The sequence below is a fragment of the Zingiber officinale genome, chromosome 3B (genome assembly GCF_018446385.1).
Source record: "Zingiber officinale cultivar Zhangliang chromosome 3B, Zo_v1.1, whole genome shotgun sequence".
Lineage (NCBI taxonomy): Eukaryota > Viridiplantae > Streptophyta > Magnoliopsida > Zingiberales > Zingiberaceae > Zingiber > Zingiber officinale.
The window spans coordinates 122,759,038-122,821,231 of NC_055991.1; the positions used below are offsets into that span (position 1 = coordinate 122,759,038).

At 39.0% G+C, this 62,194-nt stretch overlaps 2 protein-coding genes across 2 annotated transcripts; both read right to left on the minus strand.

Moving 5' to 3' along the window:
• Nucleotides 1-15,683: 15,683 nt before the first annotated feature.
• Nucleotides 15,684-23,322, minus strand: LOC121967536 (multiple organellar RNA editing factor 8, chloroplastic/mitochondrial-like). Its single transcript, XM_042517831.1, has 4 exons — nt 22,909-23,322; nt 22,112-22,209; nt 21,960-22,025; nt 15,684-16,695 (listed from the first exon to the last, which is right to left on the minus strand). Exons 1-4 carry the CDS (start codon nt 23,271-23,273, stop codon nt 15,794-15,796), a joined length of 1,431 nt encoding a protein of 476 aa, XP_042373765.1. The 5' UTR covers nt 23,274-23,322; the 3' UTR covers nt 15,684-15,793.
• Nucleotides 23,323-23,452: 130 nt separating this feature from the next.
• On the minus strand, nt 23,453-24,499 carry LOC121967537. Its single transcript, XM_042517832.1, has one exon. The coding sequence runs from the start codon at nt 24,370-24,372 to the stop codon at nt 23,764-23,766; it is 609 nt and encodes a 202-aa protein (XP_042373766.1). The 5' UTR covers nt 24,373-24,499; the 3' UTR covers nt 23,453-23,763.
• Between the last annotated feature and the right edge of the window lie 37,695 nt (nt 24,500-62,194).

Sequence of the window (62,194 nt, forward strand, 5' to 3'; positions counted from 1 at the left end):
ACTCTAAGTGTACTAGTGTAATTATATAGTTAAGATAAACTAATACCTAATTACACTACGACCTTCTAATGGTTTGTTCCTTTCCATCTTGGTCGTGTGCTACTGTTTTAATTTATAAAGAACCGATAACACGATCTTCTGTGTGTGACACCACACACTATGTTATCTACAATATAAATTAATTGAACATCTACATTTGGTATATATAAATGTAGACACTTGACCAATGTGATTCTTATAAATGTTTATACAAAAGCTAGGCTTTTAGTATACACTCCAACAGCTAGGTCCAGTAAGTCTGTTCTCTTTTAGTATGATGGCCAGTAGGTTGAAAGTCATCCTAAGAATCACAAATAACTTTTGGTCAGAATTCTAAATTTAGAATAATATTGATTCCTCAAACAATACTATTTTAAATTAACCAACACCTCAAAACACCGTGAATTTTGTATGCCACGATAGTGTGGACGTATACAAATTCAACATTTATAAAAAGAAGGGTTTAACCCATTAATTTTATTATCTTGTCAACCTTACTTTTTGACAAATAAAATTAATAGTTGGTTTCCTTTGGTCACACGAATAATAGCAGTGACTCCGATGGGGAGGATACTATTAGACGTGCCAAAGTGTATACCATTACTTGACACTAAGTCCATTAATAAGATTGTGCCCCTTCCGATGGGGAAGATCACACACTCTTAATTAACTTCCTATAGTCATCCAAAATGGAAGTTTGTTCTAGTGATCCACATACAAACTCATCCGATATGGAGGAAGGCACTCAGAGCCAACGCGCAAGTTTGTTTGTATCACTTACAAACCAGTAATGGAGACCGTGGAATTTATTTTAAAAATAAATCTCTCTCCCACTTAGTTATTTAAAGTGAGGAATTTTGACTATGCTAACCTACTTAACATGCATACTAACAAGCACACACAGCACAACATAAAAAATAATAAATAGAAAAACTAATTTTCAACTATTATGACTTTTATCTATTGTTGTCCTCCGTGTGTCGCCAACCCTAGCTGCTGCCATCTTTGGCCACTGCCACCAGATCTAGTTATCGCATTCATCTTGCTCCTAGTTCCGCTGCGCCTCTGGTCCTCAAAAGGTTCAACGCCTTGCAAAATTCGATCCGCGACATAAATAGAATTTTACATTTTTCGATCCTATATTCCTCGAAGGAATGTACATATAAACTAGATCGAACATAAAATAAAATTTACATCCATCGATCCTATATTCCATAAAAGGAATGTACATGTAACTAGATCAAAAAATAAAATCCTAATAAAACTAAATACAGCTCCTGCTGTATTTTATAATACAATCATGCACACACAATAAATGCCCTTGACATGTCCAAGGGTCCAATCACACACATAATAACTATAAGTCATAATAGTTGGATCCTGCATCCACAAAGTTAGCATATCTTACTATTAACCTGCCTAAATTATGTATGACATGTGCATAATTAAACTAATACCAAATACACAGAGGCAAAACCCTAGCTCTGATACCAATTGTTGGTTTCTACTCGGAAAACCTAATGGTTCCACTGTACAAAAATTTTGTACAAAGGTCTGAACCTTTTCCTAGCTACCATGTGTTCATTTAAATTAAACTCGAATCGCCTACGGATCTTAACACGTTTGATCCTAAGTTTAATTTATTTGTTCTTTTAGGTTTAGACTTGGATCTCCTACAAAACTTAACACGTTCGATCCAAATCACCTAGGTTATTAATTACATTACATATTAATTTTCAAAATTGTCTTCTAGGACGGCATGGCAAGGCACATGGTCTTCTTGGATATAGGAACAACCACCACCGCCTAGACAAAGCCTTTTAAGGAAAGCTAATATTTAATTTCCTTAAATAACTTTAGGTCAACCAAAAGGAACAATCAAATCACAAGAAAAAGAAAACAAAAGAGCACAACATCGAAAACTAATTCGAAATACTAGAATCACATGCCTCTTGTATTTGGTATTTTTACATGATGATAAAACTAACATGATGCAGAAAACAATATTAGTTATACCTTACTTAGAAGATAATAACCTCTTGATCTTCTACCGTATTCCTCTTCTAATCTCAGACGTTGTGTGGGCAAAGACCTTCCGAGACGAGGACCACCTAGCACCTTCTTCTCCTTCCTTCAAGATTCGGCCAAGCTCAAAGCTTCCAAAGGATGAAGATCTTTTTCCACCAACCAAGCTCCAAGGGATGCAAGCATTCTCTCCTTCTTCTCTAAGCTAAAATTCGGCCACCACTTGATCTCCAAGGAGGAAGAGAGGTTCGGCCACAAGGATGGAAAGAAGAGAAAGGGAAGAGGTCGGCCACAACAAGGAAGAAAAGAGGGAGAAAACAAAAGAGGTTGTTCCCCTTGAAGGCACCCAAAACTCCCTCTTTTATAATCCTTAGTGTTCCTGTCCGAAAGCTGAATCAACGGACGCTGGGCATGTGGCGCTCCCCGGGTCGATGACGTGGATCTTCGACTGATTGCATGAATCTCCGGCAAACCTGCACAGAAGTCGGGCCGGGAAGGGGTTCCCGGCGGTGACCCTCCGACGCTCAAGTCAGGCAAGCAAGCAGTGAAAAAAGTGGCTCCCAAAGGTGTTGAACACGTACCTCCGGCGAAGTATGAGGCTCTTTATATAGAGTGGTGAGAGAGCTCCTGCACGTCCACCGAGGCGCATACGTGTCCGCAGCCCATACCTCGGTATGTGTCTGTCAGAAAGCTTACCTGACGCCATACTGCTACAGTCCAAGCACGTCTTCGATGGGACAACAGAACACCTCGTTGTCAGACTTGAAGTATGGCCTAGCCATAAGACTTGACAGTTGTCAGAAGATGTTCTTGTCCTTCTATACCCACCACAGGCCGGGACGTCCGTCCGTCCGGCTGGACGGGGAGTTCCGTCCGGACGGCCTTCATCTCACGCGCTGGCCGGACAGCACCCCCATCACGTCCGGACTACCACTTGCATCGATATGCTGGGGAGAATTTCGGTAGGGTGCTATGTAAGGACTGTTAGCACTATGTTACCTTATATCTTCGGCCAAGCATGACTTCCGCTCGGCCCCTCGTTACTGTTCCATTGTGCGCCGGCTCTCGACTCCTATCCGTCTGGCCGGGAGGTCGGCCCATCCCTCTCCGGTCAGCCGCCCGGTTCACCTAGCCTTTTGACTTCCACGTGGCGTCGACCCATCAAAACGGGGGTCCCCTGTTCTATCCGCCGGATCACTTGCCTCCCCCTCAAGTCTAGTCGAGGGAGGCGAAGTCCGACTGACTGGACTGCCGATCTGACTGAGTAACGACCGCTACATTAATCCGCTCGGCCAGGCTTAGGGATGCTCATCCGTTCGGCGGTATCTTGTTCGTGCCTTGTATTCTCTTGGAATCCATGCCCAATTCTCTCCCCTACTGCCCATCACGTGTGCTGCGCACGGTAAAGGGCGCTCATTAAATGCGACCAGTATCCTGCCGACACGTGGCGATAATGCGCTTGTCAGCGTATGGCGGTGGCGTCACCTCCGATGAAACAGCTGCCGTTTGAAATGAACGGCTGGATGATGACCTCGTTCTTCGCGACTTGCATCGGACGGACACGGTCGTTCGACGCTAACGTTATAAGTTTCACGGCCACTTCTCTCCGCCGCCTTCTTGTTTCATCGACCTTCTTCTCTACGCTGCTCTATCTGCTCCGACGATCCTTATTCCCCGTCTATTTGGTGCGCTCGCCATCTTCCTCCTTTCCTCGATCTCTCTCGTACCCGTAAGCCTTCCTTTTCGGCTCCCCGCCTCTTGTATCGCTTTCTTTTACATTCTGTCGGCATTTTCTTTTAGTTTTTCTGTCAATATTCTGTTTCGACCATGGCGAGTACTTCTACGCCTACAGTCGGCGCTCCTAGTCTCTGGTATACGACTATGGAGAGCTGATTCGATGAAGAAGACGCATTGCGTCTCACTCGGACGTATGAAATTCCGGCCGACCACGAGATAGTTGTAGCCACTCCTTCCGATCGGCCCAATGATCCGCCGCCCGGCACCATTTGCTTTTTCCGTGATCAATTTTTGGCCGGGCTGCGCTTTCCTCCACATCCGTTCATCATCAAAATATGCAACCACTTTCGCCTCCCGCTCGGCCAAGTAGTCCCGAATTCGATTAGGTTGCTGAGCGGGGTGATAGTCCTTTTCAAATTGAACGATATCCCCTTGGACCCCCAAATCTTCCACTATTTCTTCTACCCAAAACAATACGAGTGGGGGACCTTCATATTTCAATCTAGGTCAGGTTTCGTTCTATTTGCCAACATGCCGAGCTCCAATAAGCACTGGAAGGAGCACGAAGTGGCAGACGGCGGTGCCGAATCAACCGGGTCTTGGCAAATTCAAGAGCCATCCAGCGTATCTTCATGTGGCCAACCAGCTGGTCGGCCAACGTTACGATATCGACAAGTTGCTCCTTCCTGGAGTAATGTACATATTTGGTTTGTCTTCCATCCAAGCCGATCTGCCTTGCAGCATGAGTAAGCGATTCTTATCCCCCTTTTTCTTTTGTGCTAACTGATTTATTCTTTGTTTCTGCAGCTGAAGTTATGTGGCGCGCTAAGGCAACCGAAAAGCTCAAGCTCAAAGCTGCAAATATTGAGGCAGTGAAGGACAAAGAGGTAGCCGAGTGGGGTTTGGTTCTGACCGGCTCTGCAACTGAAGGGAGCGAGGGAACTCAAATTGCTCCCGAGGCATCAGCTGCCCACGTCTCCACTGACGAGGCCGCGGTCAATGTCACAACATCTTCCCAGGGCGAGGAGGAACGCCGATCGGCTGACGAGACACCCTTGGTGACTCGAAAGCATCGTCGGCTAGAGCAAGCCGCTCAACATCCTTCACCGAGGGAGCAGCTTTCCGAGCGGGGCGATGATGCTCAAGCGGTTTTTGAGGCGGTCTCCTCGGAGCACACTCCGACTCAACTTGACTTGTCGCCGACCATCCCTGAAGTGCAACCTTCCACCTCTCGGACTTTACGTCGTCTTAGGCGATCGGCCCGTCGGCGAGTCCTCCGCCCTGTTGTTGCATCTCACGATGATTGAGTGGCGGGGTGATTAAACAGTCTCGATTTCCCTCGGAGGAATACCTCTCCGGCGTCGATCGGCCATCTTCCCGAACAGATCACCCTCACCGGTCCGCGCCCAAAGTTTGGGAGGGCACGCGTCTGCGTCGCGCTCATGTCCGATCGGCTAGGGGCGGTAACTGCAATGACGGCAGGTATGCTTTTCTACTTGATACTTTTGTTTTAGCTTTTAACCGCCATCGTCGCGATGTTGGGTGAAGATTCGGTCGATCGGTTGGGAGGAAGAAATGAAAAACCTCAAACTTTCGGGCGAACCAGAAATCCACGGCTGCCCGAGAAAAGCAAAAGCTTTTGGAAGCCTAACGGCGAGCTTCGATCGCGGCGGTCGCTCGGCTTGGTCAAACAACGGGATAAAGAGATCAAGACGGCGACCACTCGGGCGCAAAGCCATCGATGACATGGATCTAATGAAGGTGGAGATCAAAGGGCAAACAGCGCATCAGGATCTGGATGCCCGCCGGCCAGGAAGAATCGACCCGAAGATCTCCAGACCGCCCTTGATGCCTCCCGTGATGTGCTTAAAGGATATCAAGATAGAGAATCTGCCCGTTCAGATGAAGTGAGGAAGGCCTTCATCCGCTCAGACGATTTTGGTGAGAAATTCAGCGACAAGATTTCCCTCACTTTTGAAGAGGCCATCAAGGTGACGGTAAATCATTTGAAGAACAAAGGCCACCTCTCCGCCGAGCTGTCCGTTCCTCCAGAAGACTTAGCTATCATGATGGGTTCTATCCCTGACGCCCTTTTTGATTTTGATGTGTGAGGAGTGTTTTCTATCAACTTTTTTGTATCCTTGCCGTTCGGCACAACTTATTTTAGCTGTAATTTCCTTTGTTTGCCCAGCGTTTGGCGTAAACAGATCGTCATCTTTCTGTTTTTGCAACTTTTGTTTTAGCGAGAAAATTTTCTTTCGTCATGTTTAAAGTGTTCTTTAAAACTCCTCCGCTCGGCTTCATACTTTAACATGAGCTCAAGCCTATTGTTTTCAAAAAACGCCTTTCGTCATGCGACTGCATAGCCGCTCGGCGCGGGAACGTCATTCGTCCCTCCGACGTTAAATATCGAGAGATGAGCCGACGTCTATAAACGAATGACGTTCCCGCGCCGAGCGGCTATGCAGTCGCATGACGAAAGGCGTTTTTTGAAAACAATCGGCTTGAGCTCATGTTAAAGTATGAAGCCGAGCGGAGGAGTTTTAAAGAACACTTTAAACATGACGAAAGAAAAATTTCTCGCCAAAACAAAATTTGCAAAACAGAAAGATGACGATCTGTTTACGTCAAACGCTGGGCAAACAAAGGAAATTATAGCTAAAATAAGTTGTGCCGAACGGCAAGGATACAAAAAAGTTGATAGAAAACACTCCTCACACATCATAATCAAAAAGGGCGTCAGGGATAGAACCCATCATGATAGCTAAGTCTTCTGGAGGAACGGACAGCTCGGCGGAGAGGTGGCCTTTGTTCTTCAAATGATCTACCGTCACCTTGATGGCCTCTTCAAAAGTGAGGGAAATCTTGTCGCTGAATTTCTCGCCAAAATCGTCTGAGCGGACGAAGGCCTTCCTCACTTCATCTGAACGGGCAGATTCTCCGTCTTGATATCCTTTAAGCGCATCACGAGAGGCATCAAGGGCGGTCTGGAGATCCTTTAAATCCCCTTCAGATTTAAGCCGATCAGCCGGGCCGTAAGAGCATCCAGATCCGATGCGCTGCTTTCGATCTCCACCTTCATTAAATCCATGTCGTCGATGGCTTTAGGCCCGAGTGGTCGCTGCCTTGATCTCTTTATCCCGCTGTTTGACCGACTCAGCCGAGCGACTCGCCGATCGGAAGCTCGCTCGCTAGGCTTCCAAAAGCTTTTGCTTTCTCCGTGGCAGCCGTGATTGCCTGGTTCGCTCGAAGTTTGAGTTTTTCATTTCTTCCTCCACCAAATCGACCGCAATCGCTTCTACCCAACACCGCGAACGATGGCGCTGTTAAAAGCTAAAACAAAAGTATCGAAGAAAGCATACCCCGCCGTCCGCCGCAGTTACCGCCCCTACGACTGGGGCATGAGCGACGCAGACGCTGCCCTCCCAAACTTTGGCGAGCGGACCGTGAGGGTGATCGTTCGGGAACGTATGGCGATCGGGCCCAAGAGGTATTCCTCCGAGGGAAATCGAGAACAATTTTAATCACCGCCGCCTGGAATCATCGCGATAGACCGGCTGAGGACTCGACCTGGCCTGACGGTCACCGCCTAAGACGACGTTCCGAGGTGGAAGGTTGCGCCTGTGGATGGTCAGCAAGTCAAGTTGAGTCTGAGTGTGCTCCGAGGAGACCATTCGCGCTGAGCATCGACGCTGTTGAGCACGCGGAACCGACGGCCGGTCACGAGCTGGTCGTGGACGAAGTCCAGACTCCAGCGCTGGTTGGGAAGCGCCAGCACTGACGCGGGCGCACGGCTGCCTGTGGCGCGCCTTCGCCCCTTCCGGCGCCTGACCGTCAAACCCTCCTCACGATACCTCAATAATGGCGGCTTTGAGGTTGAGCTTTTGCTGCCTTAGCACGCCACATAACTTCAATCAGAAACAAAGAATAAACTGCTAGCACAATGAAAAAGGGGGATAAGAATCGCAACTCATGCCGCAAGGCGATCGGCTTGGATGGGAGACAAGCCAAATATGTACATTACTCCAGGAAGGAGCAACTTGTCGATATCGTAACGTTGGCCGACCAGCTGGTTGGCCGCATGGAGACACGCCGGATGGCTCTTGAATTTGCCAAGACCCGGTTGATTCGGCACTGCCGTCTGCCACTTCGTCCGGAAGGCCGGCCGCTCGGGGAGACGCATAAAAAAGAAGTGCTCCTTCCAGTGCTTATCTAAGATGTTGGCAACAGAACGAACCCCGACCTAGATTGAAATATAAAGGTCCCCCACTGGATTGTTTTGGGTAGAAGAAATAGTGGAAGATTTGGGGTCCAAGGACATCGCTCAATTTGAAAAGGACTATCACCCCGCTCAGGAACTTAATCGAATTCGACTACTCGCCGAGCGGGAGGCGAAAGTGGTTGCATATTTTGATGATGAACGGATGTGGAGGAAAGCGCAATTACCAAAATTGATCACTTAAAAAGCAAATGGTGTTTCATACGTCCGAGTGAGACGCAATGCGTCTTCTTCATCGAATCGGCTCTCCATAGTCGTATACCAGAGACTAGGAGCGCCGACTGTAGGCGTAGAAGTACTCGCCATGGTCGAAACAGAATATTGACAGAAAAACTAAAAGAAAATGCTGACAAAATGTAAAAGAAAGCGATACAAGAGGCGGGGAGCCGAAAAGGAAGGCTTACGGGTACGAGAGAGATCGAGGAAAGGAGGAAGATGGCGAGCGCACCAAATAGACGGGGAATAAGGATCGTCGGAGCAGATTGAGCAGCGTGGAGAAGAAGGTCGATGAAACAAGAAGGCGGCGGAGAAAAGTGGCCGTGAAACTTATAACGTTAGCGTCGAACGACCGTGTCCGTCCGATGCAAGTCGCGAAGAACGAGGTCATCATCCAGCCGTTCATTTCAAACGGCAGCTGTTCCATCGGAGGTGACGCCACCGCCATACGCTGACAAGCGCATTATCGCCACGTGTCGGCAGGATACTGGTCGCATTTAATGAGCGCCCCTTACCGCAAGCAGCATACTAGGGGAGGACACATAGTAGTAGTAGGGGGAGGCTTAGCACACATAGTAGTAGTAGTAGGGGAGGACACATAGTAGTAGTAGGGGGAGGCTTAGCACACATAGTAGGGGGAGGCAAGATCCGGATGGACAGGAGCAAGATTCAGGCCATCCTAGACTGGGAGGCACCAACAAAGATGACTGAGCTGAGATCCTTCCTTGGGCTGGTGAATTATTAGAGACGCATCAATCGGGGCCAAGCGAAGATCACTGTTGGCCGAAGATATAAGGTAACATAGTGCTAACAGTCCTTACATAGCACCCTACCGAAATTCTCCCCAGCATATCGATGCTAGTGGTAGTCCGGACGTGATGGGGGTGCCGTCCGGCCGGCGCGTGAGATGAAGGCCGTCCGGACGGAACTCCCCGTCCAGCCGGACGGACGGACGTCCCGGCCTGTGGTGGGTATAGAAGGACAAGAACATCTTCTGACAGCTGTCAAGTCTTATGGCTAGGCCATACTTCAAGTCTGACAACGAGGTGTTCTGTTGTCCCATCGAAGACGTGCTTGGACTGTAGCAGGCTTTCTGACAGACACATACCGAGGTATGGGCTGCGGACACGTATGCGCCTCGGTGGACGTGCAGGAGCTCTCTCACCACTCTATATAAAGAGCCTCATACTTCGCCGGAGGTACGCGTTCAACACCTTTAGGAGCCACTTTTTTCACTGCATGCTTGCCTGACTTGAGCGTCGGAGGGTCGCCGCCGGGAACCCCTTCCCAGCCCGACTTCCGTGCAGGTTCGCCGGAGATTCATGTAATCAGTCGAAGATCCACGTCATCGACCCGGGGAGCGCCACGTGCTCAGCGTCCGTTGATTCAGCTATCGGACAGGATCACTTAGCTTTGGCAAATAAGGAAATTTAATTACAATAAAATTTCCTTAACTTTCCTTGTCATGAATTAATTAAGAAAAAATAAATAAAATTTCCTAATAGATCATGTCATGGCCGGCCACCTTATGGAGAGCAAACAATGCAATTTTCAATCAACAATTAAAATTCCTTATTTGTCTTCGAAAATTTTTAAAAAATAAAATTTCCTTTTAAAATCCCTTCATGGTTGATAAAAAGAAATTTCTATAATTTTAATTTTTCAACATGTGAATAATTTACAAAGAAGAAAAATAAAATATCCTTCCAATCTACAAATAAGGAAAGAGATTTAATCTCTTTCTTTAATCTTTTGTAGAAACTTATAAAAGAGATATTTTAATTTTTAATATCTCCAATAAATTATATCTTCCACATAAGAAAATTTTAAAATAAAAATTCTTTTTTAATTTAATAGGGTCGGCCACCTAAGCTTGGGTTCAAGCTAGGGTCGGCCACCCATGGACCAAGGTTTGGTCGGCCCTAGCTTGGTTCTCAAGCTAGCTTGGCCTGCCCCTACACCATGGGTATGAAGGTGGGTATAGGTGGGTATAGTACTCTATAACTAAGAGGCTACGATAGAGACCGAGAGGAGGAATTTGTTTTGGTCTCCCGATAAAATTAAGCATCCCGTGTTCGCCCCGAACACACAACTTAATTTTATCAATAATAATTCATTCCACTAGAGAACTATTATTGAACTACCGCACCAATCCCAAATTATATTTTTGGGCTCCTTCTTATTATGAGTGTGTTAGTTTCCCTGTGTTTAAGATGTCGAATGTCCACTAATTAAGTGAGTTACTGACAACTAATTTAATTAATATTTTAGTCCAAGAGTAGTACCACTCAACCTTATCGTCATGTCGGACTAAGTCCACCTGCAAGGTTTAACATGACAATCCTTATGAGCTCCTCTTGGGGACATTATCAACCTAGATCACTAGGACACAGTTTCATTTTATAATCAACAACACACACTATAAGTGATATCATTTCTCAACTTATCGGGCTTATTGATTTATCGAACTAAATCTCACTCATTGATAAATTAAAGAAATAAATATCAAATATATGTGCTTGTTATTATATTAGGATTAAAAGCACACACTTCCATAATAACTGAGGTCTTTGTTCCTTTATTAAGTCAGTATAAAAGAAACGACATCTAATGGTCCTACTCAATACACTCTAAGTATACTAGTGTAATTATATAGTTAAGATAAACTAATTCTTAATTATAATACGACCTTCCAATAGTTTGTTCCTTTCCATTTTGGTCGTGAGCTACTGTTTATAATTTATAAGGTACTGATAACATTATCTTCTGTATGTGACACCACATACTATGTTATCTATAATATAAATTAATTGAACAACTACAAACAAATATAGATAATTTGACCAAATGTGATTCTTTATTCAAAGTAAATGTTACAAAAGCTTAGGCTTTCAGTATACACTCTAACAAGAAGATCTTGGAGGCTTTGGAAGACTACTAATAGGGGTTAACCACCTCTATTTCGTCAATTATGCCCAAGCACCCCGAGCTCTATTAAATAGAGTTCGGGAGGAAAACACCAAGTATTTTCCCACGCACCAGTCGACTGGTGTATGCATCAGTCGACTGATCCTTTAAGTGAAGTCGACCGTTACCCAACGGTCGACTACCAGTCGACTGCTATAGTGTACCAGTCGACTGGTACAGTATCGCTACAGTACTACTACGTTGTTCCTGTAATATTGCTACAGTAACTCCTCAAAACATAAGATTTTGCCCCAAGTACAATCACTCAGCACTCGTCCTCGCCCGACTAACCTAGACCTAGCCTTCTAGCCTCCTTCATCTGCCTCGCGTCCCTCGGATGTCTCCTCATCCTTCACGTCCTGCCTTTTGGAGCTTCCTTCGGCCTTGTCCTTATTGTCGGGTCTTCCTTTGCCAAGAGGCTCCTCACCTCTGAGACTTCATCCATTGTCAAGTCACACTTGAATTTACGTTGCCAAGACTACATGCTTGGACTTACACCGCCAAGACTCATCCTTGGACTTTCCTCCTTTGCCAAGATCACACTTGGACTTTCCTTGTTGTACCTGTATCCTGCACATTCACAATGCATATCAAATACAACAATAAACCTAACTTAAACATTTGCCCAAACATCAAAACCTAGGGTACTCAGATTGCTCTAACAATCTCCCCCTTTTTGATGTTTGGCAACCCATTTAAGTTAGGGAAATGATATAGCAATACATATACAAATAAATATGCAAATCAACTCATGCATAAATAATGGAACCTAAATCTCTAGGCTCCCCCTTCACCTAAGCTCCCCCTTGAGCTAGGATTTCTCGCAAAGGTAAACTTCTCCCCCTTTGCCTAAACAATCGCTCCCCCTTCACCTAAGCTCCCCTTAGCTAGGATTTCTTGCAAAGGTGTGTAGGTTTCCCACTTAAACCTAAATTTCTTCCCCTTTGTCATACATCAAAAAGAGCTCCAACATATCCTAATTGTTGAAAACTTGTCATCCAAACTGACCTTAAACTCATGTATTTATCCCCCATGGATCTCATACATCTAAACAAGTTGACATGGTCAAGAACAATGTTGAAAAACACTTTCAGGCTGGTATCAGTCGACTGCACTAGGTACCAGTCGACTGCCCCTATCGATTTCCACTCACAGAGCCCTTTGTGTTCGAAATACACTGTTACCAGTCGACTGATATGGGAATCGATCAACTGCCCTCATTAAAATGAGCTTACAAAGACATTCTATGCTCAAAAATACTGTTACCAGTCGATTGGTATCTGCACCAGTCGACTGGTACCCTATTTCTGCAAAAATTAACCTTTTCTGACCAATTTCATAAATGCATCAGAAATTCCATAGACCTTCAAAAAATCTCAAATTTTGCAAGGAGGTCTATTTTATCCATGCCTACTTGGAAAAAATATATATAAAAATATATGTATCACGGATCCTAAGAATTATACAAAATTTAAAACTATCTAAATGGTTCAATTGAACTCTTGACCTAAAGTCCTAGTTTTGGCTTCCTCTTGTCCCCGGGGCCATGGTATCGCGGTAGGACATCCAGGTTGTTTCCCAGGCACCCGCGGTTCGAACCCCAGCTACGGCGTATTTGCAGGAATTTTTCCTCCAAATGGGGAGCGTAATCAAAGGATGCTGGGCTTCTGGGCTGACCGCCGCGTGCGCTTCCCGATTTACCTTGGTGGCCGGTGGAAAACTTCCGTGGGACCGGGCCGGTCACCCCTAGAGACAGTCAATGATGCTAACTTGTATTATCATTTTTAGTTTTGGTTTCCTCTTGATGTATCTGCCCATACTAAACCACAATACTTCCCTAGCATGGGTTTATATGGTATCAATATATCAAAAACTAATTTTTATGTAATATGACCCCAATGTCATATTTTCATGCATAAAACTTAACATAATTGTACCAACCAACTACAGTAGAGACCCAAATCCATCTCTAATCCCTTTGGCATATATTGGTTCACTTGAGATCATTTATTATATGTCCCAAATACTTTTTGAGCTCCCCCTTGAGCTCTTAATCTTATCCACCTCCCTAGGTGACTCATCCACTATGGCTAGGCCACTTCGGTGTACCTCGGGTGACACTTGGCCTATAAAACTCACCTTCTTAACCTTAAGCATCTTGTCTTTGGTTAGTTTCTTCTTATCCTTCACCTTAGACATCTCATCTTTACCATAATTATATGTCACCCTAGCATATTCCTTCTTATTGGCCTTGGATGACTCTCCCTTGTCCTTGGTCACACCTTTCTTACCAATGTCATGTGCTACTTTAGCACTTGACCTCCTTTTGGTCTTGAAGGGACCTAATTTGACATTTTTTTTGTCTTTGACCACCCAAACACATGTAAAGTCCTCTAGGTCCAATAATGAGCCTATCTAGGACTTTCTCCATTTCTTCAAGCCTTACCTTCAAGGCTTGATTTTCCAATTCTAGTGTTCTAACCCTAGAGTCAACATGTCTACCTTGGATATCGCTAGACCTACCGACCTTCCTAGGCATGTGTCTCCCTTTCTTGGGATTAATGCTTAGGTTTTCAACCACCTTCTTCTCCTTAGGCAAGATAGGTTGTTTCTTTTTAGGTTTATCATTTGAAAATGATTTCCTAGGGTTATCACTTACATTAACACTATTCCCATCATTATATCTAAAATCATAAATATGCATGGGCAAATAATTCATATTATTTCTAACATGCATGAAGGAATTTGAATTTGAACTTGAATTCAAGTTAGGGTTTACCTCCCTTACCCTTGAAGCTCTTTTCTTCTCCCACTTCCTTAAGTGCGTCAATTTCTTGAGCTTTCCTCTTCTTGGGCACTTTGTGTGGTAGTGACCCCACTCATCACATGTGAAGCATCGAATATGCTTCTTCTCCTTCTTCTTCCTACAACTCACATTAGTTTCTAAATTAACTTTAGTGAGTTTAGAGTTTACCTCCTTTACCTTCTTGAGCGAAGGACACCTACTCTTGTAGTGTCCCATCTTACCACACTCAAAGCATTTGATGTAGTCTTTTGTGCTCTTCTTGGTAGTTGAGGTGGAGGATTGAGCTTCCAAGATCTCCTTTTTCTTGGATTGCTCTTCTTCCTCTTCACTTGAAAATGTGGGTGGTTCCACTTCTTCCTCCCTTGATGATGTGGATGATACCTCATTATCTTCCTTCTCCTCCTCGGATGTTGAACCTATGCCAACATCCGATTGGTTCTTCTCTTTTTAGACCAATGAGCCCTTCTCCTTGGGCTCCTTCTCTTCTTGGATTTGTGTAGGACTCTCATGAAGCGCAATTACCTTTTTCCAAAGGTCACTTGTGTTCTCGTATTCACCTACATTCAATATCGCATTAGGAGGTAATAAATTAATTAAAATTCTAGTTACCTCCTTGTCCGTCTCCGATTGCTCCCTTTGCTCTTCGGTCCAATATCGATGTCAGAGACGTTTTCCCTTCTTGTCCGTTGGAGCTTTAAACGGTTCCTCCAACGCAATCCATTGATTCTAATTCATTTGGAACCACATCTCCATGTGCTTCCTCCAATAGTCAAAGTCCTCACGCTCGTATGGAGGTGGGATTCAGATGCCCCATCCGAGAGGTCCCTCCGACTCCATCTTCTTCCTCTAGCTACTCTCTTGGCGATTAGTCCAACAAGAGCTTACCTAGCTCTGATATCACTTGTTGGGACCTTGACGTCCGCTAGAGGGGGGGTGAATAGCGTCTCACCTAAATCGTCACTTACTACACTTGTTAGTACGCAGCGAAAAATAAAATACAAACTAACAAGAAGAAAGCTAAACCCTATGAACAATAAGGAAAGACAATAAATAAAAAACAAACCGTAACACAAGGTATTTACGTGGTTCGGAGAATTGAGCTGTGACTATGATTGAGGGGTCATGCAACCCCACGACAATGCTGAAGTCACACGAGCTTGCGAGTGCTGACGAATTTAATTTTTTTAAAATTAAACTTAGATTAATTATTTTAATCAATTCCTAATTATGTCCTAATAAAATTATTTAATTAATTTTATATTTTATTTATTTTAATTTAAAAATTATAATAAAATTCTTATTTTTTATCTATTTTATATTTTTTTAAGATTATTTTTATATTATATATATTTTAAATATTTATATTAAATATTTTATTTTTTAATTAATATATTTTATATTTAAAAAATACTAAAACTATATCTACATAGTACGATATGATATCAAAACTATATCATTCCGATCCAACACCGAAATACCAAAATCTCAACACGAATCAAAATTTTAAACCAGCACCGAAATACCGAAATACTAAAATCTCGACACGAATCAAAATTTTAAACCTTGCCTATGATCATACAATGACAAAGAATGACAGAATGGCAAAGAAAACGCTGTGATAAAATCTAGTGTTATTTAGATTAGCCAAGTTTTGCTAGATGCTCAGCATCTGGAAATCAAAGTCTTACATGAGAAACATCTAAACCACTTATGGATGATAACATTTACTGGTCTCTACCAGGCAAGTCTCTTCCTGGATAAACAGGAGCCCCTCCTTGATAACCCTCTCCGCCTTGTTGATTATTTTGGTTGCCTCCTTGGTATCTAGAGTTAGGAGGCTGATAACCTGAAGCAACACCTTGCCCTTGATAAGGCTGCTGATTAAAGCCCTGATGACCACCAGGGTTGCCTCCTTGATATGCAGGGGCACCTCCCTGGTAGCCACCAGGATAAGTATTGGTAGGCATAGAACTGCCTCCTTGGTAACCACTAAGGTTGCCTCCTTGATAACCAGTGTCCGGCCCAGGACGAGCAGAACTACCTCCTTGAAAATTAACTTGATATCCAGTGGGTGGTCCAGCAGGATTGCCTCTTGGATAACCAGGGCTGCTTCCAGTGGGTGGTCGAGTAACATTGTTTACCGGATAACCAGGGCCGCTTCCACCACTATCCAGGCCACCACCAGGTACATTGTTTGGAGAAAAACCACCCTGATATCCTTGGTCACTCTGGTAACCAGGACCTCCCGGCCCTCTTTGAAATCCTTGGGAACCTCCTTGGTAGTTAGGGACATAGCCACCCTGTTGGCTATGTGCATTAGGTGGCATTTGACTTTGGAAGTTTGGAGTGGCGGTACCATCTCTCCCAGGCGGCGGAGCTTGGAAAGTATGTTGTGCAGTATTCTGTGAAGGAATATTTTGGAATTCCTGATTTTGAACCGGAGGAGCCTCTCTATTTTGGAAATTCTGCATATTTTCTCTTCTCCTCTCAAAGTTCCTTGAGCGATCAAAATTGCGAGGCCTATCATTTCGCCTAGACCTCTCTTGAGCACGTGCATTGTTCCTGACCCATTCTTCATGGTATTTCGGATCATAAGGAACAGCTTTTCCATCGATGAATGGTTCTCCTGCATAAGAAATTCAAACGCCAAAGTCAAGCACAGAATAAGCATAGTGTTATTCTGAAAGGCACCCTAAACATCAAATTTGTAGTAGTAATATCCATGTAAAATCCCAAGCTCCAAAATGAATAAGATCAAGCCACTACAACAAGCAAAATCCAATAGAAAATCTTAATGATTAACTGATCTGTAGTCCAACCTATAATGTAACCTTTTAAGTCATCAAGTGAGGCATGATTATAAGGAACCAAAATCATTGGACCTTCACAAATGAAACAAATAACAGTAATACATTAGTATTTATTATATGCTCAGGTAATAAGCACAATTTATGCAATAAATTAGTATTTAGGGTTCATATGCTTCTAGATTCAGCCATTCAATCATTTTATTATAATAATACAGTTGGGACCAAAGGGGGTGAATAGTTCACTCGTTTCAATCAAGATAATTTGCAACGGAATACTTGAAACAAAGAACTCTCTAATGCTAACATAAGGATTTACATATCTACATCCTTAAGGTGATTAATCCAAAAATGCGGCCATCTCACACATACACTATGAAAAAGCTCCTTCTCGAAAACAATAAGGAGGTAAAAAAGCCTCGTACAAGCTCAAGAACAAGAATATAACTCGAAACAAGGAAACAAACACAAATACAAATCGAAACACGTTGAAACACGACTTAACACTTTGAACCTTGATTTGCTTAAACTTTTCTTGCTTTGGAATGCATTTTGAGGGTGGGAAATGCAGTAGCATTTGTCTCCCCCAAATCTCAAGAATTGGCGTTGACAGCTCTATGGAGAACGATCATCAAAAAAAAAAAAAAATCCTTTTCTAGGATTACCTCGGGCGCCTTAATCGCTTAAGCTTCCCCTTAAGCGATTACCACGTCAACCGACCATCCAATAACCTACAAAGCGACTTTTTTCGAACCCTAATCAATTATCCCAATCAATTCAAAGATCCTTAATCGATTACCCAATCAATTCTGCAACTCTCTATTCACTCGCAAAAATGTCTTAATCGATTATCCCAATCGATTCCCTCTCTTGTGACGAAAACACTACCTAATCAATGGCTGAATCGATTGGGTCAATTGATTTAACCATGTTTTTCGTGAATTCCTATTCACGAATCTCCTAGCCCTAATTGATTGGGCTCGACTCAATCGATTGACAAATTGATTCAGGCTCTTTTTGTATTCTCGCAAGGACCTCCTAATTGATTACCTAATCGATTAGCTTAGGGTCAATTGATTGCCCTGACTTGTTTAATCCAAGTCTAGAGTTCCTTTGCTCAATCTCTAATCCACCGCCACCTGTTGGGACTTCTCCGTCAAGTGTCCGTTCAATCCTTTGACCCACTTGAACTTTTCTCATTGTGCCAAGTGTTCGGTCCTCCATGACCAACTTGGATTTCCAAACACTAAATGTCTGGTCAACCTTTGACCCACCGGACTTTTCTTCTCATGCCAAGTATCCGGTCTATCTTTGACCCACCGGACTTTTCTTCTCGTGCCAAGTGTCAGTCCTCTATGACTCACTTAAACTTCCAAACACTAGGTGTCCGATCTACCTTTGACCCACCTAGATTTTCCAATGTCTGACTTCACTCACTAGGATTTTCCCACTAGATTTCACTGACTAGGGTTTTCTCACTGCCTATCTTCACCCACTAGGACTTCAAAATTATCTAGCTTCACTTACCAAGACTTTCCATCTGCTTGGCTTAACTCATCAGGACTTCTCACACCAAGTGTTCGGTTCTCCATGACCCACTTGGTTTTTCTTCTTCTGCCAACCATCCTATTAGTCTTGCCCTTGCCTAACCTCCAGTTATGACTTTCTCAGTCAACCTTGATCTATTTGACTACTCTCTCATATCAAACTGGTCAACCTTTGACCAGTGTTGAATTGCACCAACAATCTCCCAAATAGACAATTACTAAATTACACCTGCAATCTCCATATATTGTTAAACATTAAAACTCAAGTTTGAGTCAAATTAGTCAACTTTAACACAAGGACAATTGTCCTAACAATGTCCACCCTTTTGATATTTAACAATACGTTTAAATTTAGTTAACCCATTGATCCTGTATGAGAACTGCAGAGATAATGCGATGGGCACGGTGGATCGGTGGTTGACTGGTAGATGACCTTTTACTCCAGTCAACCACTGATCCACCGTGTCCAACGCATCATCTCTGTAGTTTTGGATCACCCATATTAGCCCAATTCCAACTTCATCTCATGCTCAAAGCATGGATATGAATTTCTAACTTAAACACCACATTTTCTCCCACTTTGACAAACATCAAAAACTCTCCCCCTTAAGAGTCAATTTTGTCAAAGTAACTTAATGAAAGTCTTATACCCTTCATTTTACCCTATGCTCACCCTTGAACATATATTGTATGCTCACCCTAGAGCATTCATTCATTTCAATGAAAATTCTAATCTTCTATTAAAGAACATATAAATCATGTTTTTAAAGAGAAACTCCTCCTCTAAACATGCTCCAAACTTCTATCATTGCATCAACAATAATTTGGAATTTCTAATCCTTTAGAAATATCCTTTTTCCCTACACTCAGAAAATAATATGATCTTTATTTTTACAAATTAAAATTTTTATACCATCACATGTAGGGATAGCACTTTCTTCATTCGATCCGGATGTAGAGGATTCTTCTTGCTCCGGTGCCAATGATCTACACTCCCCCTCAATCCTTGAGATGGATGCCTCTTCATCTTCATTCTCGGATGTTAAGTATCTCTCAACCGCCGAGGATATAGATGAAACAAAGCATTTCTCTCTTTGCCTTTATCGTTGCTCTCAATTGAGGATGGAAATTTATGAAGCTTCACCAATTTGCTCCATAGCTCTTTGGCATCTTCATAATCACTAATTTGACTCAAAATGTTGCTTGGCAACAAATTGATCAATAATTTGATGATTACTTTGTCATTAGCCTTACATCTCTTGATTTGTTTCACTCCAGTTGCTTCTCTTAATGAGTTTGCCTTTACTATCATTTAGAGCTTCAAATACCTCCATTAGAGCAAATCATTGCTCTATCTCCATCATGAGAAAATTTTCAATCATTGATTTCCAAAGATCAAACCTTGATAATATGAATGGTGGAGGCACCATAGTATCATATCCGAGTCCAATTCAAAAATCCATCTTGAAGTTGAGCTCTCTAGATGAAATATTTAACTTGTTGACTTTAGGCTCAATTTCTTTTTCTTTCTCTAACTCGTTGCCCTTTCCAGCAATGAGTCCAGTGAAGAGTAATTTCACTTTGATACCACTTGTTGGGATGAAAGGGGGAGGGGGGAATAGCTCGCTCGTTTTAATGAAAATGATTTGCAGCGAAATACTTGAAGCAAAGAACTCTCCAATACTAACACGAGAATTTACTTGGGATCCACCTCCTTAAGGTGACTAATCCAAGGATTCGGCTCTCTCTCACACATACATTATGAAAGAGCTCCTCGATAACAATCCAGAGGCGGAGAAACCTCGTACAAGCTCAAGAACAAGAACACAGCTCAAAACAAGAAAACAAATGCAAATACAAAATCGTACTTTAGAATACCTCTTAGAAGGTGGAAAAGATAGCAACACTTGTCTCCCCCAAATCTCAAGAATTGGTGTTGAGAGCTATATGAAAAACGGTCACGAAAAACCCTTTTCTAGGGTTACTTCGGGCGCCTTAATCGCTTAAGCATTCCTTTAAGTAATTACCACGTCAACCCACCGTCCAACAACCTACAGAACAACTCCTTTTTCAAACCCTAATCGATTGGTGAGTCATCCAAATCGATTCAGAAATCCTTAATCGATTACCCAATCAATTTTGCAACTCTATGTTCACTCGCAAAAAGACCTTAATCGATTATTCCAATCGATTCCTCACGACAAAAACACTGCCTAATCAATGGCTGAATCAAGTGGGTCAATCGATTCAACCTTGTATTTCGAAAATAAATTCCTCTTCGCGAATCTCCTGGCCCTAATTGATTGATCCAATCAATTAGGCTCGACCCAATCGATTCACCAATCAATTTGGACCATTTTTGTGTTCTCGCAAGAACCTCGTAATCGATTGTTTAAACGATTATCTTAGGGTCAATCGATTGTTCATCCCTAACTTAATCTAAGTCTGGGACTTCTCCACCAAGTACCCCATCAATTTTTTGACCCACTTAAACTCTTCTCCTCATACAAAGTGTTTGATCCTCCATGACCCACTTGGACTTCCAAGCAACAAAGTGTCCGATAAATCTTTGACCCACTTGGACTTTTCTTCTCGTGTCAAGTGTCTGTTCCACCCACTTGGACTTTCAAACACCAGGTGTCCGATCAACCTTTGACCCACCTGGATTATTCAATGTCTGGCTTCATTCACTTTTCTCTACCCAACTTCACTTATTAGGATTTTCCCGCCTAGCTTCACTTACCAAAGATTTTTTACTACCTGACTTCACTCACCAAGGTTCTCTCACTACTTAGTTTCACTCATGATTTCACTCACCAAGACTTTCTATCTGTCTGACTTCACTCATTAGGACTTTTCACATCAACTGTCTGATCCTCCATGACCCATTTGGTTTTTCTTCTTATGCTAACCATCCCGTTTTTGCCCTTGCCTAACCTCCAATTATGACTTTCCTAGTCCAATATCCAGTCAACTTGACCTACTTGACTACTCTCTCACATCAAACTAGTCAACCTTTGACCCGTGGAGAATTGCACCAACAATCTCTCAAATGGACAATTACAACTGCAATCTCTATATATTGTTAATCATCAAAACTCATGTTTAAGTCAAATTGGTCAACTTAACCCAAGGACAATTGCACTAACAAATACGACAGTAAACTCCTTGGCCTCCCTATAGCACCAACAATGTTAACAACTTAGCTTCCGTGTACTACTGTGACAAAGTAGCTTCCTTGGACTCCCTATTACATATTGGCTGTCATGTGAAGTGATGGATAATAATTGCTTTCCTAACAACTAAATAAATTGTGATGCAGATTTTTCCTTCGTAGGGACATGTCAACTGAACTTTACAAAAATCCAAACTACCAAGAAACATCATGACTACAATCAACAATGCCAACAACATTATGATATTGAATCATAAATTTTTAACTGGAAATGGTTGCGTTGTAAAGAACAGTATACATTCATAAACATAGGCAACATAAATTGCCAAAGAGTAGTGAAAGAGAAAGGCATTGCCCTCACCTCCATAATCTTTGTTCTTTACATCCAAATATGAATCAGGAAGAACCCAGCGGACTTTTGACAAAGCTGAAGTTGGAATACACAAAAAAATTCAATTTATTATGCTGTCATATATTGCCAAACATTAACATTATTAAGATAAATAGACATACGCTTGATCTTATACGAAATTTCTTCAGAAACCTTACAACCAAAAGCAAAATAATGCTTGGTAGAAACTGAATATATTGACATTCTTGCTTCCTCTTCACTGTAACACCAGACCAGTTAGCAGAATGAAACACAGGAAACAAATTTAACAAAGTGGTACAAAGTAGAGCATGCCTGATTCAACTAAAAAGTGATGCACACAAAAAGAAAACTAAATATATGATCAGAAAGAGACAAAGGGCCATCTATAACATAATGATTGAAACAAAAAAAAATTGAAAATTAAAGCACATGGGCAAAAAATTATAAGGAAACATTTCAACGTTAACAGTTGACATAATTTCCATTGTATCAAAAAACACAAAGATGTAATCCTAGAAAACAAAGGCATCTTGCACCTGCTAATTTTAGCTTTAATCCGATGCAAGATAAATCAAATATATTATCAACTAACCTAAAAAAATCTAAATGGCAAAGGAACAAGTTCAAACAGACAAATAACTTCAGCATTATCACACAGTAATTATGTGTTTAATGGGGAGAGAGGAATCAGAACGGAAAAAAGAAATATACGAGAGATAAGAAAAAAAATAAATTGTCTTTGATATCATCTGACAGAAAATTAAAGAAACAAGAATTGATAGTTTTCGTCTATAGAACACAGCAAAAAATAAAGAGAAAGCAACTTAAAGAAAAGCCAAGGTGACTAAATAATCTTCTACACTAAAATAAAGTGTACATAAGTGTTTATCAAAGATAGAGCTAGTTTCACCGAGTCAACCGAGAAAGAAAAACTAACCTGCCAAGGACCTCCGCGAGGGTCTTGATATAGCTATCAATAATCTCGTCACGGGTGAGCGAGGGATCAGGTGGCTCCACGACGACAAGCCAGTGCTCAAAGTCGCAGCCGTCGAGGAGTATAGTCTCCTTAGGGGGTCGGTTGCTCCAGTTCGGCGACGGATCATTTAAGGATGATGTCGTGGGCCGAGTCGAGAAGCATCGCAACCCGGACCCCGCCGGACGAAGGCGAACCGAGCAGCCTGCAGGAACCGCAGCAAGGAGGGGGCGGAGGCGGGGCAAAGGAGAAGCGCCGGTTAGGGAGAGACTCCGAGGTGGAAAGCAGACGGCGCGCCGCAATGCGAGAAAGAAGGCTCGGCCGGCCATGGAAGCGAGGCGGAAAACCCTAGAGGGCGAAATCGCTGGAACAGGTTACCCGAGGGTTGGGTTTTATAGTGAGTGAGGTAGTCGGCGGTTCGTGAGAACCGAAGGTTCGACCGAGGCATGAACCGTTCCATTGCTCCAATCTTATTAATGAAACACAAATAGAGTAGGAAGCCGAAGCATCCTCAAAATATTCCATTATATTAATTATCTTTATACTGACTGATCTAATTGTATATCAGCAATTACACTTCCACACTTATTCCAATCTAATGCTCCAATCTTATTATCCAAATTAGTTGTTGTGTCTTCTGTATTATTTGGGAAATAGTTCAATAAAAATAATAAAAAAGCTGAACGATGCAGCTGCACATGCGTACGCAGAAAACTAAACTTGCTAAAGCATTCCCACAGTTGATAGGATTAACCAGTAAATCCTACCATCTTAACTAGAATATTACTAGTTTATTATCTTTCTGATATATATCACTGCCTACACACTCCTCTGCAGCATTTCCTGATACCTCTTGAAGGATTCCAGCTTCTGCAACTTTATTTGCTTGCGAAACCTTTTTATAAACACATCTGCAACATGGTCGATCTCGTCTTCTAGACTGAACTCCGTGCCACCCTCCTCCTTTGCATTCCTCACGAATTCAATAACAGATCCGTTGGCGTCGCCGAGCTCAATCTCTTCCTCATCATCTTCGTCTTCCAACTTAAAGAGTGAGTGCCTCAGATCAGGGTAGTTATCGTCGTCGTCGTCGTAATCAGAATACCCCTCAGGTTCTGTGATGTGGGATGGGCTTGTCGGCTCCGCATCGTCGTCGACCTGGGAAGAAGGATAGGCCATGATCGCCTTGTTGTGTTCCTCAGCAAAATGCGCATCATCTCCTTGGCCCTTCGCTTGGCTGCTAATCAGTGCATGGATCTTGTGGTTGATCGCTTTCATCAGCACCTTCTTGTTGTGGAGCAGTCCCAAAACCAGGAGCCTGGTCTTGAACCCGCTAGTTTTGCTCTTCAGTGCCATCGTCTTCGCCTTCACCATGCCGACGACAACCAAAAATATGTTCTTCAAGAAGGAAGAAGCCCGGATCTTCATTGCTTATATTCAGAGCTATATCAGAATCAAATGGATAGATGGGAAGAACATAAACGAGAGAAGTTTTCTGAACAACAAGCCTTGAAAGTGAATGGTTCGGCATGGGCTATGTCCTGGGGGATACCAAGGCCCTTTATAGGGCAACTCGTGCTAACTTGACTGGGACTGAAGGAGACTTAATGGCTAAGAAATGCGACACAACTTTGAAGAAAGTGAAAGGTAAATTAAAAACAAAAAAAAAAGCAGGAAAAGTGGGAGAAAGCATCGTTGGCACGCGAAAAAGAACATTAAAAGGCTTTGGTCATTTGATTGAGCCCAAGTCATTAAAGATTTTTTGTTTCTTTCTCTCATCATTGTGAGTTTAATGAGTGCATAGCTCTGTTTCTTTTATGATTCCTCACCCTTCAATGCCTTAATTGTGATGGTAAACTTTTGCCAAGCTGTTAGGCATTATCATTGAACCAACTTTCGTATGCTATGGCTAAATTCATTCAGTGAAATGTATGCAGCACCTATGATCATACAATGGCAAAGAATTTGACAGAATGGTGACAGTAGGTGTAGGGGTTACAATCCAGTCTTATGTGGATTAGCCAAGTTTTGATATATGCTCAGCTAGACCTACTTTACTTTTTGCAATGCTCGAGTATGGGTCTAGATAGGACTGTAACCTAAAGTTTGTAAAGGCCCACCCAATCCTATCCGCGTGCGTCAACGTCGACAGATGAATTATCAGTGAATTGGCTCCGTTGCAAATTAATCGTCAATCGCCAAATGGCGATGAGGATGATGACCTAGTTGGGAGCTGGACAGAAAAAAATAACAAGAAGAGAATTAGAATGGCAGTAAGTGATTTCTGGCACAATCATTCCAATGCTTAAGTTAGAGAATGAAGAAAATGAATAATAGGATTTTGATATATGTAGTGGTGCATATGTGTTTGCGTCCTTAGAGATTGAAAAGGACCATCTTTTATAGTGAGAAAGTAAACATTTTCCTTTCATTCCGATATTCATATTGTCATTATTTAATTTCTTAAATAATACAAGATTTATTTTTTACTGTTGTCTTTTTCCTAAAATTGCTAAGATTGACAGACTTTTTTCTTCTGTTCTTATTTTTATGCTGTCATTATTTAATTTCTTAAATAATATAAAATTTATTCATACAGCTTTCTGTTGGAGTGTATACTGAAAGCCTAAGTTTTGTAAACATTCATTATGAATAAAGAATCACATTTGGTCTAATTATCTACATTTGTTTGTAGTTGTTCATTTAATTTATATTGTAGATAACATAGTATGTGGTGTCACATACAGAAGATGATGTTATCAGTACCTTATAAATTATAAACAGTAGCTCACGACCAGAATGGAAAGGAACAAACCATTAGAAGGTCGTAGTGTAATTAGGTATTAGTTTATCTTGACTATATAATTACACTAGTACACTCAGAGTGTATTGAGTAGGACCATTTGAGGTCGTTTCTTTTATACTGACTTTATAAAGGAACAAAGACCTCGGTTATTATGGAAGTGTGTGCTCTTAATCCTAATATAATAACAAGCGCATATATTTGATATTTATTTCTTTAATTTATCAATGGGTGAGATTTAGTTCGATGAATCAATAAGCCCGATAAATTGGAAATGATATCACTTATAGTGTGTGTTGTTGATTATAGAAGGAAACTGTGTCCTAGAGATACTAGGTTGATAATGTCCCAAGAGGAGCTCATAAGGATTGTCATGTTAAACCCTGCAGGTGGACTTGATGATAAGGTTGAGTGGTACTACTCTTGGATTAAGATATTAATTAAATGAGTTGTCAGTAACTCACTTAATTAGTGGACATTCGACATCTTAAACACAGGGAGACTAACACACTCATAATAAGAAGGAGCCCAAAAATGTAATTTGGGATTGGTGCGGTAGTTCAATAATAGTTCTCTAGTGGAATGAATTATTATTGATAAAATTAAGTTGTGTGTTCGGGGCGAACACGGGATGCTTAATTTTATCGGGAGACCAAAACCAATTCCTCCTCTCGGTCCCTATCGTAGCCTCTTATTTATAGAGTACTATACCCACCTATACCCACCTTCTATACCCACCTAAAGGGGGTCGGTCAAGCTAGCTTGAACCCAAGCTAGAGGGGGCCGGCCATATTAAATTTAAAAGAATTTTAATTTTAATTTTTATGTGGAAGATATAATTTAAAGAGAATTAAAAATAAAATATCTCTCTTGTAAAAGATCTACAAAAGATTAAAGAAAGAGATTAGATCTCTTTCCTTATTTGTAGATTGGAGAGATGTTTTATTTTCTCTTTAAAAATTATTCACATGTTGATAAAATTAAAATTATAGAAATTTCCTTTTATCAGCCATGAAGAGATTTTAAAGAGAAATTTTATTTTTTAAAATTTCCGGAAACAAATTAGGAAGTTTTAATTGTTGATTAAAACTTGTCCAATTTGTTCTCCAATGATGTGGCCGGCCATTGAAGTTTGATTTGGAAAATTTATTTTATTTTTCTAAATTAAATCATGTCAAGGAAATTGAGGAAATTTTATTGTAATTAAATTTTCTAATTTGCCTAGGCCAAGGAATATAAAAGAAGGGGTAAGGGTGCCTTCATGGGATAACCCTTATTATTTCTCTTCCTCTCTTATTCTTTGGTGTGGCCGGCCAACACCCTTTCCCTCTCTTCTTCTTGTGGTGGCCGAACCTCTCCCTCTCCCTTGGAGCTCTTGTGGTGGCCGGATACTACTCGGAGAAGAAGAAGAAGAAGGAGAAAAAGCTAGCATCTCTTGGAGCTTGGTTAGTGTTTTGATTTTCTTCCTTGGTGAAGCTTCCTCTTTGTTGGCCGAACCTAGCTAGGAGGAGAAGAAGGTGATTGGTGGTTTCTCGTCTCGGAAGATCGTTGCCCACACAACGTTCGAGGTTAGAAGAGGAATACGGTAAAAGATCAAGAGGTCTTTCTAGAAGGTATAACTAGTAGTTTTTCCTTTTCCGCATCATGCTAGTTATTTATGGAAATAATACCAAATACAAAAGGCTTACGTTCTAGAATTTCGAATATGTTTTTCGAAGTTGTGTTCTTTTGTTTCTTTCTTTTCCTTGTGATTTGATTGTTCTTTTTGGTTCACCTAAAGTTATTTTAGGAAATTAAATATTAGCTTTCTATTAAAGGTTTTGTCTAGTCGGTGGTGGTTGCTCCCATATCCAAGAAGGTCATGTGCCTCGCCACGTCAGTACTGGGAACCTTTTATGGAAATTAATATTTAATGGAATTAATAACTTAAGGAGACTTGGGTCGAACGTGTTAAGTTCCGCAGGAGATCCAAGTCAAAACCTAAAAGAACAAATAGATTAAGTTTTGGATCAAACGTGTTAAGTTCCGCAGGCGATTCAAAATTTAATTTAAAAGAACACATGGTAGCTAGGAAAAGGTTCAGACCTTTGTACAAAATTTTTGTACAGTGGAACCTATAGGTTTTCCGAGTAGCAACCAACACTTCCTTCTTCTTAACTCGGGTTTGTGCAATGGTTATTATTTTCTTGAAACAGTCTTTTATCTTTCATTGTTGAAAAGACGGGCTAGGTAGTCCGAAGACCTAAAGAAGTTATATAACTGGGAGACCCGAGAGGCTAAATAGTCAGAAGGTTCGAGAGTTTAGGTAGTCAAGATACCCAAGAGGCTAAGTAATTGGGAGACCCAAGAGGCTAAGGAGCCAAGACGTCCAAGTAATTAAACATCAATTTATAAGGACGAATGCATGTTGAGTTTTGGGGGACCCGACCCCCTCCCAATATATATATTCCCTCCCCTAAATTATTTTTTTAGTATTTATATTATATATGCTCCTGCCCCAAAACGTAAAATTGAAACATTATGTTTTAAAAATAAAATTTACAAATTAAAATATAAAAATAGTATAAATTATAAAAACAAATATGAAGAAAAGCCCTATTACAACTCATTGTCTTCTTCGCCTGAAGATCCAACTTGAAGATAAAGAAAATTCTTCATAAATGAACATTAAGAGTACCAATAAAGGGAGAGCAACATTAGAGGAAAGCAGCTCTATAGGAGAAGCATCAGAAGTCGACAAGGTAAGTCAGGTACGGTCTCTACCTCCTGACCAATTATTTAATTTGATAAAAATGTTGTTGAAAGATTCTTGTAAATCAGAAACAGAAAATAAAAAATTATTAACATAGAATAATGAGTTAAAAGAAACTCTTGCAACAACTCATCAATTAGAGGATTTCGATAAACTAAAAACAGAAAATGAAATGTTAAAGGAACATACACAAACTTTAAAAATTTCTGCATGTTCAAAATTCTCTGCTTCGAATTTTAGAAATTATTATAGAATAAAATAAAATTTTAAATATCATAATGGGCAAATTAGAAAATTGTCAAAAACCTAAAAATTTCTTATTAATCCGATAAAATGGAATATATTTTGGATTCCAAGATCATGCTTGTATTTTTTTGCAATTGATTTTTTTTAAAACTACAAAATTCCTTTTGAGTTTAATTATTATTCGAAATTAATTTGATCCCAATTGTTTTTAGAAAGAGGAAATCAATATTTATCTATAGAAAAATCTTAATATTTGAATTTTATTATTCAAAATTTCCAAGAGTTATCCCTGCTAACTAAGAAAACTTTTCTAAAAATATTTTGAGCTATTTATCTAAATACAATTTTTTTAAGAATTTTTAAATTATAAATCTTGAAAATGTATTTCCTTTTGTCAAAATGCATGCTCTATACATTTTTAAGAAAATATTTTAAGATTTCCAAAATTATTTTAAGGCTTTTAATTACAATTTTTTTCTCTTAAACTTGTGTTTATGATTCATCAAATATTTTAAGTCATTTTAACCTTATAAATTCAGAATTTTATTTGTTAAACGACTTAAAATTCTTAATAAGCTGCCCTTAGACTTTTGAAGTACCCTACTTTTTTATGTGATCAAAGGGGGAAAAGGGAAGATTAAGTCTAGGGGAAGGTAATTTAAATTTTTTCAATTTTTGCACTTTGTTGCAAAATTTATTGCTTTTACTTTATATTGGTTTACCTTAACTTAACTTAGGTTGTTCACATCAAAAAGGGAGAGATTGTTGGTACCCCAAGGTAGTTTTGATGTGATCAAACAAGTTAAATTAGGTCATGTTATATTTAACCTTGTGTCTAAGTGTACAGGAACTTAGGAGCACAGGGCGTTGAGAGAAAAACGTAGCTAGTGAGAAGGACGTCATGGGAGAGAGTCGACGAGCTCAGTGCGTCTGAGAGGCGAGGTGCTGCAAAAGAATACACCGGCGGACGAGAAGGGAGCGTGCGGTATTTTTGAGGGACGAGAACCGGAGTAGAAGATTGCTCAAGGAGCAAAAGACGCATCTGTCCGATGGACGAAAAGCTGTGGAAGAGTACGCTGGCAGACAAGAAGGAAGCAAGCAGCGATTCCGAGGGACGAGAAGCTAGAGCGTAAGTTTGTTCAAGAAAGCCGAAAGTTAGATTCGGGTGGCCCTATTCTGGATGGCCAAAATCACTCAAGCGAGCGAAGCTGGAGCGGAAGACCTGGACCGAGGCTAGCGAACCCCGAAGGAGGCTCAGACCAAAAGTCAGCAAAAGGTTGACTTCTGATGCCCGGGACTAGACCCGACCCCGGGCCGAGTCTGGCCCGGACCCGGCCCGGGCCCGTAACCGGGTCAACGGGCCGGTTGCCCGTTGACCCGGTTCGTCGGGTCGAACCGGAACTGGCCCGGCAAGTTGCCGGTTCATTCGGATGTAAAGCCGTTGAACCGCGGTTCGTTTTTTTTTGTGGTTCTAAACCGTTTTGGGGGGATATTTTTTTAGGTATTTTTTAACGGTTAAGATCATTTGATCATTTTTAAATTAATAACTATGATTTAGTGTCTGTTACTATCCAAACTCTATAAATAAAGAGTCCATTTCATCGTTTCCACATCTATTTTCTTTGCTCTCATTCTCAATTTCGCATTCTCTACATATTTTTGACTCCAAGTCTCTATTTCTATGTACTTTAATTTCCAACTTTCAACTACAATGGAAGGAGACAGTCGAGGTTCATTATCTCGATCTTGGAGAGGAAAGGAAATAGTGAATCTGCATGAAAACTCCAACATTCAATCCATCGATAATAAGAATGAGGATCTTCCGACATCCGAAATATAAGGAAGTACTGATGCAAAAATTCCTCCTCTAAAATCTTCTATTTTTACTAATCATTTTGAGAATGTCACTCTTCCAGTGGAAGAAATGCGTGCAAAATGTAAACACTGCAATGCTTCCTACAAATTCCAAGCCGGCGGCGGCTATGGGTCGTTGAAACGACATGTAGAAACGAAGCACCCGACGGAATATGGACTCGACCGTTCTCAAACACAATTATCAAGATTTTCTTCAACTAGCGGTAGTACCGATTCCGGTTTATTTTATATTCGGATAATAAATTAAGAGAATCATTAGCTAAATTTGTTTCCGTAGAACATCTTTCTTTTAGTTTTGGATCTAAATGCACATTTGAAGATTTTGTAAAGAATCTCTTAATCCATGTGCTAAACGTGTTCCTAGGACTACACTTACTCGTACAATTAAAAATTAGTAAAACAAGGAAAAAGAATTTAATTGATGAATTTAGTAAATTAGATAATAAAGTTTCTTTATGTTCCGATATTTGGAGTGATCATTGGCAAACACATTCGTATATGGGTGTGACTTGCCATTGGATCGATAACTCTTGGAATATCCAAAAAGATTATTAGCTTATAGAGTTTTTGATGAATCACATAATGCTCATAATATCGCATAATTATTATGTTTAATTTTAGAAGAATATGGTTTAACTCATAAAATATTTTCAATATCATTAGATAATGCTAGTTCTAATACCGCTTGTATAGATGATCTAAAATTTGTTTGTCAACCTATTATTGGAGGTTTATTTTTTCATATTCGTTGTGTATGCCATGTTTTAAATTTATGTGTTCAAGATGGTTTAAAATTTTAGAAAGTTATATTAAACCAATTAGAATTGCAATTTCTTATTTATGGTCTCATCCATCTATAATGAAACAATGGGGTAGGTTTTGTAAAATTAATGGAATGAGACCTAAAAATTTCCGTGATGTACCAACACGTTGGAATTCAACATACCAATTATTACAAGATTCATTTCAATATAAAGAATTATTATGTTCATTTTTGCACAAAACACTAATGCTAATATATATTTATTTTCACAACAATGGAATATTTGTAGTAGTATTTGTGAAATTTTAAAAGTATTTAATGATGCAACCGAACAACTTTCCGGTGTTTATTATCCTATGCTCAATTAGTTTTAGAAAATTTTTCTAATATAGTATTAGTTTTAAATGAACATATTAATAATGAATCTTTATCTCCTTGCATCTTAGCTATGAAAACTAAATGGGAAAAATATTTTTATTTAATTCCTGAAATTTATTTAATTGCATTTGCTTTAGATCCTAGATTTAAATTAGAAGTTTTACAAGAAATGTTAACTTTATATTATGATGCTTTAATTCCAATTAAAGATTCTTCTTCCCCTGATCCAGCTAATATTATATATAATGTTAGAATTTATTTATATGATATTTATAATCAATATTATGCAAAATATGGAACACAAATTAATATTTATGAAATTCAACAAACTACTAGTAGTAATTTAAAACTTACAAAAGCACAACTCTTATTAAAAGAACGGACAAAACGTCCATGGGGATCCTCGAGTTCCACACAGGAACTTGAGAATTATTTTACGACTTCTTTTGATTTTAATGAAGCAGATAGCGAAAACTTCGATATCTTAAAGTGGTAGTCACAGAAGGCTCAAAGCTTTCCCGTTCTCTCCGTGATCGCAAAAGAAATTTTAGCTTGTCCAGTGTCAACTGTTGCTGTGGAGCAGACGTTCAGTGCCGGCGGCAACATATTAGATGAACGACGATCAACTTTGTCTCCCGACTCATTGGAAGCCCAAGCATTACTGGACGATTGGACCAGAGCGGAGAAAAGAATCCAAGGAATGCAACTTTCAGATGACGAAGTTGAAGATTTTGATACTGAAGGAACAAATACGACAGGAAATGGAAGTGAATGAAAATGTAAAAGGATAAAAATGTAAAAGAACTACGTGGGCTTTGATTCCCCTAAAGGGATACGTAGGCAACTTAAATAAGTGCAAGCCCTTTTTTTAATAAATTTTAATTTCTAATTTTTAATGTTTAATGTTTAATTTTTAATTTTTATTAACATATTAATCTTGAACCGTGACGAACCGTGACGAACCGTGAACCGTAACCGTCTTGGGCGGTTAAGGTTAAGGGTCGACCTGCCTGGAACCGTCGAACCGGCGGTTCCGAACCGTCGAACCGTCGGTTCCGAACCGTGGTCAGGTCTACCCGGGACACCCGGACCAGGTCGGGTCGCCCGGATCAATCCAGGGCGCTCGGACCAGTCTGGGGTGCCCGGAGCAGGTCGGGGCGCTCGAACCAGTCAGGGGTGCCCAAAACCCGACTTTTATCGAGATCAACTTGGCTTTTGACCGTTGTGTTAGGGATAGATTTCTATCCCATTTCAGGCACATGGAACACTTCCAAGCGCCCCGAGCAGGGCTATATAAACAGTCTTACTCCCAGAAGCTCAGTAGGATAAGAAACTATGAAACAACACTTGTACGCTTTTAGTTTTATGTTTAGCTCTCTGATTCTGTGCTGTCATTGCTGTAAAAAGGTTTCTCCGCCTGAAGGAGAAATTAGTGTGCTTTACTTCCTTGGATTAACAACCTTATCGATTGTAACCAAGTAAATTCCCAATGCCTCTGTCTTTTAGTTTCTTTATTATACTTATGCAAGTGTTAGATTTATAAAGCTGTAAATCTGAGAAAGGTCATTTTATTTTGTTTTTGTGCAGCGGCTATTCATCCCCTCGTAGCCAGCCGACAAGGGTCTTAACAAGTGATATCAGAGCAAGGACGCTTCAGGAGGACTAACCGCCGAACGAAGCACACGAGATAGTCAGACCGAGCATCTACCCACCAGTATTTGAGGAAGAGTTTGCTTTTTTGAAATGTCAGATGGAGGTATATTTTAAAACCGATTTTAACATTTCACTAACAATCAAGTATGGTTTTGATATGCCCAAAAGAAAAGAAGGAAAAGAAATTGAGAAGCATCGATGGACTGAAAAGCAATGCAACGACTTCATGGCTAACGGTAAGGCTGAGTTCCACCTTCTGAGTGTTCTGTGTTATGTACTACAAGTGCATGGTTACGTCGTCAGTAATACAAAAGATATCAAACCCACAGGGACTGGTTATAAGCACTAGCTATCGCTCACGTAGAATTAGCTAAACTATCAATGGTCGATAGTTATCTATTAAGAAGGAAAGATGAAACTAGAAGGAAGATTAAAGAGCTATAGGTAAAGTTGTTTATCTCGGTTTGGGGAGTATTCTAGGAGTTCGATTTCATTGTGGTGTATACTAATATGTCACAATCTACCATTTTTTTATCTTCAATTAATGTGTCTTATAGAAAGTTAGAGTCATTATCTCTAAGTATTGAATAGAGAATACATGACTAGTTAATAACAATAAAGATAAAGATATGAGTTCAGCACGGTTTCCTATTTCCTTATGAAGGGGTTGCTTCTCCTTTCAAGGGAATATCCGAGACGTCCGTGAACGGGTTACCCCTGTCACTAGGGCTCCTCGGGTATACGATCTAAAGTACTCTCTCTATGAGATTTACAATTCCTACACAAACATTCAATCTACATGGCAATCAAATGTGAGCAATTCTCATGCATGTCAAATAGAATAGATACAAGAGCAAGTTAATTTCACATAATAGGTAAAAGGCATAAACATGAGTTGAGTTGTTACATCGTACCCTTAACCACAACTACTCTCTAATCCTAGAACAATGAATCTACTCCATAGACGAAAGAGGAGAACCCAAAGACATCATGATATACAACATTCAATTCCAAATTAAGATAAGGAAGGAAAAAAAACGCTTATCCAATGGTGTCAAGTGATTCTTGGATCCAACCCTTTGCTTCCGAAGTTGATGTGATTATGAAGACACCCTCGGATCGTCGAATGGAGGTCCGGGATGGTGTGGAACGACACTAAGGTTATCTTTCTTCGAACGGCCGCCTCTCCCCCTTTGAGAAGAAGTTTAGAACCCCTTTTATAGGGTAGGGCATGGGCGTGACACGACTCGTGCCACGTCTGTGCGGGATCGCACTGCCAACTCCTTCTTGGCCATGACATGGTCGTGTGAGATCCACATGACCTTGTTCTTCTTCTCAATTGGATATGTTGCACGGTCGTGTAGGGTCACACGGCTAGTGTCAGTTAGCTTTCTGCTTTGCTCTCTGGTACGTCGACGATCACCATTTTTGCTCCAAAAGTTATCTCTGTCTACACAAATACACACAAAGAGTAGATCTCCGAAATAGAAGAACAATTATGTTGTAAACATAATAAGGAGTGTAAGAATGCATAAATCCATCATGAATAAAATACGTGAATGTGTGTCGAAGCATGCATAAAAGATTATAAGATCTACGCACATCATTCTGCTTGCCTAGGATGTCGACAGAATCAGCAATTACGAGAATGCAAAAGAACTTTGGGAAAAGCTCTATGAAGAACCAAAAGTAGTCGAATCCAACTCCTCGATGAACTCTGAGTCGTTATCAGAAGCAGAAAACGAGGAATTGTCGAAATTGCTCTCATAGCTGAACACCTACCTGAAGATAAAAAAAAAGTTCTTCAGAAATGAGCATTGAGAATAAGAGCAACGTCGAAGGAAGACAGCTCTACAGGGGGAGCATTAGAAGTCAACAAGGTAAGTCAGGTACTGTCTCTACCTCCTGACCAATTGTTTAATTTGATAAAAAATATTGTCAAAAGATTCTTGTAAATCAAAAACAGAAAATAAAAAATTATTAACAGAAAATAATGAGTTAAAAGGAACTCTAGCAATATCTTGTCGATTAGAGGATTTCGACAAATTAAAAACAGAAAATGAAATGTTAAAGGAATATACACAAACTTTAAAAATTTCTACATGTTCAAAATTCTCTACTTCAAATTTTAGAAATTATTATAGACTAAAATAGAAATTTAAATATCACAATGAGCAAATTAGAAAATTATCAAAAACCTAAAAATTTTCTTGTTAATCCGATAGAATGAAATCTATTTTGGATTCCAACATCATGCTTGTAATTTTTTGCAATTGTTTTTTTTTAAAACTACAAAATTCCTTTTGAGTTTAATTATTATTTGAAATTAATTTGATCCTAATTTTTTTAGAAAGAAGAATTCAATATTCATCTATAGAAAAATCTCAATATTTGAATTTTGTTATTCAAAATTTTTAAGAGTTATCCCTACTAACTAAGAAAACTTTTTTATAAAGTTTTTGAGTTATTTATCTAAATACAATTTTTTTAAAGAAATTTTAAATTATAAATCTTGAAAATGTATTTTCTTTTGTCAAAATGCATGTTCTATATATTTTTAAGAAAATTATTTTAAGGCTTTCAATTTCGATTTTTTTCTCTTAGACTTGTGTTTAAGATTCACTAAATTTTTAAGTCATTTTAACCTTATAAATTCAGAATTTTGTTTGTTAAATGACTTAAAATTCTTGACAAGTTGCCCGTAGACTTTTGAAGTACCCCACTTTTTTATGTGATCAAAAGGGGAGAAGGGAAGATTAAGTCTAGGGAGAGGTAGTTTAAACTTTTTCAATTTTTGCACTTTATTGCAAAATTTATTGCTTTTACTTTATGTTGGTTTACCCTAACTTAATTTAGGTTGCTCACATCAAAAAGGAAGAGATTGTTGGTACACCAATATAGTTTTGATGTGATCAAACAAGTTATGTTTGGTCATATTGTGTTTAACCTTGTGTCTAAGTGTACAAGAACTTAAGAGTGTTGGTACAATATCCTTTAGGTCAAGGTTGACCTGGTTGACCAAGCTTGAGTCATGGTTTGGGTTTTGATGTTTGATAATATATTGGGTTTAGATGATATGGACAATGCAAGTGCAGTTGTTCATTTGGGGAGATTGTTGATACAATTCTCGTTTGGTCAAGGTTGACCAGTTGAGATGTAAAGGAGAGTCAAGTAGGTCAAGGTTGACTGGATACTTGACTGGAAGTCCTGGTGAGTGAAGCCAGGCAGAAGGAAATCCTGGTGAGTGAAGCCAGGTAAAAGACCTAGTGAGTGAAGCTAGGCAGAAGGAAAATCCTGGTGAGTGAAGCCAGGTGAAAGACCTAGTGAGTGAAGCTAGGCAGAAGGGAAGTCCTGGTGAGTGAAACCAGGCACGAGGAAATCCATATGGATCAAGGTTGATCGGACATCTGGTGTTGGGAAGTCCAAGTGGGTAATGGAGGACCGAATACTTGGCACAAAGAGAAAGTCCAGATGAGTCAAAAGTTAACCGAAGTCTTAACGGTCGTAAGTCCAATAGGGAGTTGGCATGGAACTAGGAAGTTCGGACGTAGTAAACTTCCGAAGACCATAACTTTTGACTCGGATATCGGAATGAGGTGATCTCGGATGCGAAACGAAGCTAATTTCAAACTCTACACAGATTTCTGCTTCCCAATCAATTGGCTGATCGATTGGGGGGTTGAATCGATCAGTGGATCGATTGGTTGACGCGAATTCATGCAGAAATGATCTGAATCGATTGGGTAATCGATTGAAACTTCCCCAATCGATCGGTCGATCGATTGGGAGAGTTTTTGAGTGAACAGTAAGCTTCTGAATCGATCAATTGATCGATTGAAGCCTCCAATCGATCGGGCGATCGATTGGAGCGCTGGAAATCGCTCGAGAAGCCTTGAATCGATCGGGCAATCGATTCAAGGCGATTCCAGAGAGCACAGAGGCACTCTGGATCGATCGGTCGATCGATCCAAAGCCTCCACAATCGATTAGGATTCGACCGTTGACGCAAATATAGACGTTGGCGAGCGTTTTCTTCGACATGGCTTCCTCTCTTCTCCACAGACGAACACAGAACTTCTACACAGCGATCTTTACTTCCTCACCGCCAGTTCTTGAAGGTTTTCGGAGGCTCATCCAAGTCAAGAGGCGATTTGCAACAAGAAGAAGAAGAAGCTAGGGTTTTCATTGTAATCTTGTAAGATTCATTTGTATTTTGCTTCTTTCTTTCTCATTGCTGTATTGTGAGGTTGTAAGGCTTCTCCGCCTTCGGTAGTTACCGAGAAGGAGTGTTTTCATAGTGGAGGGTGCGTGAGTGTGTGGATCCTTGGATTAGTCACCTCTTGTGAGGTGGATACCAAGTAAAATCCATTTGTTAGCATTGTTGTAGTGTTTCTTGTATTTCCGCTGCACATCTTTGAAGAAACAAGCAACGTCAAGCACGAAGATCGCACCGAGCTATTCACCCCCCTCTAGCTACATTTTGGTCCTAACAAGTGGTATCAGAGCAAGGCCGCTCTTCACCGAAATCATCGCCGGAAGGGGCAAAGAGCTAGAGGGTGAAGAAGTTGGAGCAAAATTCTTCAAGTCAAAGATTTCTTCAAGCTCAGCTTCAACATGGAATTCCAAGACGGACTTGGATTCGACACAAGGGTGCCTCCACCATATGTATCTACAAGCTTCGATTCTTGGAGATCAAGAATTGAAAATTTCTTGATGATGGAGATAGAGCAATGGTTTGCTCTATTGGAAGGCTTCGAGGCTCCAAGAAACTCAAAGGGCAAAATCCTCAAGAAGAGCAAATGGAGCCAAGAACAAATTCAAAGGTGTGAGGCGAATAATAAGGTAACCAAATTATTGGTTAATTTATTGTCAAGCACCATTCTTTGTAAAATTGGAGAATTTGAAGATGCAAAGGAGCTTTGGAGCAAATTGGCATCAATCCATGAGATCCCCTCCACTGTACCGAATCAAGAGGAATCCAAATAGGGTGACTCATTGGATCAAGACCAAGAGGAGGACTCCGAAGTTGAGAGATGCTCAACTTCCGAAGAAGGAATCCAAGAAGAAGCTTCATCTTCAAAGGAATGCAATGAAGAGGGCAAGGAGGGAGCATACTCCTTGTTCCATGTACAAGATGAAGATGAAGAAATCTCCACCTCTAGGATTGAGGGAGAGCAACTTTTGGTGACACCAGATCAAGTAGAAGGAGAAGTCTCCACATCCGGGTCAAGAAAAGAAGAGGATGAAGAAGCTTCCACCTCCACAAATCAAGACATATCTATTGGAGGAGAATCATCATCAGATCAAGAGGAAGCCTCCGCATCCGGATCTAAAGGAGAAGAAGTCACCCCTACACAAGAAGGTATAAATAGTCCATCTAAAAATAAAAATCATATTATATGTTTTGAGTGTAGGGAAAAAGGGCATTACAAAAGTAAATGCCCTAAATTGATCAAGAAGAAGGGCCAAGTGGCACAAAAGGGCAAGGAGAAGCCCAAGGAGACCATCCCCAACACAAAGAAGAGCAAGGAGCACATTGTGTGCTTCTCTTGCAATCAAAAGGGACATTACCGAAGTCAATTCCCTAAGGGGAAGAAGGCGGTCAAGGCTCAAGGAGGAAGCACAACTCAAGGGGGAGCCTCCAAGGTAAAAAAGAATGTATCATTCATTGAACCTAACCCCTTAAACAATGGTAAAAAGCATGATAGTTCTAATCTATATCATTTTAATGCTATTTACCATGAAAATAGGAGGCATGATGTTATCAAAGAAAATCATGTGGCTCTCCATGCTAAGACAACCAAACCTAGGTTTAGGAAGGTAGGTAAAAGTCTAGGCAATAACACTAAGGATTTTAGCTACAAGCCTAGAAACCAAAATGCTCATGGACTTAATGGGAAACCAAAAACTAAGAACTTAGCAATGGAGAATCAATCTTGAGATCAAGACTTAACAAACTAGAAAAGACCCTAAAAAGGATGAAAAATATCCTTAAAGGGCAAAATGAGCAAAATCTAGGTTTAGGGCAACAAGGGTCATCCAAGGGCCATAGAGGTTTGGGATACAAACCTAAAACAAAAAAGGATGTACCTACTTATCATAGAGTTCCATATAGTTATGGAACAAACCCTAGGTCTAGTGGTCAAGTCAAGAATACTAGGGGTCATCCCTAAGAGTATTTTTGCAACAAACGTGTCTAAGACTTCTAAGAAGTCTAAGAGAGTCACAAAGAAGGTCACAAGGGAAGCAATCCCTAGGGTTGACCTAGAAAAGGTGACCAAGGCTTCTAAGAAGTCAAACAAGGTCACTAGGAAGGTATCTAGGGAAGTTATCCCTAGTGAGTACCTAGAGCATCCAAGGAGCACCAATAGATTTTGGATTCCTAGGAGCATCTTCTCTATCCCATAGATGGGTTAGAGAGTGTCAACTCTAAGAAGGAGGGTAGTTAACCCAACTTTGAAGAAATTGACACTCAAGGAGCATTTTCAAGGTTATTATTAACCCTTTGAAAATGAAATGGATTTATGATTTACTCTTTGAAAGAGTAAAATGTGTCAAATTTGAGAAGTATTGATTTTATTTTTAATTGGCACAATTTGGGAAAGCATAAGAAATACCAAGTTGGGACGTTGGTATTTTCTTAGTAATTTAAGACAAATCTAAGCCTTAATTAAATGTGCTACTCTTGTGGAAAAAATGAGATATGCCAACACTTGAGGAATATGCTTAATTTCAATCGGCATAAATTTTGTCAAGAGAATTAAAAATGTCAATTTAGATTTTGACATTTTCTTGGAGCGTTTAGAGGGCAATCTAGGTTAGATTTTAAGTTAGCTAAGGTTTAAGGACACTTAGATAGGTAATCTAGGTATTTTATCTATGCTAAACCTTGCCATGATTGTTTGCTCACTATATGCCATGACATCATGATTATTTTTGCATTCGTACCTTATGATGAAAAACACAAAAATATCATGTCATGACATACATACATCATGTAGTTATAGGAAATTTTCTTTTGAAAATTATTTCTTTTTGATGTATGCCATAACATTATCATGCATTATGTTTATTTCCTTAAAATTAAGGACAAATGGCATTTATCAACAGGTGATATAAACAAGTAACATCCTTGGTGGATGTTTGCCACTCAAAATGCCTAGATAGAGATACATGATCCCTAAATTAGGGCAAAATCAAAATCTACATCTCACAAAGACCTATAAGGTGACTTGTATGTGTTTTAGTGCACAGTAGATACAAGTGAGATGTTAGGATGATGAACAAAACTCAAGATGTTGATTTAGTGCATTCTTTTGAGTTTTAAGTTCATCAAAACACATAGTTATGTGTGTTTCCATCATTGGGAAAGCTAGTGTACAAGTCATGTGCATTAAGCCCAAGGAACATAGTGGGATATTGGTTTTTAAAATGATTTTAAAATGATTTTGGAAAACCTTGGTGAAGGCTATCTTTTGATAGTAATCATCATTGAATAGTAAGACACAAACTTGAAGAAAACACTGAAGTTTTTGCAAGTTTTCAAGTTTGTGTCAATCTTTGAAAATATGATGTATTTTCTTAGAAAACTATTTTTCCTTGAAAATATATACCCTAAATAATGTATACACAAATTTTCATGATTTTTGGAATTTTGTAGAATTTTCTAGGGGTTTCTGAAGTTGACTGAAATGAACTTTCAGCAACTATCAGACCTCAATCGATCACTCGATCGATTGAAGGGTCTCAATCGATCAGACGATCGATTGAGAACAGGATTCTCGCGAACAGAAGCCATCTGGATCGATCCACCGATCGATCCAGCCCTCCTGAATCGATCAGTGGATCGATTCAGCATGGTCCGATCGATTGGGACTCAACTCCAATCGATCAAAGTTGCTGATTTTGGCTGGTAAAGCCTGATTTCAGCATTTTTGAACCATGGTTAGTCTAGGTAACCATTCCAAACCCTTAAAAGTACATTTGTATACATAAAAAGAGTGTTTTCATGTTGAAAACAAGGATGAATTGGGAGACTAAGTAGAAGTTTAGGTTGAGGTTTGCTTCAAATATTGAATATTTGAACCTCAAAACTTCTAAATTTGGATTTCCTAAAGGTTTAGGGATTCCATGTCATTGTTGGTGCAATGACAGAAGTTACCACCATGTCTTTAGGGGGAGGGACTCTTTAAAGACATGAAAACTATTTTTCATAAACCTTGGAAGGTGGTTAACCTTCTTTTCAGAAAATGCTCAAGGTTGGGCATTGAAATTAATGAGGAGTGGGTATCCTCATTGTTTAAGTGGAGTTTGCTCATGGATGAGCATTTGATAAAAATGAAGGGTATGGGACCTTCATTTGGGTTATTCAAGTGGTTAATGCTCAAGGGTGAGCGTTGATGATAATGAAGGGTATGAGATCTTCATTATAATGGTGATCACAACGAGTGAAGTTGTGAACAACAATAAGCAACTCTTCAGGGGGAGGTGTTGTTTTTGATGTGTGCCCAAATATGGGGGCATGTTTGTGATGTGTGCCAATAGGGGGAGAATGCATGGTTAAGTTAGGCCTTCAGTACCTAAAGGGGGAGTTTGCCCTCTAGAAAAGGAGAAGAATGAAGGGAACCATCATTCAGATATTGGCATAAAGGGAGTTGAAGCTATGGGATTAGCCTAATTTCCTAACTTAACATGTGGTATTGTCAAACATCAAAAAGGGGGAGATTGTTGGTGCAATATCCTTTAGGTCAAGGTTGACCTGGTTGACCAAGCTTGAGTCATGGTTTGGGTTTTGATGTTTGACAATATATTGGGTTTAGATGATATGGACAATGCAAGTGCAGTTGTTCATTTGGGGAGATTGTTGATACAATTCTCGTTTGGTCAAGGTTGACCAGTTGAGATGTAAAGGAGAGTCAAGTAGGTCAAGGTTGACTGGATACTTGACTGAAAGTCCTGGTGAGTGAAGCCAGGCAGAAGGAAATCCTGGTGAGTGAAGCCAGGTGAAAGACCTAGTGAGTGAAGCTAGGCAGAAGGAAAATCCTGGTGAGTGAAGCCAGGTGAAAGACCTAGTGAGTGAAGCTAGGCAGAAGGGAAGTCCTGGTGAGTGAAACCAGGCACGAGGAAATCCATATGGATCAAGGTTGATCGGACATCTGGTGTTGGGAAGTCCAAGTGGGTAATGGAGGACCGAACACTTGGCACAAAGAGAAAGTCCAGATGAGTCAAAAGTTGACCGAAGTCTTAACGGTCATAAGTCCAATAGGGAGTTGGCATGGAACTAGGAAGTTCGGACGTAGTAAACTTCCGAAGACCATAACTTTTGACTCGGATATCGGAATGAGGTGATCTCGGATGCGAAACGAAGCTAATTTCAAACTCTACACAGATTTCTGCTTCCCAATCAATTGGCTGATCGATTGGGGGGTTGAATAGATCAGTGGATCGATTGGTTGACGCGAATTCATGTAGAAATGATCTGAATCGATTGGGTAATCGATTGAAACTTCCCCAATCGATCGGTCGATCGATTGGGAGAGTTTTTGAGTGAACAGTAAGCTTCTGAATCGATCAATTGATCGATTGAAGCCTCCAATCGATCGGGCGATCGATTGGAGCGCTGGAAATCGCTCGAGAAGCCTTGAATCGATCGGGCAATCGATTCAAGACGATTCCAGAGAGCACAGAGGCACTCTGGACCGATCGGTCGATCGATCCAAAGCCTCCCCAATTGATTGGGAGCAATCCAATCGATTGGGATTCGACCGTTGACGCAAATATAGACGTTGGCGAGCGTTTTCTTCGACACGGCTTCCTCTCTTCTCCACAGACGAACACAGAACTTCTACACAACGATCTTTACTTCCTCACCGCCAGTTCTTGAAGGTTCTCGGAGGCTCATCCAAGTCAAGAGGCGATTTGCAACAAGAAGAAGAAGAAGCTAGGGTTTTCATTGTAATCTTGTAAGATTCATTTGTATTTTGCTTCTTTCTTTCTCATTAATGTATTGTGAGGTTGTAAAGCTTCTCCGCCTTCGGTAGTTACCGAGAAGGAGTGTTTTCATAGTGGAGGGTGCGTGAGTGTGTGGATCCTTGGATTAGTCACCTCTTGTGAGGTGGATACCAAGTAAAATCCATTTGTTAGCATTGTTGTAGTGTTTCTTGTATTTCCGCTGCACATCTTTGAAGAAACAAGCAACGTCAAGCACGAAGATCGCACCGAGCTATTCACCCCCCCCTCTAGCTACATTTTGGTCCTAACAAAGAGCACAGGGTGTCGAGCGAAAGACGCAGCTAGCGAGAAGGACGACACGGGAGAGAGCTGACGGGCTCGGTGCGTCTGAGGGACGAGGTGCTGCGGAAGAGTATACCGGTGAATGAGAAGGGAGCATGTAGTATTTTTTAGGGTCGAGAAGCCGGAGCGGAAGATTGCTCGAGGAGCAAAAGACGTAGCTGTCCGAGGGACGAAAAGCTGTGGAAGAGTACGTTGGCGGATGAGAAGGAAGCAAGCAGCGATTCCAAGGGATGAGAAGTCGAAGCGGAAGTTTGTTCGAAAAGGCCGAATGTTAGGTTCGGGTGAGCCATATTCCGGATGGCCGAAATCACCCAAACGAGCGGAGCCGAAGCAGAAGACCCGGACCGAGACGAGCAGAACCGAAAAAGGAGGCCTGGACCACAAGTCAGCAAAAGTTTAACTTCTAATGCCCCGGGCGCTCGGACCAATCCGGGGTGCCCGGACCAGGTCGGGGCGCCTGGATCAGTCCTTCGCACCCGGAGCAGGTCAGGGCGCTCGGACCAGTCTGGGGCACCTGGAACTCGACTTTTATCCAGATCGACGTGGCTTTTGACCGTTGTGTCGAGGATAGATTTCTATCTCATTCCAGGTATCTGGAACACTTCTAGGCGTTCCGAGCAGGGCTATATAAACAACCCTGCATCCAGAAGCTAAGTAGGACAAGAAACTGTGAAACAACACTTGTACGCTTTTAGTTTTTGGTTTAGCTCTGTGATTCTATGTTGTCATTGCTGTAAAGAGACTTCTCCGCCTGAAGGAGAAATTAGTGAGTTTTACTTCTTTGAATTAACAACCTCCCCAATTGTAATAAAATAAATTCTCGGTGCCTCTATCTTTTAGTTTCTTTATTATACTTATGCGAGAGTTGGATTTATAAAACTATAAATTCGATAAAAGTCGTTTTGCTTTATTTTTGTGGAGAGACTATTCACCCCCCCCCCTTAGCCAGCTGCCAAGGGTCGTAACACATATAACTATAAAATATAACTTTATGAGGAACATTATGGCTAAAAGAAAAGTAATTCTTGAGTATGTCCCTACATGTGCTATGCTTGCAGATACTTTTACTAAATCAATGACCAAAGAGTCATTTAAAGAATAGGTAAAGTCTTTGGGACTTCGTGGAATGTAACAATATTGTAATAACAATCAGATATTGTGATTTGATTGTATAATTTACCATAATTTATTCAGTGCATATGATTTTGTTACAATCATATAAGATCTCGGTGAGCATGTTGACAGGTTGAGATTGATCCACTCACATGGACAATTATCTCTATTTGTTGAGTACAAATAAAGGTAAGACCGTTGCTTATGGGACAACTTATGTAGTTGTGAACAGAGATAGATCTATAAGTTAAGGTCACCTTGATAAATATATCAAATTGAGATCATTTATATGTTAATAATGATCGAAGTAAATGAACCCACCATTTACTGAACATGTTGAAAGCCAGATTATAATTCATATGTTGAATTTAGGGTTAAACATTAGGTATGTCTAAATCAAAATCTATACGATGTTAAATTTAAGGAAAACATGCATTTTTTTTAGTAAAGAGAATAACATCGTAGCATGTGATTTATACCACATGTGCTATTGCGACAATAAAGGTAGTAGGAGAATGGATCCCTGTTTCTCTACTATGTGACCTTTGAGATTATAAGTTAATCTCAATTTTTGCCCTCAGTGACTATTTAGCTGTTTACTTGAAGTTTTAATCAGTGTTTGTTACTTTAGCATGTATCCATGACTATAGATGATTCGGTCTATGGAGCATAACTAGGAAAACAACTGATTAGGATGAATAGATTCTAGCTAAAAAGGAAGATTAAATATATTTACATCTTTTGATGTTATTCGCTGATCGACTCATTTCTGTTATGTATAGAAATGATTGCAAATATTTGAATATAGAACATGCTATTGACATAATAGTCATGATAAGGGATTAGAGATGTTCATATTGATGTAAATAATGATTATTTAATCAGGGTAAATAGCAAGACATGGATATCTCCAAGATAATGGTTGTGCACCACTAGGAGATTGAATGTTTCCTGGATAAAGGTTATGTACCACTAGGACAGAGAGACTATGTGTCATTATGAGAATGTCTCTAATTCATTTCGAAGAGCGGCTAAATAAAGTGTAACAACTTTATTAGGATTGATTCCTCAAAGAACGACTATATAAGGTGTAACAATCTTCTTAACATCTATCACTCAATGTGCTTGTTGTTGCACGAATCATTTTCTCTAAGTATGAATTGAATGTTCTGATATGATTTTTGTGACTAAATTCTTATATAGTCTATGTGACTTATTTAGTCATTGTGACTAACTGATCTTAGTGACTTACCTTGGATGAGTGGAAGATGTAGGAAATGAGGAACGTGGGCAAGCCCACTACTTTTAAGGGAAAAGTCCCTTTTACCACTGGGATAATTCCCATATAAAGTGTGCATCTAAGGGTGGTTCACCAGATGGGGGTGTGGAAGATCGAGTGGAAGAACATTTAAGGCTGCAGGATTTGGTTTGTAGAATCATCGAGACTTCCTCCATCTAGAGATTTTCTCTTCTCCAGATTTCATCGCAACGAAATATGATTTATTATTTTGTACAGTAAATTTCAATTATAATTCCTTCAGATCTCATGACCATATTGTACAAAGTTTTGAGAAGTTCACATCTCAAGAAGTTGCTGAAAATAGACTTCGTTTGAAAGCTTCAATTGAGACGACTAGATGACAAGCATTTCAAGGATGTTCTGTCCGAGGTCATGATGAGTCCATTATATCAAACAATCGTGAAATTTTTTTAAGTAGTAGAAGTTTTGGATAAAGCTCCACGAAATGCATCATATACATCACCAACAACACAAAAACAAAATTTTCAAGTCTTGGCCACTAAAGTCAAGAATGTCATTCGAGAAGAAATTAGTGATGCAAAATTCTATATCATGGTTCATGAAGCTCGAAATGAATCTAAAAAGAAGCAAATGTCAATTGTCTTGAGATTTGTTGTCAAAGATGGATATGTGCAAGAGCGCTTCTTTGGAATTGTTCATGTTAAAGATGCCATTGCATCAACATTGAAGACTGTATCTTTTCTGTCCTATCTCGTCATACTCTTGATGTTCAAAATATTCGAGGGTGAAGTTATGATGGTGCAAGTAACATGCGTGGTGAATGAAATGGATTGCAAGCTTTAATTTTAGGTGAATGCCCTTATACTTACTATATTCATTGTTTTACACATCGTTTGCAATTAACACTAGTTGCTGCATCGAAGGAAGTTATCCCTGTCCATCATTTTTTTACCAAGCTCTATTATCAATGTTGTTAGTGTTGGTTGCTACTCGGAAAACCTATAGGTTCCACTGTACAAAAATTTTGTACAAAGGTCTGAACCTTTTCCTAGCTACCATGTGTTCTTTTAAATTAAATTTTGGATCGCCTGCGGAACTTAACACGTTTGATCCAAAACTTAATCTATTTGTTCTTTTAGGTTTTGACTTGGATCTCCTGCGGAACTTAACACGTTCGACCCAAGTCACCTTAAGTTATTAATTCCATTAAATATTAATTTCCATAAAAGGTTCCCAGTACTGACGTGGCGAGGCACATGGCCTTCTTGGATATGGGAGCAACCACCACCGACTAGACAAAACCTTTAATAGAAAGCTAATATTTAATTTCCTAAAATAACTTTAGGTTAACCAAAAGGAACAATCAAATCACAAGGAAAAGAAAGAAACAAAAGAACACAACTTCGAAAAACATATTCGAAATTCTAGAACGTAAGCCTCTTGTATTTGGTATTATTTCCATAAATAACTAGCATGATGCGGAAATAGAAATTACTAGTTATACCTTGTAGAAAAACCTCTTGATCTTCTACCGTATTCCTCTTCTAACCTCGGACGTTGTGTGGGCAACGATCTTCCGAGACGAGAAACCACCAATCACCTTCTTCTCCTCCTAGCTAGGTTCGGCCAACAAAGAGGAAGCTTCACCAAGGAAGAAAAACAAAATACTAACCAAGCTCCAAGAGATGCTAGCTTTCTCTCCTTCTTCTTCTTCTTCTCCGAGTAGTATCCGGCCACCACAAGAGCTCCAATAGAAGGGTAGGGTTCGGCCACCACAAGAGGAAGAGAGGGAGAGGTTGGCCGGCCACACCAAGGAACAAAAGAGGGAGAGGAATAATAGATGTTGTGTCTTATGAAGGCACCCTCACGCCTTCTTTTATATTCCTTGGCCTAGGCAAATTAGGAAATTTAATTACAATAAATTTTCCTTAATTTCCTTGACATGATTTAATTGAGAGAAATAAAATAAAATTTCCCAATTAATTTCAAGTGGCCGGCCACATCATTGGAAAACAAAAGAGGACAAGTTTTAATCAACAATTAAAACTTCCTAATTTGTTTCCGGAAATTTTAAAAAATAAAATTTCTCTTTAAAATCTCTTCATGGTTGATAAAAGGAAATTTCTATAATTTTAATTTTATCAATATGTGAATAATTTTTAAAGAAAAAATAAAACATCTCTCCAATCTACAAATAAGGAAAGAGATCTAATCTCTTTCTTTAATCTTTTGTAGATCTTTTACAAGAGAGATATTTTAATTTTAATTCTCTTTAAAATATATCTTCCACATAATAATAAAAATTAAAATTAAATTTATTTTTTAATTTATTTGGCCGGCCCTACTAGCTTGGGTTCAAGCTAGGGCCGGCCACCCAACCTAGGCCGGCCCTAGCTTGTTCCCAAGCTAGCTTGGCCGGCCCCCATTGGGTGGGTATAGAAGGTGGGTATAGGTGGGTATAGAACTCTATAAATAAGAGGCTACGATAGGGACCGAGAGGAGGAATTGGTTTTGGTCTCCCGATAAAATTAAGCCCGTGTTCGCCCCGAACACACAACTTAATTTTATCAATGATAATTCATTCCACTAGAGAACTATCATTGAACTACCGCACCAATCCCAAATTACATTTTTGGGCTCCTTCTTATTATGAGTGTGTTAGCCTCCCTGTGTTTAAGATATCGAATGTCCACTAATTAAGTGAGTTACTGACAACTCATTTAATTAATGTCTAAGTCCAAGAGTAGTACCACTCAACCTTATCGTCATGTCGGACTAAGTCTACCTGCAGGGTTTAACATGACAATCCTTATGAGCTCCTCTTGGGGACATTATCAACCTAGTATCTCTAGGACACAGTTTCCTTCTATAATCAACAACACACACTATAAGTGATATCATTTCCCAACTTATCGGGTTTATTGATTCATCGAACTAAATCTCACCCATTGATAAATTAAAGAAATAAATATCAAACATATGTGCTTGTTATTATATTAGGATTAAGAGCACACACTTCCATAATAACTGAGGTCTTTGTTCCTTTATAAAATCAGTATAAAAGAAACGACCTCTAATGGTCCTACTCAATACACTCTGAGTGTACTAGTGTAATTATATAGTCAAGATAAACTAATACCTAATTACACTACGACCCTCTAATGGTTTGTTCCTTTCCATTTTAGTCGTGAGCTACTTATAATTTATAAGGTACTGATAACATCATCTTCTATATGTGACACCACATACTATGTTATCTACAATATAAATTAAATGAACAACTACAAACAAATGTAGACAATTTGACCAAATGTGATTCTTTATTCATAATGAATGTTTACAAAACTTAGGCTTTCAAGATACACTCCAACAATCTCCCACTTATACTAATGATTAAGTCGCCATATCTTCTACCATATATCCGATTCTCATTCCTCCACATGCCGATCGAAGCTTTCGAAGGGCCTTAGTGAAAGGATCCGCCAGGTTATCCCGATGCAATCTTGGCGATGACAACTTCTCCTCGCTTCACGATATCTCGTATCGGTGGTACTTGCGCTCTATATGTTTACTTGCCTTATGAGCTCATGGTTCCTTCGAGTTTGAATCGCACCACTATTATCACAATAAATTGTGATGATTTTGGGCAAACCAGAATCACATCTAAATCCATTAGAAAGTTCCCGAGCCATACTGCTTCTTTAGGCGCCTCGGAGGTCGCTACATACTCAGCTTCCATGGTTGAGTCCAAACGCATCTTAACACTCCTCCATGAAATGGCTCCACCTCCTAAAGTAAACACATAGCCGATGTAGACTTATCATTATCCCTATCCGATTGGAAATCAAAATCCATATAACAGGGAGCGGATCATCCGCTTGGTAAACTAGCATATAATCTCTAGTCCTTCTCGTGTACTTTAATATATGCTTTACCAGCCCAATGTCCTTGTCAGGTTACTCGATATCTCACGACCATGCCCACCAAGAAATGATATCGTGTCTCGTATATAGCATTGATACATTAGGCTTCCTACACCGAAGCATAAGGAACTACTTTCATGTCCTCTATCTCTTTTGATGTCTTTGGAGACATCTCTTTAGATAAAGCTACTCCATGTCTAAAAGGTAAGAAACCTTTCTTGGAATCTCGCATGCTAAAATGAGCAAGGATTGTATCTATATATGAAGCTTGGGATAGACACAACATTCTTTTCTCGATCCTTATAACTTTGATCCCAAGAATGTGTGCACATTCTCCTAAGTCCTTCATATCAAATTGTTTGGACAACCATACCCTTACGTCGATAATACCTTGACATTGTTGCCAATTAACAAAATATCATCTACGATAGTACAAGAAATACCACCACGTTTAGTTACACTTCTTATATACACAAGACTCATCCGGACTTTGAATAAATCCATATGACTGGATTACTTCATTAAATCGGATGTTCCAAGACCTTGAAGCATGCTTCAGTCCATAAATGGACCGATTGAGCTTGCACACTAGATGCTCTTTGCCTTTTCAATGAACCCTTCCGGTTGCTTCATATGGATGTTCTCTTCAAGACTTCCATTAAGGAAAGTTGTCTTGACATCCATTTGCCAAATCTCATAATCCATATGAGCAGAATGGATAAGAGTATCCGGATAGACTTAAGCATGGCTACCGTGAAAAGGTCTCCTCATAATCGATTCCCTCTTTTGAGTGTACCCTTTTGCAACAAGCCTAGCTTTGAAGGTTTCTACCTTCCCGTCTCCTTCTTTTCCTTTGTAGATCCACTTGCATCCAACAGCTTTTACACCATCAGTGGTTCTACAAGCTCCCGACCTTATTAGAGTACATAGACTCTATTTCGAATTCATCGCCTTTTGCCAAGACGCTCTATATCTTGGAGTGCTTCATTATATGATCGGGATCAGGTTCATGTTTACCCGGATCAAGTCCGAAGATTCTCCCAAAACATGAATCTCTCAGGCCGCCTCACAACCCTCCCACTACGACGAGGCACCGCCTGGTTGTGTATCATGTGTGACACGTGTTGCGTCTCTTGTGGTACTTCATCTTGTCTTGTTGGCTGAAGTAGACATGTCCTCTAAGTTCTTCTAAACGACTTTACTCTGGGCTTGTGATCCATTATATAGTCTTCTTCTAAAAACTGGGCATTGGTGCTAACAATGACCTTCTGGTCTTTAGGACTATAAAATAAACCACCTTTCGTGCCTTTGGGATATCCTACAAACACGCGAACTTCTGTACGAGATTCTAACTTATCAGCATCTGGTTTCAGCACATGTGCTGGACTACCCCAAATCCGAAAATGTCTTAGACTGGGCTTTCTCCCATTCTACAATTCTGTGGGAGTTAAAGAAACTGATTTAGAATGTACTAAGTTCAGAATGTACACTGTCGTTTCCAGAGCGTATCCCCAAAACGAATTTGGTAATTCTGAATAACTCATCATCGATCTAACCATCTCCATAAGAGTCCTATTCCTTCGTTCTGCCACACCATTCTGTTGGGGTGTGCCAGGTGCGGACAATTGGGATTGAATCCCGACCTCTGATAAGTAATTCCTAAACTCTCCTAAGAGGTATTCGCCACCACGATCAGACCATAGTGTCTTGATACTATTACCTAGACGTTTCTCCACATCAACCTTGTACTCTTTAAAATTATCAAAGCACTCAGACTTGCGGCGCATTAGGTAAATGTATCCATATCTTGAATAATCGTCTATAAAAGAGACAAAATATTCAAAACCACTTCTTGCCTGGTCAGACATAGGACCACACAAATCAGAATGAACCAATTCTAACACTTCTTTGACTCTATACCCCTTGGCCTTAAAAGGCCTCTTGGTTATTTTACCTTCCAAGCAAGATTCACAAGTTGAAAAATTTTCCAACTCTAATGAACCCAAGAGTCCATCGACTATAAGCCTCTGAATCCTACTTAAGTTAATATGACCAAGCCTTAGATGTCAAAGATATGCTTTGTTCATTTCCGAAGGTTCTTTTCTCTTATGAGAGTTAGAAGATGTGTTATTAATTTTCATATTATGCTTTGTGGGAGAAATTGGATTTAAAGTATATAAATTGCCAACCAATGCACCAGAACAGATAATAACTTTATTTCTTTTAATAACTACATCGTTACTGAAAGAAACTGAATATCCATCTAAAAACAGTTTAGAAACTGAAATTAAATTCTTTCTAAAACTGGGTACATAAAGACAATTTCTTAAAACCAAATTTCTATTTCTACTAAAAGACAAATAGACGTCTCCCACTGCAACAGCTGCCACCTTAGTAGCATTGCCCATGTAGACGGTAATCTCCCCTTCAGATAGTCGTCGGGTTTCCTGGAACCCCTGCAAGGAATTGCAGACATGATCAGTGGCTCCCGTATCTACACACTAGGTGATGGTAGATAACACCGCTAAACATGTTTCAACAACTAGAGTATGAGATATACCTTTGTTTTGGTTCTTACGAGGACAGTCTGCCTTCCAATGTCCTGCCTGCTTGCAGATGAAGCACTTGCCCTTCGGCTTCTTCATTCCAGCTTTAAATCCCGTACTCTGAGATTTATTCACTTTCTTTGCTGAACCAGCTTGTTTCTTCTTCTTCTTTCCTTTCGGTTTAGAAGTAGAACCATTTTCAGCATAGTGAATTTGAGCATTGTGACGAAATAACCCTTCTGCTGCTTGAAGTTCTATCAGTAGTTCCCCTAATGAATAAATCCTTTTATTCATATTATAGTTCAAGGAACTGTCAAAACTTAGGTAGGGTTTGGAGGATCATATCGATCCGGGTTTCCCATCAATTTCTCCTCCAAGGATCCGTATTTCGTTCGGATAAGCCATCATCTTTAGGATATGATCCTCACAGGAGTACCCTCTTGCATGGTGGTCATCATTATCTTTCTCATGACTTCTTGCCTAGAAGCCCTATCACGATGACCAAAGAGTTCCTTGAGATTGTTCATGATATCATAGTCGTTGGTAAATCTTGATCTCGATGTTGCAATACATTTGACATTGAAGCCAAAATGTAACATCGCCATCTCATCCGCTTTTACCCATTTCCTATGATATTCAATCTCCTCTTGGGTAGATTCACCATTAGGTGCATCAGGGCAATGCTCAGTCAGTACAAATTTATAGCTTTCAGCAGTAAGAACAATGTCCAGGTTTCTTTTCCAATCTATGTAGTTAGGTCCAGTAAGTCTATTTTGTTGAAGTATGATGGACAGTGGGTTGAAAGACATCCTAAGAATCACAAATAACTTTTGGTCAGAACTCTAAATTTAGAATAATATTGATTCCTCAAACAATACTATTTTAAATTAACCAACACCTTAAAACACCGTGAATTTTGTATGCCACGTTAGTGTGGACGTATACAAATTCAACATTTGTAAAAGGAGGGTTTTAAACCCATTAATTTTATTATCTTGTCAACCTAACTTTTTGACAAATAAAATTAATAGTTGGTATTATTTGGTCACACAAATAATAGCAGTGACTCCGTTGGGGAGGATACTATTAGATGTGTCTAAGTGTACACCATTACTTGACACTAAGTCCATTAATAAGATTATGCCCCTTCCGTTGGGGAAGATCACACGCTCTTAATTAACTTCCTATAGTCATCCAAAAATGGAAGTCTGTTCTAGTGATCCGCAAACATGCTCATCCGTTATGGAGGAAGGCACTCAGAGCCAACGCGCAAGCTTGTTTGCATCACTTACAAACCAGTAATGGAGACCATGGGATTTACTTAAAAATCCCTCTCCCACTTAGTTATTTATAAATGAGGAATTTTAACTATGCTAGCCTACTAAACTTGTAAACTAACATGCACACACAACACAATATAAAAGCAATAAATAGAAAATCTATTTTTCAACTATTATGGCTTTTATCTTTAATTGTCCTCCGTGTGTTATCATCCGAAGCTGCTGCCATATTTGGCCACCGCCACCGGGTCTAACTGTCGCATCCATCTTGCTCCTAGTTCCGCTGCGCCTCTGGTCCTTAGAAGGTTCCACGCTTTGCAAGATTCGATCCGCGACATTAAATAGAATTTTACATTTTTGATCCTATATTCCATAAAAGGAATGTACATGTATCTAGATCAAAAATAAAATCCTAATAAAACTAAATACAGCTCCTGCTGTATTTTAATACAATCATGCACACACATATAAATTGCCCTTGACATGTCCAAGGGTCCAATCACACACATAATTAACTAAAAGCCATAATAGTTGGATCCTGCATCCACAAAGTTAGCACATCCTACTATTATCCTGCCTAAATTATGTATGACATGTGCATAATTAAACTAAATACCAAATACACAGAGGCAAAACCCTAGCTCTGATACCAATTGTTGGTTGCTACTCGGAAAACCTATAGGTTCCACTGTACAAAAATTTTGTACAAAGGTCTTAACCTTTTCCTAGCTACCATGTGTTCTTTTAAATTAAATTTTGGATCGCCTGCGGAACTTAACACGTTTGATCCAAAACTTAATCTATTTGTTCTTTTAGGTTTTGACTTGGATCTCCTGCGGAACTTAACACGTTCGACCCAAGTCACCTTAAGTTATTAATTCCATTAAATATTAATTTCCATAAAAGGTTCCCAATACTGACGTGGAGAGGCACATGGCCTTCTTGGATATGGGAGCAACCACCACCGACTTGACAAAACCTTTAATAGAAAGCTAATATTTAATTTCCTAAAATAACTTTAGGTTAACCAAAAGGAACAATCAAATCACAAGGAAAAGAAAGAAACAAAAGAACACAACTTTGAAAAACATATTCGAAATTCTAGAACGTAAGCCTCTTGTATTTGGTATTATTTCCATAAATAACTAGCATGATGCGGAAATAGAAATTACTAGTTATACCTTGTAGAAAAACCTCTTGATCTTCTACCGTATTCCTCTTCTAACCTCGGACGTTGTGTGGGCAACGATCTTCCGAGACGAGAAACCACCAATCACCTTCTTCTCCTCCTAGCTAGGTTCGGCCAACAAAGAGGAAGCTTCACCAAGGAAGAAAAACAAAATACTAACCAAGCTCCAAGAGATGCTAGCTTTCTCTCCTTCTTCTTCTTCTTCTCCGAGTAGTATCCGGCCACCACAAGAGCTCCAATAGAAGGGTAGGGTTCGGCCACCACAAGAGGAAGAGAGGGAGAGGTTGGCCGGCCACACCAAGGAACAAAAGAGGGAGAGGAATAATAGATGTTGTGTCTTATGAAGGCACCCTCACCCCTTCTTTTATATTCCTTGGCCTAGGCAAATTAGGAAATTTAATTACAATAAATTTTCCTTAATTTCCTTGACATGATTTAATTGAGAGAAATAAAATAAAATTTCTCAATTAATTTCAAGTGGCCGGCCACATCATTGGAAAACAAAAGAGGACAAGTTTTAATCAACAATTAAAACTTCCTAATTTGTTTCCGGAAATTTTAAAAAATAAAATTTCTCTTTAAAATCTCTTCATGGTTGATAAAAGGAAATTTCTATAATTTTAATTTTATCAACATGTGAATAATTTTAAAGAAAAATAAAACATCTCTCCAATCTACAAATAAGGAAAGAGATCTAATCTCTTTCTTTAATCTTTTGTAGATCTTTTACAAGAGAGATATTTTAATTTTAATTCTCTTTAAAATATATCTTCCACATAATAATAAAAATTAAAATTAAATTTATTTTTTAATTTATTTGGCCGGCCCTACTAGCTTGGGTTCAAGCTAGGGCCTGCCACCTTAAGGCCGGCCCTAGCTTGTTCCCAAGCTAGCTTGGCGGCCCCTATTGGGTGGGTATAGAAGGTGGGTATAGGTGGGTATAGAACTCTATAAATAAGAGGCTACGATAGGGACCGAGAGGAGGAATTGGTTTTGGTCTCCGATAAAATTAAGCATCCCGTGTTCGCCCGAACACACAACTTAATTTTATCAATGATAATTCATTCCACTAGAGAACTATCATTGAACTACCGCACCAATCCCAAATTACATTTTGGGCTCCTTCTTATTATGAGTGTGTTAGTCTCCCCGTGTTTAAGATATTGAATGTCCACTAATTAAGTGAGTTACTGACAACTCATTTAATTAATGTCTAAGTCCAAGAGTAGTACTACTCAACCTTATCGTCATGTCGGACTAAGTCCACTGCAGGTTTAACATGACAATCCTTATGAGCTCCTCTTGGGGACATTATCAACCTAGTATCTCTAGGACACGCTTCCTTCTATAATCAACAACACACACTATAAGTGATACCATTTCCCAACTTATCGGGTTTATTGATTCATCGAACTAAATCTCACCCATTGATAAATTAAAGAAATAAATATCAAACATATGTGCTTGTTATTATATTAGGATTAAGAGCACACACTTCCATAATAACTGAGGTCTTTGTTCCTTTATAAAATCAGTATAAAAGAAACGACCTCTAATGGTCCTACTCAATACACTCTGAGTGTACTAGTGTAATTATATAGTCAAGATAAACTAATACCTAATTACACTACGACCCTCTAATGGTTTGTTCCTTTCCATTTTAGTCGTGAGCTACTGTTTATAATTTATAAGGTACTGATAACATCATCTTCTGTATGTGACACCACATACTATGTTATCTACAATATAAATTAAATGAACAACTACAAACAAATGTAGACAATTTGACCAAATGTGATTCTTTATTCATAATGAATGTTTACAAAACTTAGGCTTTCAGTATACACTCCAACAGTTAGTGCCTCATGTAAGCATAATAACCAATTAAAAGCCGCTTATGCCTCAAATATTACTCATTTACTGAATATTAATGAGCTTGAAAGTGGGAAAGGACTTAATCAAATTGGTTCTTTACAAAGGGCAGGTGATACTCGTTGGAGTTCTCATTTGAAATCTATATCTAGTTTGATAAAGATGTTTAGTGCAATATGTGAAGTTTTATTGAATATCATTGAGGATGGAACTACACTTGCTCAACGTACACAACTTATGAAATGCTAACTTCTTTTGAATTTGTTTTTATTTTGCATCTAATGAGGAAGATTTTGGAGATTTCTAATTTTCTTTGTCAAGCTGTGCAACTTCAATCTCAAGATATTTTGAATGCAATGCATCTTGTTTCATCTAATAAGTTGCTCATTCAAAAATTGAGAGATGATGGATGGGATGAATTGGTTGCAAATGTTAAATCTTTCTATCAAACAATTAGTATACCTATATCGAATTTCAATGCTTAATATATTGCAAGAAGAGGAAGGACTCATCATCAACAACATGGTGGCAAAAAAAAAAAAGCGAATACGCTCGCCCCCAGCGCCTCCGTCAACCCGTCCCAGGGTCAACACGGAGGAGGTAAATCACGGGCGACTACTAACCTTTGGAATAGTGACTAGCATATAAGGGAGACATTTACCTCAGTTTTATCGAGATTCGAACCCCAGACCTCATGGTGACAACACCTCATGCGTTAGCCACTAGACCCATCCGACGAAACCTCATCATTAACAACATGAAATTACAATAGATCATCATTACAGAGTTGATATTTTTAATGTAGTGATAGATTCTCAATTGTAAGACTTGAATAGTAAATTCAATGACAACATAGTGGAGTTGATTATTCTTAGCTCGACATTAGATTCAAGAGAGATGCATATTTCATTCAAAATTGATGATATTTATAGATTAATACAAAAATTTTATCCTAAAGATTTTGTAGAACATGAGATACTACAATTAATAATTCAATTTGAGCATTTTGATGATGTATAACAACTTATTAACAACTATTTCTAATTTATACCAATGATTTGTGAAAACTAAAAAGTCAGTAATCTAAGCCATTTTTGCTCGGCTTAAACCACATTCCAAATTAGGCCCAAATCCAATCAATTCCAGCTGCGTTAACCTCCAATTGTCTCCTCTATTTTATCATGTACATTTTTACGTTAATATATCTATTATATAATGTGTTGTTTGCATCTGAATTTATTCCTAACATTTCAAACTTATTTCCTTGTTTCAAGATTAATTTAATAAATTTGTATTATTTTTAATAGTCACATAGATTCGTTTAATTATTCTCCCAATTAATATATTAATTTTTAATCCTTAGATTCCATATAATCTTATATATATTTTTTTATTTACCTAAACACTTGATAACATTTACAAATTTATAAAACTCCATTCCATATTCACCATTTTTTTCGTGTAATATTTCATTCATATTTTTATTAAATACTAATTTAAAAATATTTAAAATTATATAAAAAAATTCAAATCCAAAAAATCATTTTCTAATTAGTTTTCCATTCCATGCCACTCTAACTAAATTAGCTATTACATTATTTCAATTTTTGGATATAAAGCATTTGATAAGGGAAGCCTTTAGGTTTTATGCTTGACCTTATCCACAAAAGTCTAAGAGCTTAATATAATAGACCTTTTAAACAATAATTATCAAAAGCCACCCTTCATTTGCATGATCCAGCAATTGAGTTGGTAAAAGATGATTGTGTTCGTTTTTAATATTTTGTTAATTCATTTCAAAGTTAATATAGAGAAAATAAATTATGAATGAATATTAATTTTTAGAATAATGATTAATATATGAGAGAGATATTAACTTAATTATGTTGAGATTCGAATTCAAACCTAAAGTTGGCAGTCTCATGGGCTACTCAACTAGATTGTCCGGTATAATTCTACAATTGATGACTTTAGGAAGTTCTCGTGGAAGGATGGGAGCGTAGTCCAATTTTATTGTTTTTATTATCTATGTAAATTTTTATTTAACTCATTAAAATTCATGTCTTTCTAATTCTTGGATGGCGATAGATAGAAGGAACAACTTATTGGAATATTGGTTCCTTCCGGAGTCTGTTATTAATAGATTGGGCAAATGAAATGTTGGTTTTCAGACCTAACAGATTGAACCAGCGAATTCAATTCGATCTCAAACACACCATCCCTTTGAATAGTGACATCAATTCCTGAAGGATAGATTCGGATTAAATTTTCTTTTAATAAAAAAATCCTAATTCGAGTCCCACCTGAATTCGATATAATTTAAAATTTCTAAATTCGATATGACCAATCCGAATAACTCAAATAACCTAATTAAAAAATATATATTTTTAACTATTTTTCTATAACTTTTTATTTTTATCTCAATACTTCATCATTATCATATTAACATTAACATTGATATATAAAAATATTTTAATTTTTAAAATAAAATTAATTTAACCCCTAAAAAGCTAAAAGTCCTTTAAATCTTAAACTTGGATTGATCCGGGTCAATCCGAACACGATCCAAAAATATGCAATCCAAAAACCCTTCAACTTAAGACACTTCCAATGTAAAATTTACAAGAGCTATGTAGAATTTAAAAAAACTGAATAAAATAGTTTAAACTATTGTAGAAGTGACGTTTGATGGTTGCAGTTTAACTGTAATAATGAAAACTCAAATCTACTATTTTATCTTAAAATTAATGCATATTTTATTGATGTAATACACATGAATTCATATAACTACATGTTATAAATTGGATCATTAAAAAAATTTATTTACAATTTTAATTATTAGAGAAGATTTAATAAAATTTTATAATATTGGTATGACATATTAAAAATATAAAAAAAAATATATTTAGAATGGAAGATGCTTTTAAATTTGATAATTTTTAAATTAATTCGGACTAGATGTGTTGGTCAGATTTATTCTCAAGACGCTAGCTTTGAATGGAAGATAACGTCATGGATTGCCATGCAGTTGAAGCGATCACTGCCTTGTAGTTGAAGCCCACTCCCCTCTCTTGACCCACCAACCTAATGCAACTAATTGCTCGGTTGATTAGTCGGTAGCATGGGGGTTGGTGCAGAGCACCCACGTTGTAAGACGATATTTCAAGGTAGCAAATTAAATCTATTAAATTGATAAATTTCACCTTTTTTTAATTCAGTCTGATTTTTTTTTTATCAGCCAAGATAAATTATTACTCAGGTAGCAAATTTCACGTTTTTAATTACTATCCTTGAATCTGAAGCATTATGGTTGTCGGCGACTGAATAAAAGAGTCGCGTCGCCAGCTGGTTTTCTAAATCCCATAAACGAGTCGTCCTTTTTTATTTTTTATAAATATTAGATGATAAATTAAATTGAATTAAACATTAAAAAAGTTATAGTATTTCGACATCTAAATTATATTCAAATTGAACTATCAAATAAAATCCAAAGGCACCCTCGCACAATTTTTGAGAATTTTTCCTCTAGTAAAAACATGAGTTTAAGAAAATTGACAATTTGGATGAATATTTATAATCATTTTGTAATTTATCCTGATGGACAGCCAATTTTAAAAATTAAATATCTAATGTTTATTAAAGAAATATTAATAATAAAAATAGCCAAGTCAAAAATGTCAGCTTCTTATTCAACTACTAGAAAAAAAAAATCCTTGCCATATTTCCACCACTATACCAAATCAATGCTTTTAAGGGGGGGCCACGATACCACGACTATCTCTCAATTTCATTGACTTTTCTTAATATTGACTTAAAATCTTCTAGTGGCTAAAATATTTAAAGAGTATTTAAAAACAAAAAATAAATCGACACTTTTCTACTATACATTTCTAATTAAACTAACGATCCACCTGATTTAACAATTTGACACGCAGCATTAATTCATTACTTCTCTTAATTTTCTAATTCACACGGTTTTATTTTTATTTATGATAATTATTAAATATAACACGGACTTTTAATCTTTTAATAAATCTAACGTGTACAAAATATTAAAGTTTTGTTTTTCTGTAACGGCACTATTATGCCACGAATGTCTTTAAATTCATGGGAAATTCATCCTGCTACGTTTAGTAGGTTGTAAGATAAGTTAGTAGGGTGTAATTTATCTTTAACATAATTAAGATTATATTATAAGATTAATTATTTTATTTGATTTAATTTTGAACTTGTAATGTAATATAATTTGGATTACAAAAGTTAGCGAAGTTTGTAATCTAAATTATAAAGTAAATATTATGTAATCCGATTACATTACGAGGTCACCGTTTAGTCAAAATTAAAATACCAAATATACTTCTAATTCGCTGTCGACCGCTGTCGTCGTAGGTCGTCGCGGGCCACCGCCGCTGTTGTAGGTCGCCGCTGGCCGTCGTCGACCGCCGCTGGCCGTCGTCGACCGCCGCCGCCATAGGTCATCGTTGGCTGTGGGTGGAGACTTAGGCTGTCGGCAGGCCGCCAATTGCCGATGACGATGACCGGCGTCGGCAATTGGCGGCAGCAGCCGGCGGCGACTAGCGACCAACGATTGTTGGTGGCGGCCGACAGCGACTAGCGGCCGACGGTTGCTGGTGGCGGCCGGTGACCGACGATTGCTAGTGGCTGCCGGCGGCAGGCGATTGCCGGTGGCGGCCGCTAGTTGCCGGCGACGGTCGCTGGTTGCCGGTGGCGGTTGCTAGCTCCGACAGAGGTGCAACAGACGTCAGTAGAGGTCGCGAGATATTTTTATCATTTTATAATAATACAAATTACATTCCTTATAAAAAATAATGGACATCAAACAAAATAATATAATCATCCTTGTAATTAAAGATTACATATATTACATTACCAAACAATAATAATGTAATTAAGATTACCTTATATTACATTAGAAACTAGATTATATTACACTCAATAGCCAAATGTTAGCACATCCAAAGAAGATTCATCGCTAAATATGATAAATTCTATAAAAGTTTTAAAATTTATTAGATGAATTATATACTTTCATAAATATGATTTCAAAATATCTTAAATATATATTTTGGTAAAATTAATAACACATTAAAGTAATATAAATTAGTTTAGGAGTAAATTAATTTTTTTGAAAAACAAATGGTGGTAAAAAATATAATAGTTTTAGTTGAAAATGATCATATAAAATTTTAATTAAATTTAATAGTAATTTTATCAAAAATATTGGATTATTATTTTTGACTCATTTGGTTAGATTTAACATATATTTAAATTTTATCTTCATG

Coding starts and splice junctions, on each gene's coding strand:
- LOC121967537 (XM_042517832.1), bottom strand. CDS start 24,372: ATGAAGATCCGGGCTTCTTCCTTCTTGAAGAACATATTTTTGGTTGTC.
- LOC121967536 (XM_042517831.1), bottom strand. CDS start 23,273: ATGGCCGGCCGAGCCTTCTTTCTCGCATTGCGGCGCGCCGTCTGCTTT. Junction 22,210..22,908: donor CTCGCGGAGGTCCTTGGCAG/GTTAGTTTTTCT, acceptor CTGGTGTTACAG/TGAAGAGGAAGCAAGAATGT. Junction 22,026..22,111: donor AATTTCGTATAAGATCAAGC/GTATGTCTATTT, acceptor TTCCAACTTCAG/CTTTGTCAAAAGTCCGCTGG.